At 36.7% G+C, this 60,948-nt stretch overlaps 1 protein-coding gene across 4 annotated transcripts; it reads right to left on the bottom strand.

Moving 5' to 3' along the window:
• Positions 1 to 355: 355 nt before the first annotated feature.
• Positions 356 to 35,021, bottom strand: USP38 (ubiquitin specific peptidase 38). 4 transcript variants are annotated; one of them, XM_058436780.1, is made up of 11 exons: positions 34,941 to 35,021; positions 33,556 to 33,727; positions 31,716 to 31,851; positions 26,174 to 26,303; positions 24,079 to 24,180; positions 18,424 to 18,582; positions 15,679 to 15,872; positions 12,194 to 12,287; positions 9,417 to 9,523; positions 6,895 to 8,257; positions 356 to 1,554 (listed from the first exon to the last, which is right to left on the bottom strand). In XM_058436780.1, the coding sequence occupies exons 3-11, from the start codon at positions 31,790 to 31,792 to the stop codon at positions 1,393 to 1,395; spliced, it is 2,388 nt and encodes a 795-aa protein (XP_058292763.1). In that variant the 5' UTR covers positions 31,793 to 31,851; positions 33,556 to 33,727; positions 34,941 to 35,021; the 3' UTR covers positions 356 to 1,392. The 4 variants fall into 4 exon arrangements, with proteins under 4 accessions (XP_058292763.1, XP_058292762.1, XP_032003582.1 ...); XM_058436779.1 differs by lacking the exon at positions 34,941 to 35,021 and adding an exon at positions 33,854 to 34,822; XM_058436778.1 differs by lacking the exon at positions 34,941 to 35,021 and adding an exon at positions 5,450 to 5,538 and having other exon boundaries at positions 1,428 to 1,554; positions 33,556 to 34,826.
• Positions 35,022 to 60,948: the final 25,927 nt, after the last annotated feature.

Raw genomic sequence — 60,948 nt, 5'->3', positions numbered from 1 at the left:
GGAATAAACATGAGGATTTCTGTTTTTAACCACTGCCATAAAAGCTTGGGAAAAAGATAAACCCCAAATCATCGAAGAACATTGTTTCCTTAAAATGTTTTCAAAATAAATATGAGACCAATCTTCAGAACAGTGCACAACTGTGGATAAGTTAAAACCTTTAGGAAGGGGGATAACTGGGATTAACTCTTGAGTACTGTATAATCAAGAACCAGGAGAACTGACATGTTTCCAGTAAAGTGCAGGAAGGTAGGGTTTGGCATTTTAACATTTTATCTCGAACTATGAAAATAGAAACAACAGTGCAAAACATATGACTGAAACAAACAAAAACCCAAATGTAAAACTCTAAAAATATGTGATCAATGTTTAATATTCTGAGGAATAAGTAACAAAATCAAGACAGATTTTTTACTTAGCTGGGTTCATTTCCTCTGAATTCTTCTAAGAGTTAAAAATGAACTATCACATTGATTGATTTAGAACCATCAGATTTTACTTCTGGAAAATCTATTACCTTTCAAAAAGTTATAATTTTAATGTTAGCACAAAAATGACTTCCTAACATTTCATTAAAAAAAAAAAATTTCGCAGCCAAAGATTCCTATTTTTGAATTACAGTACTGCAAGGCACATACAGAACTCACCTCCTTCAAAACACACAGAAGATATACTCCCTGAAATAGAATTTTAAAATCCTTGAACAATTAGAAATACTACAAAGTTAGCATTTTTTAGGTAAAAATGTTGCTCCTACAGGATCATGCAACTTTCTTAAAATCAATTCAGCACATATGTATAAAGAATCCTTTTTAAAAACATTTGTACTTGAAATACAGACACAGTGATGCTGAAGACACTAAACAAAAACTGAAAAGTACTATATCTTGATAAATTTTGTTATTGCCTTCCTTAGAGACTTTATCATCTCTAGTTGATTTTCAAAGACTTGAATTTAATAATGGGGTAATTACACAAGACGTAAAGGATTTTTTAAAAACAAGTATTTTTTTTACCTCTAGCATCAATTCTTTTATAAAGAATGCTAAATAAATTACATTTTTTGTTCAGTAAAACTGAAGATAGACCATTTAAATGCTTCTACCAAATTTAACGCAGCTTAATTAGGGACCAGGTACATATTTTCTTCTGAACATTTTTGGTCAAGCATGTCTACCATAAAAGCAAATGGAATTTTAAGAGGTAGATTTTTTTTCCATGATGCATTTTGTTAATAAATGTGTCAAGAAAATAAAAACAAGCACTGAGTGTGTTCTCTTGAAGTATAAGGGTCTAATGAAAAATAAAAGATAGATATTTGTTATAGTCTGACATTTTAACAGTCATAGTATTAGACGTTTCGTGACCAGTGCATTTTGGACTTTCTCAGGATCAAAATACGAGTCTGCCAACTGTATTAAATCCTCCTCCACCCCCTCCACCAGTTGGTCCACAGCTTCCTGGTGGGTCATTATCATCAAATCCATTGGGCCGAAATGAACATGAAGCAGATGCAGCTTGTAGGGCCCGGGCTCGAGCATTCAACTCTTGTTCCTAAAATTAAAAATAATTTTTATGAAATTAAAATGCTAAATACAATGGATGGTTATATCACCTATACAAATATTTTAAAACTACCTTAATCCTTATAAGCATTCTTCAAATCTCAATAACTTTGAAACTAAAGCACCTAAGAAAAAAATTTCTCTAAGAAAATATTACAGTTCCTGCACACTCTCTAAAACATACTGGAATAGATCCTTTTTAAATATATTTAACATAGAATTCAAAGATTATCACAATAGATTATCTATTCTCCAGCAATGGGGCTATTTTGGAAGTGGGTGATTACAGTTAAATGTATGAATAAAGGAAGAAGACTGAATTTTTTTCTGCCCTTTCCATAGACTATTTCTCAATAAATAATAAGACAGGTCTCAAAAAACACTGACAAGTAAAATGAAGCCTACCTCCTCACAGTAATATCTAAAACGTTTCCTTATCAGGAAAACTTTTATCAGATATCAGTCATATTTATCTAGATGCCACACATGTTAGGTATTCAATAAAAATGATCTCAGATTAGAATACTATTAGGTGCTTAGCTTCAAAGGCAGCAAATATGAATAAATAATGGCAAATTCATTTGGCAAGGTATACAACTGGATTCTAAAACTGGGACCCACAAACTCTTTGGAAAAATATGCAAAATATTCTGGGATGTGCCTATTTTTCTGGGAGAGGATCTACAGATTTCAAATAGGATTGGTAAAAATAAGGTCTGAAAGTTACTGGTCACAGCATACCTGAACTTGTTAGCATATTCATCCTGAAGGGCTTTCAAAATACAGTTAACATTAATAACGAAAACACTATTATTTCAATTTTTCAACTTAAGGCCTAGTGATTTTGTTCCATCTGGCAAAGTAATACTATTTTATAATTTCTAGCTAAAATGGTTTAGTTTATTATTCTTCCCTCTTCACAAAATGCTCAATTTTTCGTTATGAAGAAAAGACCCAGGCATACCCTGACACCTATCTGTCATATTATAGATACTTTATTTTTCAGTAGCATGCAGCATCTTCTGTTCAAGTCCCAGTACACAAGATGATCAAGAATCACCTATTTTTATGGCAGAAAGGGACCATTGATAAATCCTTGTAACAAAATGGCTTAACTAACCAGTCTCTGTTAGAACTTTTAAAACTTAATTTGCAGGGTATTTCTTAAAAATATTTTTGTGATCTACAGTGTCATTTACAACATTTATAATTGCTGGCTCTTTGGTATAATATCTACCTACAGAGTATTTTTAAGGTGATATATATATTAATTTATCCTTTGATCTATAAAATTAAAGTAGGAATTATAAATGTTTTACAGATTGAAATTAAGTGCCATAAGTGACATTAGAAACAGATAGAAACCCTCCCACCCACAAATCCTCATTGTTCTAGCTCTATAACCTATTAAACTATCCAAACAAGCGATGAAATTAGGACTCTGTATCTGAGAAACAATACATGGTTTCAGATATATAGACAATGTTCCCTAATGAATTAAAACTGAACACGTAAGGTAGAGTTCAAGAAGTTCTCCTTGAACTTCTGCTACTAAAAGATATGGCAAATCTTGCATAGACGTTTTTATACAGTGATTTCCTTATAGAAACTATGTCGAATGACATAAAATATAAAATTAGTAACTCCATTGCTTCTGTACCCATGAAACCTATATTGTATTTCAAGATATACAACATCCCAAAAAAGTAATATTCTTTTTCTGCTTTATTATTTATAGAAATATATGGCTGACAGAAAAAAATGTGTGGTATTCTGTTTTCTGATAAGCTTAGACAATGGATAAAAATAGGAGAAACTGTCTTTTATTTTACTTAATACAGGTAAGAACATTGTGTACAATGTCAAAATTATGATTATCATAGAATGTGTAATTTATATCACAAATTTATATCAAGTACTAAAGTTAATTCTAATTTCAGTAGTAGACTATAGATCTAGTCACAGGAAAGTTATTGCTCCTTGAGACAAATAATTTTCAGTATATTTATATTTCTCATTCAAGTAAAACTGTTGGCATTAATCCTTTTATTTTTCTTTAAACTGCACATATATATTGAATATACTCTTCTGAATGTATGAAAAAGAAAATAATTAAGAAGTTAAGAAGAACTACTACCTCCTCCAAAGAAACAAAGGAAAGAAACCAAGCAAGAAAAGATGGGAAGTGGTCTGTGGCTGATGCGGGACAGATGGGTGGGTAATCTGGACCATGCAATGATGATGCATTACGCAATCTCTCACTGTATCCTAAACAAAGGCTTAGTTCTTATATTCCAGACACTAAAACAATGGAGATACTCCTAATGGAAGCTGGACTGAAGGGAAAGAAACATATGAAGGGGAAAGAAATATATGAAGAGAAAAGTCCTTTCAAAAATTTACTTCGAGATCCACAATTTGCATTGTTTTCCCAAATGTCAGGCTACGATCCACAGAGTAGAGAATGGTTTGTCATATAAGATTTTTTTGCCTGGGTTTTTCAAAACCATGGATCTTGCCAATACTCAAAAGAGCAACATTTTCTAACACTTGTAAATCTGGTTGTGGCTAGATTTAAAATTGAAAAATGACATCCTAAAATGTAAAAATGAAATCCTGAAAAAAGCTTCTTTATCACAAGGTGAGTTTCTAATCTGATTATGAAGTATTAAAATGAAAGCAGCTACCCTGATATGTACTAAAATGGTAAATTCATTAGCAATATTGTTCAAGAGCAGAGGAACTCAAAATGTTCACTTCACATCCTTTTACGATTTAAGTTTTTATAACTGTTTTATAAATAGGTATAATGCTATTTCTTAAAGTTATAGTCCAGACATAGTAATCTATTATAAAGCATGACATATATTTATAATAATTATATCTAAAACATGGATATAAAAACAAAAATGAGAGAATGAAAACACACACGTACATGCTCCAGGTGTTTAAGAAGTGATAGCTGAAAACTGCTGTATACATAATCTCAACGCTATAGTTTTCTATTGCCTGGCAATTATGAGCACATGTGCATCCACATAACAGAATAAACAACGTAGTCTCTTAACATGTACTTAAAATACCAGAATAATCTGATTAAATGGTATGAAAAACTTCACAATTTGAGCCTTTATCAATCACTGTATTTAAAAGAAAATAGGCTGGGCACAGTAGCTCATGCGTGTAATCCTAGCACTTTGGGAGGCCAAGGTGGGCGGATCACTTGAGGCCAGGAGTTTGACACCAGCCTGGCAAACATGACGAAACTCTGTCTCTACTAAAAATACAAAAAAATTTACCAGGCATGGTGGCGTATGCCTGTAATCCCAGCTACTTGGGTATCTGAGACCTGAGATTTGCTTGAACCCAGGAGTGGAGGTTGCAGTGAGCCAAGATCACACCACTGCACTCCAGTCTGGGTGACAGAGTGAGACTCTGTGTCAATAAATAAATAAATAAATGTAAATAATCACAATCCAAATATAAGTTCCTAATTGAGTTGATTATTGGGCCACATGCAGTAGCCCAGCACTTTGAGAGGCCGAGGAGGCAGGATTGCTTGAACCCAGGAGTTTGAGACTAGTCTGGGTAAAATAGCAAGACAATCTTTAAAAAGATTTTTTAAAAAAAATTAGCCAGGCATGGTGACACATGCCTGTAGTCCTTAGCTACTCAGGAGGCTGAGGCAGGAGGATCACTTAAGCCCAGGAGTTCAAGGCTACAATAAACCATGATCACAGCACTGCACTTCAGCCTGGGTGACAGTATGAGACAGTCTCAAAAAAAAAAAAAAAATCGAATATTTATTATTGTATTTTTGCTTTAAAAGGGTACTCTGATAATGAAACTTTGATTTACTACCTAGTCTTAATACAGGTAAATACCTTAATATAAGATTTGGTGGTATCTTTTCTTGCATCAAACAACTTGTCAATATGAAACTTAAGATTGAATCTAGGACAACTGCACAAAACTGAAAAACAATTAACAAAATACATAATGCTTTTTCTTTATAATAAAGTAACATACAAGTCTTAAAATAATAATGAAAAGAACAGCTCCTCACGCTCAAATGTTGTATAATCAGAAAGTAATGGGGAAAATGGCAAGATAAACTGGAAAATCACTTGGAGCTAAGCTACAAACAAGTAGTTGCTATGGCTATACAAGCATTTGGGATTCTAATCACAGAAATGAGAGTAGTTTTTTATCTTTCAAAACCCATATTTCTCCTTTGACTAGTGTTTATATGATATCTAGTAAGAAGGACTCAGTTGAATACATTCTATTTCTAGTATGTTGATCATAAGCCATCTGACTAGATGTTAGAGTCTTCAGTAGTTAATCAGTTCAAACAAATATTCTGATTTTCTATTTTTTTCTGTAAAGTTTATTGTTTTTGTCACTCAAGAACATTGCCATACTTCTTTAAAAATGTATGAATATTTTATAATGCAGTAAATTTGAAGGCTTTTGAGAAAATTTCCCTCTAAAAATCATTACTATAGTGGCTCATTTCTTATTCTATCTGTATCTTTCAGGAGTGACCTTCAAACACAAAATTTTTAAAATGTACTCATTCAGACTCAAAATCACTTAGACTACCCAATTAATGTACCTAGAATTTCACCTGTAGTTTACTGCTAGCCCTGTATGTTGAGAACAAATTCGCAAGTTTCAAAAACAAAAAAAAAATACTTTCAGCAAGAATTTTAACTTTTTATTTAGCCTTTAAGTAATAAAATCACTAACTCCTTGAAAAAAGTATATTTATCAATAAATTTATCTCATATAAAACCATTCCTTGGCTTTGATTTACAATTGTTCTATTATCTCCTTGGTTTTACTGCCCACATCCTCAAAACATATGAATATCCTTTCTTTACAGTCTACCTTTTAGTGTTTTTTAATCTTATCCACCTAAATATCAATAAATAGCCCTTAAAATATTTACACAAAGGTCTTGCGGGCATAAACACCACATTTAGCAGTTGTTTCCTCTGGTGGGTGAGGCTGAGGGGAAGAGGGAGGATATGTCCACTTTTGTAAACTTTCTGTATTTTGTATGGCATGATTTCAGAATGAGCCATCTTTTGTAATGAGCAAATAAAGTCTTCTGCATTACATCTAATTGCCACTTTTCATTTAAATTGTCACAATATTAGAAAGGCAATTTAGTTATACAGGTTGAGAATACTTCATATAAATCCAGACCTTCATTTCAGAATTTCATAAAAACTCCTAAGTTAGATTCCAAAATGAGGGTACTCATTTAACTATGTCAATTGTTTAATATTTTCAACAAATAAAGCTTGTATTTCCGACTTACCTGTAAATACAGTTTATTGTCTTTTGTTATAGCATCCATAAGTTCTTTCTGTAGAGGTGGGTCTCCATTTATCCAGAGTCCACTGGTTGGGTTATTACCACTTAAACCATTAGTACTGTGCTGTTTTTTATACAAAAGCACATAAGCTGTGTCCTTTGGAAACCTGCTCGTAATTTTCTGGACTGACTGAAATGAAGTAAATGTCACTCTACTGTCATTAAATAAAAACCATTCTTTTGACATTTCCTTATTTTCCAAATCCTGTTCAAAAACTGCACTGGGACTATCTCTCCCTAGTAAATGACTTTGGGAGGATGCTAATGCCAGAGCCTCGGACTGGTGGTACATCTGATATGAAGAGTCTGTACTTGTGATATTTCTGGCATAAGAATAGTAATGCCCACTTTCAGAGGATACACCAGAGTGAACCACAACAGAACTTAATAGATAGGGCACCAATTTTGTGCAGGAAGATTCATCAGTCCCTGAAGGCTTTAATTTTTTAGCAAGGTTCTCACTAAGATCAGTGAAGTCAACATCTACAGACCAACTTTCTGACAATGAAGAGAAAGAAGTAGTTCTTTTAACTGGCAACTCCAAAACCAGTGGCAGTGATACATTGTCTAAAATTTTCCTTCTCACATGATACTTCTGATCATACGAAAATCTCAGGAGAGTAAGAATAAGGTATTCAGGTTCCTCCGTGATTTGCATAGTTTTCTCAGCATTTTGCAGAGAGGCACAGTTTTCACAATAATATTGGTTATCACCAGTAAGAATCTCTGGAGCCAAAAAATAATTTAGTAAGTCAGTTACTGAAGGTGTGGTTTCACCTCCTGGTTTCTGAGGTACATCTTTATTAACAAGAATCTTGTTAGATTCGTTAGGGACAGAAGTGTTTTCAGAACAGTAAAACTCATTAGGAGGACTGCCTATGGTTCTTTCATTCACAACTGAGTCACAGATGAAGGCAGCTGTTGTTGGATTATAAACTACTGGTTCTTCTGAAGGACCGGGTACAGCGGCTTGCATTAGACCACCATCTTGCGTGCTGAGTGATGATGCTGGATCTTGGAAAGACATGTTTTCCAAAGAAGAGGAAGGACAAAAGGCAAGCGAAAGATCTGTAAAGGCTTCCACTTTTTGTGAGGTACTCCTGCAGTTCAAACAACGTATGTGAGTTTGTAGTTTTCCTCCAAACATTTTTTCTATTAAAGTCTTCTCACCGTCACTTGTACGAGCGGTCTCTGTTAGTACTGCTGCTTTACTAGCTACTTCCTGTAAAGAAGTTTCACTGCATTCCAGAATTTCAGAAGGCTTGTGTGAGGACTGAACTTTCAAGATCTTTTCTTCTTCATGGAGCCTGCAGGAGAGGATATCATTATATAGCTACTTAAATTAACTTCAAATGTCATTTCTATTTAAAAATATTAGTGGCTTCTATAAACTACTTTAATCAAATTTAATGTTTAATGTAAACAAATCAGGTTTTTCCTGTTTTAATTAAAAGAAAATTGAATAGTTTGAGAATGCAGAAAAAAAGCTGGGTGGCTATTACTACTCTATACTCTCATTACACTTTCTTCATACTGCTACTTAATAGCATGTATTACATTGCAGTTAATTATAAACATCCCTTAACTGTCTTATATTATCTCTGTCTTCCTGATGTCTCATAGAAAGTCAGGCACAAATAAACTACTAAATAGATTCTTAGCTGAATGGAAGGAAGGCTGCACATACTGAGCCCAACTAAGTTTACTAGTCATTCCACAGAGCAGAACAAAGACAGGGAGATACAGATGATAACAGGTTTTATTAATTAAGTGGTCAGGCGACAATAAAATATACCAAACCCATACAATTATGAACTGGTCTAAAGGAGTGGCTCTTAAATTTTTTGGTGCCAGGACCCCTTTATACTCTTAAAAATAATTAAAAAACAAAGAGCTTTCCTTTACATGGGTTGTATCTATTGATATTTACTGTCAGAACTGAGAAAATAAAATATTAACATTTAACAAACAATAATAAACCCATTACTTAATATTAGTAACATTTGAAAAATGAAAAAGCTGTATTTTCTAAAACCAAAAAAAAGTAAGAATGGCAGTGTTTTACATTTTGCAAATATTTTAAGTATCTGGCTTAACAGAAGACAGCTGGAGCCTCTTATCTTCTCTGCATTCTATTGTTATATGTTTTTTGGATGAAGCCTATAAAGAAAATCTGGCCTCACACAGTTATGCTGTTGGAAAAGAGAAGCCCTCACAGACTCCTGAAAGTGTTTTGGGAACCCGCAGGGGTCCTTGTATCACACTTTGAGAACAGCTGGTCTCAAGGAAGAAAATTCAAAAAAGGAAAACAAAAACAAAAGAAAATATAAAAAACATACGAGAAATGCAATAGAATTTTAAAGAGTAACATTTGAAACATGTTTTTAAAGGTAAAAGCAATATTAAGTAGAATTAAACTGTTACGAAAGACAACACTGAAATCACAATTTTAAGAATACTTTTTACCTGTCAAGGAGAAATCTGAGGTATTCAGAACAGTCTTGCTGTGATCTGGGAGTAAACCATGGAGGTCTGGAAGCCTCAAAGAATATCCGAGGTGCGTATGCTTCCCTCTTTTGATAGCAATTGAGAAAATATAAGGAAGTAATTCTTATAGCATGAACCAAGTAACTGAAATCTTAATATACAGTGTTTAATAAAGATTATTTACAGTTAACATCACATCAGCCAAAAGTGCCGGACATGGCAACTTAAGGACAGATAAAATTATTTAGAAATAAAGTTAGGTAATCTTTAGTCATAACTTCTCACTCTGCAGAGGAGAATTGAGAGCTAGAGAAACAGGTGACTTGCCCAGGGTCATACAGCTAAATGAGTGGCACAGGGCATTAAAGTAGAACCCATGTCTAACTCTCGACGTAAAGCTCCTGGTATCATCCCTCTATGACAGTCATATGTTTGAGTCCACAATTTTTTGAAAAATCAAATCTAAAAAAGATTAATGTATATTTTGTTAGTATATATTTTAAACAAAGTAATAAAGGAAATACTCTACAGTAGAGTCATGCATATCTACTTTAGGCGAAAATTTCCTTGAGTAGATACATGTCATACATGTGCAGACTGTGAGTACACTGGTTAGAAACCCTTGCTAATTTTTTTTTTTAAAGTATAGAGGCTGCTTAGTGATTAAACTGTGGACTCTGGAGTGATCCAGGTTCAAATCCTAGATTTTGCCATGACAAAAAAGAACTCAAAAGACATTTCAAAGATGTGATTATAAGTTGAAACTCTGGAATTCTCTTGACATTTTTATTATTTGTGGCATAACCTCATAACAATGAAGTTCTCAGTTAAGAAAAATTTTACCCAAATTAAGGGTGTTTATAGCATTCTGAAGGAAGGAAGTTTAGCCTACGTTAAACATGGGCTTCAGAGCTGTTTGGTTCATATCTCAATCCTGCTGCTCATCTGCATGACCCTGAACAGGTGATGTAAGCCTGTTTTCTTCATCCGTAAAATGGGGATATACCTTATTACCTGGCAGACTGTTTTTGATGATTAAGACATTAAAGATTTAGACCAGGGGCTAAAAAAATGTAAATGTTCAATAACTGTTGTTTTATTAATTATAAGAAAAAAGGACTTTTCAATTATATGGGAAAATCTATCTGCCTAAAATAATCTCTGTCAGGCTGCTACCAGAGAGAGTCTCAACTGTGACAGAAATTTAATCAGGCTCTTTTTAATTTCTACTTTTCTTGGGAGGAGCAGGGAAACCTCTCCTAAGATTTTTTTTCCTAATAGCTCTGATTTAGTAAGTTAATAAAGTATATATCTGCCTATATATACATATATATTTTATATATAATAAATACAGACGTGATAAAGCACAAAAATCAATTTACTAGGAAACAACAGGGAGTGAGGAAGGAGATAGTTTTCATTTCATTTCCCTTGGTCTTGATATGGTAAATTTAATTTGTGAACATACTTTCCCCAGATAAAGAATAATAAAATTATCTGAGTATGTAACTACTCATAGGCCATTACTATCATCTCATATTAATCCTGTCTAGATTCTTTCCATTTAAGAAGTTATATTTGAAATATTTCTCAGCTTGTAGAAAGAAAACAAAAGCATTCCCATCAACTGAATCCCATCAATTCTCAACCTATTGTTTCTTCTGGCCCTAACTACTACTCCTTTAGACCTCTGTGAAATAAAGGCAATGAAAGTAAAACCAGAAAAATAATAATATATATTATAAATAATGATATATATATTATTCATGTGTATAGGCTCAAAATCTAAACTAAAAGTTCTTTTAACATAAAGACTCTTTTTTTTTTTGAGACAGGGGCTCGCTCTGTCGGCTAGGCTGGAGTGCAGTGGCATGATCTCAGCTCACCGCAAGCGCCGCCTCCTGGGTTCAAGCAATTCTCCTATCTCAGCCTCCTGAGTAGCTAGGATTACAGGCGTATGCCACCACGTCTGGCTAATTTTTGCATTTTTAGTAGAGATAGGGTTTCACAATATTGGCCAGGCTGGTCTCAAACTCCTGACCTCGGGTAATCTGCCTGCCTCGACCTCCAAGTGTTAGGATTACAGGCATGAGCCACTGCGCCTGGCCAAGACTCTTCTTTTAATGTTTATCACTGACTGCATATAGTGTCTCTTAATAAATGTCTGTTGAGTGAATATTTACTATATATGACCACCTTGGTGCCATTAATATAAATTAATGACCCTGGATTAATGTGTGGACATAAAAGATCACCACGAAATTTTAAGCTCTAGAACTTAACAGATAAACAGAACTGCAGAGATCTTTAGTTATAATGAATAGGTATACATAAGAAAAGAGAAAAATGCCCAAGCACCACGATGATATTTTAGTTGCTCATTATTGTACAAATCTATTAATTTAATATCAGGAAACAAAGATGCACTTAAAAATAATTCTTCACGAAGGAACTTATTTATTGGATAGGAAATCATATTTTCTTTCTAAAAATTTCTAGATCAATGGGTCAGCATAATATTCAGCTACAATAATGGGAAGCAAGAGAAAAATATAAAAACTTAGGGCATATCCTGAAAATAGAAAAATATCTAGATATTTTAGGCAGGATGTATAGCATTTCTAAGTGGATTTGTTGTACTGGGTGAGATATCTATTATATTATTTCATCAGTTAAAAAGGTTCGGTATAAGGTAAAGTTTAATGACTATTACCACGCAGTTAACATAAACATACTATATACACATACACACTCACCTGCGTATGAGCCAGAAAGGCAAAAAGATGCTGTAATTTTTTCATTAATGAATTGCACCCATTTAGATTTAAAGATAATACTTGTCTCCTGAAACTGAAAGAGAATATAATGATTTATGTATATGTGTGTACACACACATGCATTTATTAAAAGTTTTTTTTTTTTTTTTTTTTTTTTTTTTTGGAGACAGAGTTTCCTTTTGTTGCCCAGGCTGGAAGGCAGTGGCACAATCTCAGCTCACTGCAACCTCAAATGATCCGCCCACCTCGGCCTCCCAAAGTGCTGGAATTACAGGCATAAGCCACTGTGCCTGGCCATTTAAAAGCATTTCTTAAAAGCTAAAAGCAAGTCAGTTCAAGAATTTATTATCCTTAAAGTAAAACTTCATTTACCTAATGGTCCTTTTCCTAAGGAAGTTACCTATCTAACAGTAAAGAAGGAAGGGAAGAATGACAATAAATTAACATTTACTATAAAGCCTGTTAATGGACTATGTGCTATCACATATTATTTCTATTATCTGGATTAGCAAATAGAAATAGGTTAAGCCATTAATTTATAACATAAGTAAACAAATTCTTTCAAATCTTCATGAAATAAAAAAATATGCTGTAATTAAAACACACTATAAAATTAAAGTCATTTAAAGAATAGAGCGTGGGAAAAGGATAAACTACTCAAAAAAAAAAAAAAAAAAAAGTAAAGGGACAACTGGGTATCCATCTGGTAAAAAATGAAGTTACATAAGATTATACACCATCACAGATACCACAGGACTAATGAGCTATATATAAAATACAAAACTACTGAAGTACTTAAAGAAACAAGAAATTTAGACGGTAAAGGCTTTTAAAAGTCCAGATGCTATGAATGAAAAGTGGAAGACTGGAATACATAAAATAAAAAAATTATAAATAAAACACCCCACAAATTTGAATTGTGACTTGAAAAAAGCATATAGCAAAGGATGATCATCCAGAGTATATATAAAGCAACATGAAAACAAAAAAGACCCAACAAAAAGATGTACAAAGAAAAGAACAGGTTATTCAGAAGAGAAACAAATGAATAAAGAAAAATAAGAGAGGGAAAAACTGTAGCAGCGATATGCAAATTAAGAGACATTTTTCTTCATATTGGCAAAAAATTAAAAAGGCTGATTTGCTGCTAAAGGTACAGGCTCTAGGTACAATCTTATATTAGTATCAGAGTTCAAAATGCTACAGCTTTTTTGGAGAGCAATTTGAAAGATATTCAAAGGATATTCAGAGATATGGAAAATATTCAAAGAAAAATCCTCTATATCTGTATAAGGGCAGAGAGATGTTAATTATAAGCAAAATAACCTAATATTCATCAATAGGAGCATTATTAAATAAAGGAGTATTTATTAAATACTCATTTAATTTATTAAATACTCATTAAATTAAATGATTATTTAATAAATAAATGATGGCATACACATTTACTGGGAATGACATGGATCTGTACTGCCCCAACATGGGAATATTTTGAATACAAATTATTAAACGATAAAAGCAAGCGGCTGGAAAAGAATATATAAATAGGATTCTCTGTAAATTTTCTTAAAAAAATGCATTTGTTTTCATATTAAATACAAACATGCAACTGTACCAAAAAAGGTCTGGAACAATGTAAACTGTTAACAAATTACCTTTGGAAATGGGAATGTCTGCTTTTTATTCTATATATAATTTAACTATTTTTAAACTATGAATTCATATATTACTTAAGAAATAAAATATGCTGTCTTCTTATTCAGAGATAATATCATTGGCCACTGTTCAGTAAGAAATAACCTTTTATTTGCTCTTGCCGTTATAACTGCTTTGGTTTTCTGTTTTCTTTGTCATCTGTAAAAGGAGATGTCTGGACTAGATGACCTCTGGTGGTAAGACGGAGATTCTTTCAGTCGTATGCCTAGTATCACTTGTGTCTAAAGATACAGCTGTTCTCTTAAAAAAAAAAAAAAAATTCCAACTACAAAAAAACCAAAAAATTAAATACTAAACGAAACCAAAAACACCTGAGTGCTGATATTATAATCTGGAGCCCAACAATAAAATAAAGCGAATTCTTCTCTCTCTCTCTCTCTCTCTTTATTAGATGGAGTCTCGCTGTGTTGCCCAGGCTGGAGTGCAGTGGCACAATCTTGGCTCACTGCAACCTCCGCCCCCTGGGTTCAAGTGATTCTCCTGCCTCAGCCTCCTGAATAGTTGGGATTACAGGCACGCACCACCATGCCCGGCTAATTTTTGTATTTTTAGTAGAGACAGGGTTTCACCATGTTGGTCAGGCTGGTCTCGAACTCCTGACCTTATGATCCACCTGCCTCACCCTCCCAAAGTGCTGGGATTACAGGCGCGAGCCACCGCGCCCGGCCAAATTCGACATTTCATAGTTTATGATTCCTCTGGGCAGGCATAACAACTTGGAAAAGCTTAGAACTCAATTTGTAAACCTCTTTGGGCAAGTTCCATGAATACTTTATTGGTATTCAGGAGAAAAATTCAATCATGATTTTGTCTTCAGGAAAAGTTTATCGTTATTTTGTACCTTTGAGGATAGCATTCACATAACTAACAACTTCTGATTTCCTATTTGCTTAGGTGCAAAAGAAAATGGATTTGAAAGAAAACTCTTAAGAGGGGAGAGGAACATGTCTGTTTATACATGTGTTCAGTAATTATTGCTCTGGGGTGGAGCAGAACTTAAACTTCTTAAACAGCAACAAAGTTGTTGATCTGACAAATACCAAAATACCGACGGGCAGATAAAATTATATATAACTTCCCTCAAAACACGTGTAGGTTAAAAAAAAATTATCGTCTCATAGGATAATAACAATGAAGTACTCTAGCACACTTAAACTCTTTGGAATAGGTGCAATCAATCCTTCTTTTACACTATTAAAAATCGTCAGAGTAATTTCTTTAAAGTGGCATTTAAATGCAATGAATAATAAGCAGAATTAATGTTAACTTTTCTTTTTTTTGAGACTGAATCTCACTCTGTAACCCAGGCTGGAGTGCAACAGCACGATCTTGGCTCACTGCAACCTCTGCCTCCTGGGTTCAAGTGATTCTCCTGCCTCAGCCTCCCGAGTAGCTGGGATTACAGGTGCCCACCACCACGGCCCGCCCGGCTAATTCTGGTATTTTTAGTAGTGATGGGATTTCGCCATGTCATCCAGGCTGCTCTCAAATTCCTGACCTCAAGCGATCCACCCGCCTCAGCCTCCCAAAGTGCTGGGATTACAGGCACGAGCCACCACACCCAGCCTAATGTTAACATTTTCATAGTTTCTGAGCACTAAAAGCAGTTTCATTTCTGAATAAGGCAATCAAAGTTAACATTTATGCCATTTATAAGGAATAATGTGTAGACAATTCTATCATCTTATATTTCATCAGCATGCATCAACTTCTACAGTTAAAATGAAAAGATTCAAGTTTAAACTTACTCTGTGGCCATAAACAAGGCTTGTATAACACTGTTCATATAACATGTATTTCCTAGGTTAATAAGACCAGTTTTCCCAGTTTCAGATTTTCCAGAAAGTCTAGACAAGCAAGACGCCAAAGAATTGGATTGAGAAGTCCAGGCACTTTGATTGAGAATTAACTTAATATTATCTTCACTGGGCTTAGGAAAATCCTATAGGTCATAAAGAAGAAAAACAGTTTAAAAGTAAAGTGAAAATTATTTTTGTTGTTAAATTAATTAACACCATTAAGAAGATTCTTACACTGACATTTGAACTTTCTTTTCCCCCACTTAGTTTTGAAGTAACTGGCAGTACTTGGCTAGTCATCAAAATATCAAATTTCACTGTATGGCAAAAATAAATACTGTCTAATAACAGAGTTTATCAAGTTGAGGAATACTCAAAAGCTGGAAATTCAAGTCACATTTCAACTCTTTATGTTCTCTATATGCCAGCAAAATGTTTATAAAATAAAACTTTGGGGTCAGAGAATACACTGCAGTGCTATTCAAAGGCAGCAGAATGAAGACTTAAATTTTAGCACACAGTTAAACATAAGCAAACAATTTGTTTTCAAATTTTGTAATAAAAATGTCTCCTTTTCATTAAATACTAATATTTATTCAGTATTAACCCTTAGAAATAAAATCCCAAAGTAATTAAGAAATGAGAAATGAAAGCATCTATGCATAATGACCTTTAAGAAAAATAAAACTTAATCTCATGTTACCCATATAGAAAATTATTACAACATACGGATTTTTCTTATCAACTTTGTGAAGTATGAGATAACATTTCAAGTGTAAATTATTTCAAGCATGAATAGAGCACTGGAGAGTAAGGGAAGTTGGTAAAATCATTAGGGCTTATCTGGACTGCTATTAGCATCTGGCACTTAGATCTTAACAAACAAACATTTTCTGAAGGAGTTTCAGTCTTCTAATTTTTGTTGTTGTTGACAGCTAAGAAAAAGTGCTTTCTTTGGGCTTAGAGTGAGCCCATTGTTTCTTCTGAGCCTATATGAGTTATCAGAATTTTCAACATGAAAAACTCTGATGAACTAAAGAATGGCAATCAATTAACAAGTGCAGCAACTATCATCTATGGATCCAGGGACAATGTAGAAAGAGATTAATATTACCATCAAATCCACTTCACAATGCTCCTGTACATAATTTACTTCTGAAGTGTCAAAGTGTCACCCCAGCAATATACATTAATTGCTTAACAGTCTTTGTGTTCTGAGCTCAACCAAAATAAGTTTGATTTAGTTAATGATACAGTAAAAAGAACTGTTTTTTTTTTTTTTTTTTTTTTTTTGAGACAGAGTCTCGCTCTGTCACCCAGGCTGGAGTGCAGTGGCACAAAAAAGAACTGTTTTTAATCCATCTCAGATACAGAAGATAATAAGACCTTTATATTGAAATTCAGATCTCAAAAAAACCATCAATAGAAATGATTTCTAATAATTTCTGATTGAGTTTGGCTGAGTTCAGTTCTCCAATTCTTTTGCTATACACTGATTATGCAGTGTTTACTAAGTTTACTGAGAGGAAAGTATGTTTATTGTGATCCAGTCTTCAACACAAACAGAAGTGCTTTTTAGGCTGGGCACAGTGGCTCATGCCTGTAATCCCAGCACTTTGGGAGGACGAGGATCACTTGAGCCTAGGAATTCAAGACCAGCCTGAGCAACATAGTGAGGCCCCATCTCTACAAAAAATAAAAAATTAGCCTGGCGTGCTGGTGTGCACCTGTAGTCCCAGCTACTTGGGAGGCTGAGGCAGGAGGGTCACTTCAGCTCAAGATGCAGAGGCTGCAGTGAGCTGTGAGCATGCCATTGCACTTCAGCCTGGGCAACAGAGCAAGACTGTCCAAAAAAAAAAAGTGCTTTTTAGATCCATTTCCATATAAAATTGAAATACAGTGTAACTCCACAAATAATTCAAGTAAAGACTCTAAACATTGATGAACAGTCCACAGCAAAAATAGAATTAAAAACGAGGCCAGGTGCAGTGGCTCACGCCTGTAATCCCAGGACTTTGGAAGGCCGAGGCAGGCAGATTACTTGAGGTCAGGAGTTTGGGACCAGCCTGGCCAACATGGTAAAACCTTGACTCTACTAAAAATACAAAATTAGCCGGGCATGGTGGCAGATGCCTGTAGTCCCAGCTACTCAGGAGGCTGAGGCAGAAGAATTGCTTGAATCTGGGAGGTGAAGGTTGCAGTGAGCAGAAATTGCACCAGTGCACTCCAGCCTGGGCGACAGAGCGAGACTCGGTCTCAAAAAGAAAAAAAAAAAAAAAAGAATTAAAAAGGGGAAGAAATCAAAGTCAAATATTTTATTAAACTCCATTTCCTGTATTCTAAGACATACTCTACATATACTTTAACATTTCTAATATTGGGGTGCAAATCTGATGTATGCATTAACTTAACGTAGCATTTCTTTTTGAACAAATTTCCCAAAAAGCTATTATAAATTTAAAGATATGCCTTATAATTGATGACACTGCAGAAATAAAGAAATATGGTTCTTAATTTAGAACGGTGACTCCAGAAAGAAAGCAATTACTCCCTAAATGAAACCTGATTCTAACTGCATTTTTCAAACAAAAAGCATATTACCATAAAATAGTAAATTGAGTAGCTGGTTATAAGAATGTTTCACCTTATTAATATAACACAACTCCACAAATATTGGTACAACTATCATCATACCTTTATTGCCTCCAGAATAGGTTCATAGAGATCTGGAAATCCAGAATAATGATACATCATACAGTGTATCAATTCTGTTAATTGTACTAAGAAGGCTGTACTGGAAGGCAGACCATCATTTTTGAAAGAATGAAGCAAATTAACCACATGAGGAACAATCTGAAAAGAAAAAAGGAAAATGCTGAATTTATACAAATTGGTAACACATTCTTTAGCCTATAAACAGAACACAAATGATATATGATCAGCAAATACTTTTCTGTATGTTCAGTCACAGAGTTTTTCTTGTTATTAAGTTAAACATTTCTAAAATATCAAGGTAAATCTAGTTTTCGAAGTCGCATATGACTGTAATCCCGTATATAACCCCTCTCCTCATCCTTACACACCATCTAAAACACAAACTAAGGTATAAAATAGGAATCTTAGTCATTGCCGCCATTCTGAAAAATGCTGTAGGTTGAAATTGTTAGGGTTATTATATTTACCAGATCATTCAATGGGAATACACTTTTGAAAAATAATCCTGGAATTAGCTAAAGAGCTCCATCTAGTGTGAATCTAAAATTTTTTACTTGAAAGAATTAAAAGTACATTGCACATTAAAGTCTACTTCAAGAAAATCTTTACATGAGTAACTAAAATTGCAGCTTGGGTAATGGGATTACTTTCAGACAAGCACATAGACCATGCCTTATGTTAGAGTGGCTATTCTTACTAACAAATCCCATTTCCCACCAAAAGATGAGATGGTTCTAAAAATAAAGGGCATCAGAAACTTCTGTTAGTTTTAAAGACCTGGGGCTAAAAATAAAAGTGAAATCTAAAATGATCATTGCTCATAAACATATAGAATATTGTTAATATTGATCATCAGCACAACCATGTTCTTTCATTGTAAAATTAAACTAAAAAGTCAATCAATCCAGAGCCAATCACATCTTTAGGAGATTATTAAAATGAAACAACTTCTATTTTATAGACATGGCTCTTTCCATTAGCATGATACTATATTTTTTTCAATTAATTTTTAATTATAATCTGATACTACATATTTACACTTCTTGTGGTAAAAGGTATCTTCTGTTCTATTTGTAGAACATTTTGGGGTTGCTAACTCATGGTAAAAAACAAAGTTATAACTATTAGGGTCATACCATCAAACAGCAATAACAGCAATTATAGTAATAACCCATCAATTCCCTGTCCTTCCCACAAAATGAACAATCATAGTCTTACAACACAGTGCTATTTCCATTCTGCTCTGTCTAGCTTTACATTTGTGCTTAAATCACACTGTAGCTTTTGCACTACCTTCTTTTATCTTACACCTCCATCACAGGTACTAATGTGACCATAAAACTACCAGTTCCTAGTGAGTTCATTCTATTGCTATCATCTTTACATTTCTAAGCGAATATGAATTATACTTCTGTCGCAGAAAGCCACATTTATCAGATATTCTCTTGATAAAAGTCAGAATCCAAAATTATTTTGTTTTCTCAAAGGTGAAGGGAGACAGAAGAGGCAAAAATTTTAGAAGTAATTATTAAATTTGTAATTACAAATCTGTCAAATTAGATTAGGTCTTTGTAATCAGGTTATATGGTTGTCTATTACTATATCCTAAATGGTCAACATTATCACGACATGGAAATAAGACTTAGTCTTTCACAGTTAATACAGATATACTTCCAAGCAGGCTGTTACTTTCTAAATGTGTGAAAGTTGATTTTTTTGAATAAGTGAAACTAAATGTTTCTTGACATTATTATAATACTAAAGTTTTTGAGGAAATGTATAAAACTTATTTAATTAGAAGCTTTGATTTTTTTTCTTTCTCCATTATTACTATCTGCCATAGTGTCTGTTTAAAATAAATTTATTCCACTGTGTAAAATGCATAAGAAAAGCAACCTGACCCATAACACCACATATTCTAACATCAACCTTGGCTTGCCCTAAGATATTCTAAACTTATAATGAATTATGATGATGTTGATTCCAGATTATTGCTCATACTTGGCAACTCCTAAGCCCAAGTCCTTTACTGAGTTATTTGGAGTTACAGGTGATTTAACTACCACATTACCCACTACTAGATTAAGGAATGTCCTCAATGTGGGCAATAAACATTAGAATGAATGATAAAGTTATGTTAGAGAATCTCCTTCCTAGAAATTTGGAAAACATCTTGAGTTGATTTTTGCATACGGTGTAAGGAAGGGGTCCAGCGTCAATCTTCTTCATATGGCTAGCCAGTTGTCAAAGCACCATTTATTGAAGAGGGAGCCTTTTCCCCATTGCTTGTTTTGACAGCTTTGTCAAGATCAGATGGTCATAGGTGTGCAGCCTTGTCTGTGGGCTGTCTTTTCTGTTCCATTAGTCTATGTGCCTGTTTTTGTACCAGTACCATGCTGTTTTAATATACTACTGTAGCCTTGTAGTATAATTTGAAGCTGGGTAATGTGATGGCTCCAGCTTTGTTCTTTTTGCTTAGGATTGCTGCGGCTATTCAGGTTCTTCTTTGGTTCCATATGAATTTTAAAATAGTGTTTTTTTAGTTCTGTGAAGAATGTCATTGGTAGTTTGATAGAAATAGCACTGCATCTGTAAATTGCTTTGGGCAGTAAGGCCATTTTAATGATATTGATTCTTCCTATCCATAAGCATGGGATGTTTTTCCATTTGTTTTTGTCTTCTTGATTTCTTTGAGCACTGTTTTGTATTTCTCATTGTAGAGATCTTTCACCTCCCTGGTTAGCTGTATTCCTAGGTATTTTATTCTTTTGGTGGCAATTGTGAATGGGATCGCCTTCCTAATTTGGCTCCTAGCTTGGCTGCTGTTGGTATATAGGAATGCTAGTGATTTTTTTACATGAACTTTGTATCCCGAGACTTTGCTGAAGTTGTTTATCAGCTGAAGGAGCTTCTGGGCTGAGACTATGGGGTTTTCTAGATACAGAAACATATCATCTACAAATAGTTTCACTTCTTCTCTTCCTATATGGATGTCCCCTATTGCTTTCTCTTGCCTGACTGCTCTGGCTAGGACTTCCAGTAGTATATTGATTAGGAGTGGTGAGAGAGGGCATCCTTGTCTTGTGCTGGTTTTCAAGGGGAATGCTTCTAGCTTTTGCCCATTTAGTATAATGTTGGTTGTGGGTTTGTCACAGATGCCTCTTATTATTTTCAGACATGTTCCTCTAATACCTAGTTTATTGAGAGTATTTAACTTGAAGGGATGTTGAATTTATTGAAAGCTTTTTCTGCATCCATTGATATAACCATGTAGTTTATGTCTTTATTTCTGTTTATGTGATTGATTTGTGTATGCTAAACCAACCTTGCATCCCAGAGATGGGGCCTACTTGATCATGATGGATTAGCTTTTTGAAGTGCTGCTGGATTTGGTTTGCAAGTTGAGGATTTTTGTACTGATGTTCGTTACGTCAAGGATAAGACTTAAATGTAAAACCCCAAACTATAAAAACCCTGGAAGACAACCTAGGCAATACCATCCAGGACACAAAGACTTCATGTCAAAGATACCAAAAGCAATCGCAATAAAAGCAAAAATTGACAAACGAGATCTAATTAAACTTAAGAGCTTCTGAACAGCAAAAGAAACTATCAACAGAGTGAACAGACAACCTACAGAACGGGAGAAAATACTTATAAACTACGCATCTGACAAAGGTCTAATATCCAGCATCTGTAAGGAACTTAAACAAATTTATCAGAGAAAAACAACCCCATTAAAAACTGGACAAAGGACATGAACAGACGCTTTTCAAAAGAAGACATATATGCAGCCAACAAGCTTAAGAAAAAAAGCTCAATATTACTGATCAGCAGAGAAATGCAAATCAAAACTACAGTGAACTACCATCTCATACCAGTCAGAATGGCTGTCATTAAAAAGTCAAAAAAGAAGACATGCTGGTGAGGTTCAAAAAAAGGAGAAAACTTATACACTTGGTGGGAGCATAAATTCATTCAACCATTGTGGAAAGCAGTACGGTGATTCTTCAAAGAGCTAACAGCAGCATTAGCATTAGACCCAGCAATCCTATTACGGGGTATACACCAAGAGGAATATAAATCATTCTACCATAAAGATACATGCACGTGAATGTTCACGGTAGCATTATTCACAATAGCAAAGACATGGAATCAATCTAAATGCCCATCAGTGACAGATTAGAGAATGAAAATGTGGTACATATACACCATGGAAGACTATGCAGCCATAATAATGAGATCATGTCTTCTGCGGGAACACGGATGGAGGGGGAGGCTATTATCCTTAGCAAACTAACCCAGGAACAGAAAACCAAATACCCCATGTTTTCACTTATAAGCGCGAGCTAAATGGTGAGAACTCATGAACACAAAAAAGGGGACAATAGACACTGAGGTCTACTTGAGCGGGGAGAGTGGGAGGAGGTAGAAGAGCACAAAAGATAACTATTGGGTACTGGGTTTAATAACTGGGTAGTGCAATAATCTGTAAACCAAATCCACGTGACATGAGTTTACCTATGTAACAAACTTTCACATTTCCCTGAATCTAAAAGTTAAAAAAAAAAATGTGGAAAACAAAGCCTTTTCTCAAATTTCTTACACATGATTGTGCCTGAAGACAAGGACAAGTAATTGATGTTTTTTTTTTTCTTGGAAGACTCTGCTAGTACACCTGCTATCTTAGAGTTTGAGTTTTGTTCATATTATACATATATATAAGGTTATTGCTTGATGATTAAATTCACCAAAATTAGGGCAATTAACTGCAGAAATCACACATCCTAAGTGGTAATGTGTAATGTAATTACTTGCTAGTAAGGTTTACTTACTACAAAGCCTGTGGACTTTCCTTCAGTGGAAATGAGACACTGAGCAACCTATGTGAATATATTCTAGATAAATAAAAACAAATGGAATTCTGAACTTCACTGGTCTCCTCTGAAGTTTGTTATGGTGAATCAGTATTCCTAAGATTTTTCCACTGTGGGTTTATTGACAATGAGTTTCTAGTCCTATAAAACAGGATTAGACTTTGGAAGAATTAAGTAACCACACAAAGGCACTGTTTTCCTATGATGCCCTAGAGTGGTCAATGGACAGTTGACCAAAATTACAATTTGTCATTTCTCATCTGCAGTAACTGATAATCAAATAATTGAAATCAAATAAAAGCCAATGATTCAGCTGGCTTAAAGTGGTAGGATTCTAGATGTATTTTAAAGGTGGGGTCAACAGGATTTGTAGGATGTAGGCTGAGAGTGAATGAAAAGCCTGCAAAACTGGTGTGTTTTCATGCTTTCAAAATTCTAAAGCAGTGGTTTTCAATCATTTTAATCCTTCTATACTGTTCATTTGTGCAACAGACATACATCAGTGACATCTCCCATGTGAACAGTAACTCTCAACTGCTGGTAGTTGTTGCAAGTGGAGTAGTTTGAATGAGACAAGAAAATATATTCCTAGGAGGGAAATCTCACAATCTCAATTTTCTAGGAAATCATAAAGCTATATGAAAACAGATTTGGGACTAACTTGCAATATTTTCGCTACATAAAAATGTGACTCAATATTAAACTAAATTTTCAAAATGAGGCTTTTTCAAAGTAGAACGCTTATGTCATAACTTACCAAATGGAACGCCTCTGGAGAATGCTGAAAGCTAAGCAGCATGTGAGAAAGAACTGCAAGAGCACCAGGTCTCACAAGAGGAAACCAAAGTCGATTAAAAACCTTCAAAATAAGACAAAACACCATCTTAAGAATTTGCAGGAAAATCATTAATCCAACAGTGGTTATTTTCCTAGAGCTAAAATTTATTTATATGAATGTCCCCTTTCTGGAAAATTTTAACATAACTTATATTATTAAACTTTGGGAGAAGGATGAAGTTAGGAAATAATGTGACAGAGATCAAGGGTAATGTAACTGGCCTAACCAACTGTTAAAACTCCCCAGTTAAATAAAAATTTGTCAAACTATGTTTATAAGGCAATAGCTCCCTAGTCCACCATTCATTCAATTCACTCAACGAATATTTGTTAAGCACATACTATTACTTGTCCTAGTTCTAGGAACTAGTGCTACAACAATGGATCAAAACAAAACAAAACAAAACAAAAAAACTCTATCTTACAGGGTTTACCATCTAGAGGGTAGGTAGAAACAATAAAAAGTAACACATGGTGGTAAGTGTTATTAAGAAATTTAAAGCAGGGTATGATGAATAGGGAATGCTGTATAGCAAAAAAATCTGCTGTTTTATATAGAGTTCAATAAATGCCTCATGAAAGAAGTGATATCCAACTATAAAACTGAAGGAATTGAATAAGCCTTGCAAATACCTGGGACAAGAGCATTATAGGCAAGGCAAACAGCACTGCAAAGGCCTTCAGGCTGGTGTGCTACAGATGAAGAAAAAAGGGCAGTGTAAGTGAAGCAAGAGACTGAGGCAATAACAGTGGGAAACGGGACTAGAGAAAAAGTGTGCCAGAATACATAGGACCCTGTGTGATAAGTACAGGGGACCAAGGACAGGAGCAGGAAGGCTGCTGCAATCTTGCAGCAAGGGATGATAATGTAGGACCAGGGTGGTAGGATTCTGGATATATTCTAAAGGTGGTGTCAGTAGAATTTGTAGGATATGGACTAAGAGGGAATAAAAAATAGATAAGAATAGCTTCAAGGTTTTTGGCTTGAGCAAGTGAAAGGATAGAGTAGCCTCTAGGTCTGGGAGGGAAAAATCAGGAGTAAGATTGTAGATAAAGTGAATCTGAGATTCATGTAAAGACAGATGGATACATGAATATGGAGTTCAAGGGAGAAAAATGGACTAAAAATATAAATCTGGCAGTCATCAAATTAGAGATGTTGTTTAAAGCCATAGAACACCTATGCTGTGAGTATGCACTGAGAAGAAAATGGACCGAAGACTGAACTGTAAGGCATTCTGAAAGTTAGAGTAAGTACAGGAGACTGATATGCCTGTGAAGGAGGACAAAAATCGGGAGAGTATAATGTCCTGGAAACAAGAGAGAGTGATCGATTGTGCCAAATATTGCTGACAGGTCAAATGAGAAGAGGCCTGAGAAATGACTCGAGTTTAGCAATACTGGAAACCACTGGTGTCAAAGGTAATTTTGGTAGAGTAATGGTGGTAAAAGCTTGATTAGTTGGACTCAAGAGATAATGGAAAGAATGTTTCTGTAATGGATATTTGAAAATGAAAAAATTATTTTAATTAATTATACTTTTTTTTTTTTTTTTTTTTTGAGACAGAGTCTTGCTCTGTCGTCCAGGCTGGAGTGCAGTGGTGCTATCTTGGCTCACTGCAACCTCTGCTTCTCAGGTTCAAGTGATTCTCGTGTCTCAGCCTCCTCAGCAGCTGGGACTACAGGCATGAACCATCATGCCAACCTAATTTTTGCATTTTTAGTAGAGACGGAGTTTTGCCATGTTGGCCAGGCTGGTCTTGAACTCCTTGCCTCAAGTGATCTGCCTGCCTCTGCCTCCCAGCACTTTGGGAGGTGTGAGCAACCATGCCCAACCTAATTACTTCTATTTAAATGACATTTAAAAAAATTTCTAAAGCCTATGCAAACTGTTATTCAAAACAAAACAACAATAACATATTCAAAATTAGATGCTTTCAAGGATACCACCCAAAAATAAAAATATTGATTTTATGAGTCTATATATTCTAATAGATTTCCATACTCCCACTTACCAGTTCTATTTTCAGCAAAGTAACATCTATCAAAATAGTAAACTTCTGGACAGCTGCCAGTCCTTTCAGGAGTGCAATTACCCATGTATCCACATGCTGAGCCAATGGCCAGGATAGCCAGTCAATCATTCTGAAATTGAAGGAAAATGAAACAATCATAATTGAAAATATTTTCATTTAGTTAGTGATAACAAGAGTTACAGTAGATAACCACTCACTTTGTGAATAAACATTTACTGAATTTGCTGGTGAAAAGCACTGACCAAGATGTAGAAGTGAATGTAACAGGTGCTTGTTCTCATGGAGTTTCCAATCTTGTAAACTGACAGTTTCTCATATCCAACATATTTCCATAAAAAGAATTTCTGATAAATTATTTTGCATAAACACAAAACTTAAAATTTATGCTATATAGTGGCACAGGTTGAGTATTCCTTATTTGAAACGTTTGGAACCAGAAGTGCTTTGGATTTTCAGTTATTTGCATTATATATTTACTGGTTGGGCATTTCAAATCCAAAAATTTGAAATCTGAAGTGTCCCAATGAGCATTTCCTTTGAGCATCATGTCAGCACTCAAAAAGTACTGGATTTTCAAACATTTCAATTTGGGATGCTCAACCTGTATCAATAATTTATTAGGCAAATTTACTCTAAAAAGAGCAGCTGAAATGTAATCTGAACTAAGACATATGAATATGATCCAAGATTCCTCCTTCCTGGTGAGTACAGTCTAATATGAAATGCACTGTTTAAAAAGACCATATTTTGAACTGTGAAAGAGGTATCTTTTTCAAATCCGACTATACAAAGACAACAAAATGAAACTTCAAATACATAAAAAAGCACTAAGTCTGTAAATGTTGTAATGGCTTCATTTTGCACTAATGAGTGCTTTTCTTGAAAGAAAACTCATTAAATTACCCAATTTAGTGAAAAAAAAAAAAAATAATATAGGATCGGACAGAGACACTCCCTAAAGTTAGATCTCTACCACAATGAAGATTGACACAACTCTTTCAGAAAGCAACTGAAGGCCGGGCGCAGTGGCTCACGCCTGTAATCTCAGCACTCTGGGAGGCCAAAGCGGCTGGATCACCAGAGGTCAGAAGTTCCAGACCAGCCTGGCCAACATGGTGAAACCCCATCTCTACTAAAAATACAAAAATTAGCCAGGCATGGTGACCTTGGATTTCCCAGCCTCCAGAACTGTGGGAAATAAATTTCTGTTGTTCATAAATAATCCAATCTAAAATCTGTATTTTGTTACAGTAGCCCAAACAGACTAAGAAAGCATTCATGAAATAAATATTTGTGTATTATATAGCAGGTACTGTGTTTGGTGCTGAGAATATAACAGTAAGATATGGTTTCTGTCCTTAAAAAGGAAAGAAAAGTTAGGAAATTTGTCAACAATTACACAATTATCAAAAAATAGTACTGGCATTTAAACTAAGCTCTGCCAGCATAGAATACAATGTTTTTTTGCCACACTTTAATTATATTTCAGTTCCGTTTCAATTTGATTGGACTTGCACATGTCTGAGGTTTTTCTCCAGTACAGGCAGGCACTGCAAGACAAGCTATTTTTATGGTTAACTATAGGAATCTTAGCCACCATGTATCAGTGATTATCAATTTGAATTCTAAGGACACTTTCTTTTAACCCTGGTATACTAATTTAGTATCTTACTATTTAAATAACATTTAACTATATACTTGTCGTTTATGTACTCCACGACCTGTCTCCTCCATTAGACTGTGAGCTTGAGAGCAGTAATCTCTCATATATCTTTGGATTCCCAGCACTTAGTGCCTGGCACTGAGTAGGAACTCAAATTTGTTAAATAAATGAAAGCATTTCTTTATATAGCTAAAGAAAAATACATGCAACTTTAAAACCATAACAGTAAAACTGGCAAAATTATGAAAGACACCAAGATTGGTTTAATTGTCATTTATGGAGAATAACACCAATTTCCACTTTTACATGGCAGCTTGTGGGCTATAGGCAGTCTTCCCTTTTGTTCCAATGTTTTAAACATTGAGAAATTTCACACAGAAAACTGGATTTCAGGCTTCTTTTGAAAAATCAGATCAAACAAGACTGGATTCCAATTTCCTTGTATTAACAGACAACTGGAGTTGATGATCAGTTTCCTCTTTTAGAAGGTACTTATGTATCCCATTCCCTATCATTTCACTTACACCTGGCTTATTTCATATTTTAATGTTACCTGTTTGGTCCTGGTATGGTATCTACATTTGCATTTGCATTTCTATGGATTATAGAAAATGACTGTAAACATGATCACTGCTATGTTTGGGAAAGCATAGTGCACGGGGAGGTATAAAGTGGGAGGTGGATGGTAAAAACAAATATCACTATCCCTTTCAGTTACATTTTCTGTATAAGAGTAATTATTTCAGGTAGATTATAGGTAAATAGGATCACGCAGGCTACACTGGAAATGTAATACAAAAACTGAGCCACAACTCCCTATAGAAAAAAAAAGTAAAAATTAATTTCCAAATACATCTTGAAAAAAAAATTCCTAAATTGGGTACTATAACTGTTTTTGAAGAGGCTGGAAAATTAAGAGGACTGAATGCCAAGAAGTGGAATATGAATTTGACTTAGTAGGTAGTGGAAGTCACTACAATGTCTTAATTAGAAGAGAAAAATCAGGAGTCCAGATGATTGAGATAAGAAAAGTAAGTCACTGCTAGCAAAAAGACCAACTAAAAAACTGTGCAACGAGGAAAGCCTGATTTCTTCAAGGTAGTGGGGATAGAATAAGCGTCATTTTAAGAAATGTCTTAAAGAAATAATCCAAAGGACTTATTAATTATGTTAATCAAAAGGAATGAAAGAAAGGATGGAGTTGAAAATTGCTTATAGGTTTGTGACCAGATATCTAGAATTAGTGTCAATTTAAGTAAAAAAAGAGAAAAAATAAACACCAACATCAGGCCATGAAGATAAGTTCTGCCTCTAAGAGAGTGACCCTAAGTGAGAAACTTGACTACCCTGGTTCGTTTCTTCATTGGTGACTATATCATAACTGGGAGCCAGATTTAAGTTCAAATACTGGATTTACTGTTTATTACCTCAACGAGCTTAGGTAAATTATCTAACCTCTCAGTTTTCTCAACTATGAGATGGGGCCAATAACAGTACCTATTTCAAAAGACTGTGGTGAGTATTAAACAGTTTATGTCATGTAAATAAAATCTGCTACTATTACGCTATACAATGAAAGTGATGGACCAACTAATTTCTAATTTCACTTCCAGCTGTAAAATCTGTAATTCTCTGAATCTGTTTTACGAGGAGGAAATATAAGTTAGAATGCATTCATCCCAAAGAGAAAGAGACTTTAGTGCTGTTACAGTCACACTGACAAAAGTGTGCCGCTGCTAAATAGGGCACAGAAGGAGTTACATTATGAAGAGATGAACAAGATAACAGTTTCTTAAAAAAAAATGAACAATGAGAACTTCACATAAAGACTTGGAAGTCAACCACATACAGATCAGAACTGATAAAGTGATGATAATAATAGGAAGGAAGAAAATAGAACAGATACAGAAAGAAATTCCTAACAGTATGGTGTCAGAGACAAAAATTTCAAGAACAATGAATACAAAGATATCAAGGAGATGAGAATGTAAAAATACAGATGATCAAACACAGCAAGGGGATCATCATAAATTAAAAGCAATGGGGGTAGAGGTCACACAACAGGAAAAACATTTACATAAGAGTTTTCTCAAACATACAAAGCACTTTCACAAATCTCGAAAGTCAAAGAGGGAATGAATACTATGAAACTGTAAGTAAAAGTTACAGACAAATTGATTCAATTATGTTTAAGAGCACAAGAAGAAATGCTAGAAGAGGAAGACCTTTTTAAACAATGAAGTGAAAAGGGGGATAAGGTGGAGAAAATCAAAGTCCCTAGAGTTTGTGTTACAGAGAGTGAAGTTAGTACAAATGCAACTGAGAACTCAGTATGAATACCTCAGTTTATATGTTACCTTATAATTATAATTTTATAACAGGGGCACAGAAACCATTTTGTCCAAATCCTTACATTGTACGTAAATGTGCTTAATATACACACACATGCAGGAAAGGAATTAAAAAACAAAAACAGGCAGGTATTAAATAAGAACAGGCAGACACAAAAAACTCAATTAGAAAAAAATAGTCATTGAAATAAAGAAACTCAGTTCTACAGATGAGCACCTTTGAAGAGAAAATTAGTGAACTATAAAATAGTATTGATATTCTTCCCCTCAGATATCCACAGGTTTGCTTCTTCGCATCCTTCATGTCTTCCCTTCATGGTTACCTTAGTGAAGCCTTCTTCATCCATCTTATTTAAAATTGCAAACCACTTCCTCACAACCTGTCCCCCTTCCTGTCTACTCCTATCCCTCTTTTTGTCTGCTTTTTTTTAAACATGTATCACTGTCTAACATACTAAATTATTTTACTTATCATATTTAATAAAATCTAAAACAAAACCAATTTTAAGATACATAATTAGCTTATGTACCACTAAGGCAAGAAAAGCCATGCCAATTTAACTGGGACATGAATGACTAGGCATTTCTACATTTAAACATCTTTGAAATTAGAAGACATGTTGGAATCAATGAAGTGTGTTATTAAATTACTGTCTGCCTCCCCAACTAGAATGCAAGCCTATAAAGGCAGATATTTTTATCAGTTTGTTTGAGGACATTTTGAACACTGCCTGGCACTCATGGTAAGTACTCAATAAGTGTGGTTTAAATAAATGGATGAATGACTGAATAAAAGTGCCAAAGTGCTAAGAAGGGCAGATAATATTAAGATTATACCTAGAAATGCAAGAATAAAATTACAGAACATCTAGGATAAAGAGAACATAAAAGTTTCCAGACAAGCTGACTACTCACAAAGGAATGACAGTCAGATTGACAGCTGACTTCCCACGAGCAACAACAGATGCCCAAAGCTAATACAGTATTATTTTTAAAATGCTAAGAGAAAATGGCTATCAAATTAGAATTCTGTATCTTGCCAAACCATCTATTTAAAACTGAGAAAGAAAAAAAATTCAAACAGGCAAAGGCAAAGAGTGTATTACACATTGAGCCTGGTTGAAAGAGAAAGTAAAGTATATACTTACTAAAGAAGAAAGAAAAAAAAAACGCAGAAAGAAATAAGTTGCAGGAAACAATAATGGGCAATGAAATTAGTGAAATACTGTATACTGATAATCCAATCAACATCTGAGTGTATAATATGTGTATATGTGTGTATATTTTGGGAATTAAAAAAAGTTGAATTGAAACTAGATTTGTGAATTATTGGGATGCCTGTCAACGCTATAAAGTAAACAATTCCAATCTATTTGGAGAATCTTTACATATGTCATTCCATGATTTTAGTTTTAAACATTGGTAAGTTTTTCATTACTCACAAAATACAAAATATTTCCCCTTCCCCAAATCTACAATTACCATTAACAGTGTCATGAAGAAGTACCTGCAAAGGGCTTGAGTCATACTTGCATCTTTTACATTTGGATCCGTAGTAAGGCTCCTGATGAGAACTGTAATCATCTGAAGAGGAATATGCTGCACAAGGCTTGCCAATGCTACAGAAGGTTCAAATGATGCATCTGTTTTTTCAATTAAAAAGAAAAGGGAACATGGCAAGTAGGTTCAAGTATTTAGAAAGAACAACACTTTACCAAAAAAAAAAAAAAAAATAAATAATTGCAGCAAAAGTGTTAATTAGGAAGGATTATTATGCTACACCCTCATGGGTAGACTCTTAATTTACAAGGAATGTTAAATTACAGGAATGAAAGATTACGAGTCAACAGCAATGATCATTCATACTATAGACAGAATGCTGAAATATATTGCTATGGTTAGTCCATAAGTTACTTTAATTTTTCATAATTTATTGAGTTATTGTTGCGCTAAAATATTAACTTGTAAATCACTAATCAGAAAGGAAATATAAAGAAACATAAAGTATCATTTCGACTTCCACTTCAGACCCTCCAAAATAACTTTAAACTTATTGATCATTACATTGCTCTAAGGAAGATTAAAAAAAAATCTCTTAAAGTAGAAATTAAGGTGACTTTTGGGGGCACTTAAGTATCATTTCAACTCCCACTTCAGACCCTTCAAAATAACTTAAAACTATTCATCATTACATTGCTCTAAGGAAGATTTTAAAAAAATCTCTTAAAGTAGAAATTAAGGTGACTTTTGGGGAGACTTTGCTTAAACTGTATACAAATTAAGCAAATCCAAGACAAGTACCTTTACTGCTACAGTTAAAAAAATTTGGGAGGAACCTAACAGTTATAACACAGGCAACTAAAGTAAAATTACAATAAGAAAAAAAAAAAAAACAACAACTCAGATACTGCAAATACATCGTTTGTAATTCTTTCGTAAATATATTAAATTCATCAGAACATAGAACGCTTGTTAAAACTTCACCTTTACTTCTGGTTCTTAAGATAAGAAGAGGACACATCCCTCACAAGTTCAATTTGAACAGCCACACAGTCCCCACTGGTGGTATAAACGAAGGAGAATGCTTGTACCAAGTAGAGCGGAAATGAGCATGGTTTTGAATCTATTCAGACCTGAAAGGTCCAAGACAGAACAAGGAAGGTAGAGGTACTGGTAAAATTCCTCGACGAGAAAGCATTTTCTAGGCAAGTATCATGTGACCCTTCTCTGCTTTCTGGGAATGCAGTTCCTGGGCACAAAAACAAGTATTTAAATCCTCGTACTCTTCCTTCCCTCATTCTATCTGTATCCCTCCTTTGTCTACTAGATATTGTAGACAAAAAATGTCAGTATTTAAAAACTTCATAGTTATCTAGGATAATCCAGTAATAAAACAAACTGCACAATCCATTAATTCAAAAATGAGGAAATATCAAAATGGGGGAAGAACTCATTACAAAATGAGAGACACGTACAATAAATACTATGATAAACATCATGCTACCATTAGTCATTAATGAATGGAAGCTTTCTGCAGTAGCTGTCATCCTGAAAGCATTCCAAATAACTTGAGCAGAGGCTGGGTAATTAAGCAACTTGTTTAGTGCCAAAGGTCTTAAGACCTGGACGTTCTCAACCTTTAAAATGGGAACGCTGCCTGTTTTTAAAGTACGATGTGACGTCCAGAATAAGGTGGTGAATGTGAATAAATTTGGGATGAGGTATTAGGATTTGCTCTCGCTTAAGAATGTTTTCAGGGCAGGAGGAAAACATGGTGTGAATGTGTGTGTGCAAGAGAGACATATACTGAATTTTTATGAAATATTCTGAAAGATAATGACCCTTACCTGTGGAAGAGATGCTTGCAAAAACTTCTTGCAGGGAAGGCAGCAGCGTGGCAGGCTCGGCCTTCCAGATGTTCTGCAGCAAGTTACTCACTTTTGTCACCTGGGAGACATATTCCCGCAGCTCTCTCTCCTGGGTGGACACGCACTGGAAGTGGCCTATCGTTCGAACCAGCTGTTGACAGAACGTGATGGACAATTTCCCCTTGGGGATGCATTGCACGAAGTCGGTCAGAAGGTCGCTCAATCGGGCACAGAGCTGCGGCTCCGGCCTCTCACACACCATCCGTAACACCTCTACCTGCAGGAGGCTAAAGAGATCCAGCACCGAGGGACAGCTCATAATCAGCTTCAGGCCGTTGTGAATGTAGTCCAGGATGGCTACATCCTTCCTGTCCAGAGAGTGGTAGCCGTGATGAAGGAGGCCCAACACAAAGGTCTTGTTGAAGAAGGACTCGAACTCTGGCCGGTGGTATCGTGCGTAGGCCTCCAGCACCTGGTGCCCCACCTGCCGCTGGAAAGGGTCCTGGCCTTCCAGGATGAGCCGGGTCGTCAGGTCAAACATGGCCTCGCACTGCGCCTTGTCTAGCCAGTGCTCCGCCGATTCCACCACCTTCCGCACAATCACCCGCTTGAGGGGCAGGGGATGCGAAGAACTCACAAGGCCCTCCAGGATCTTGTCCATTGTCGCCACGCTGCAAGGCCAGGGCCAGGGGATAAGGAGCGGGTGGCGGCAGCCCCGAGGTGGGGCAGGAGAGCCCCGGGGCGAAGATGAACTTGGAGCGCCGCAGCAGCAGCGTGACGGGCCACCGCCACCGCCGCCTCAGCAGCCACATTTATAGGGCAGGGAGACCCATCCAAGCCGGGGCGGGAGCTGGCGAGCCTAGAGAGCTTAAGAACCGACACCCGCAGCTGGCCTAAGGCGCCAGAGGCCCGTACTCCGCCGCCGCCCCGGGCTCTCGATCCCTCTCAGCATCAGCGCGGAGGGGCCTGTCGGGCCCCCCAGCGGAGTCGGCGGACGCTCAGGGCCCGGGGCTGCTAGCCGGTGGGTGGAGGAAGCGCGCCTCCGAGTTCCGGGTCAGGTGTGGGCGTCCAGGCTCCAGCAGGTCGTGAGAAGAAGCCGGCCGTGGACTGAGTCAGGAGGCGCTGTCACGGAGGGTTCTGGGATCAGCCGGGGAGAAGATACCGAAGCGACACCCTTTGACCCGGATATTGAAGTGCCGGCAAACAGGAAGTGAAGGACCTAGGAACCTCCGGGAAGGACCGCCCCTCCGCCCCCCCCCCCCCCCCCCCCTCCGCCCCTCTCCTCCTCTCCGCCCCCTCCTCCTCTCCGCCCCTCTCCTCCTCTCCTCCTCTCTTCTTCCCTCTCTCCCTCGCTGTTCCCCCACCTCCGCCCCGAGTCGTAGACTCCTGTCCCCCGCCCCGGCGCTCGGAGCCTCCTTCCCGCTCCGCCGCGCAAGTGCGGCAACGGCCGCGTCAGTGGAGAGTGTGTCGAGTCACAGGCGGTCTTCCGCGCGGAGCGTCCCCGGCGGACGCTGCGCAGATGGCTGCGACTGTAGGAGTTTTGCCGGCTAGTCTCCGTCGGTTCCGAGTTAAACTCGTGAAAACTCGAATAAGTGCTGTTGATGTGAAATCCGAGGAAAAGAGCATTTTGGGGAAAAGTAAGGAAAACTCGAAACTCGGATTGAGAAGTCTTTGCCTTGGCTCATTAATCAAGAATTGCCCTTGCGCGCCTAAATGTGACTGCCTTTATCCTGCGATGTCGGTATTGAAGTAAGAGCAATACCAGTGGCGTACCTAGCGTTTAGCGACCATCAGTATCAGTAGCAGGCCTCTAGCAAAGAACCAGTTAGTGAGCTTTGTACCATATCGGAAATTATAAGCCATCCAAAAAAGTGTGAGGAGAGTAAGGGAAATGGCAGATTAGAATCAAAGTATGTTTATGCCTGTGTCATACAGGATACTTTGAAAATAGAAAACCAGGTGGAAATACCACAAAACTTATTGTATATGTTGACACTGAAGATGGTTTACAATAGGGAAGAACAGATGCAATCATGCTTGTTCTCTTTCATGCCAAATTCCAAAGATTCACAGTAAGAATTTAATCAGAGGTCTTTATATTGGAAAATATTGCCTAAATGTAGCCCCCTTCAGGCTTGGTTAATATAGTTGTGAAACTAGACATTAAGGCCCTGTAATACAGACAAAACTTTAAAGAAATAGGTCATTTAAAATGTCCCGTAGAAAAATGAACAAAATTCTGTTACTTCAGTTTGCTAGTGTTTTGTTTTTGTTTTTTTACCAAGTTACAAACACGATTACACTAATATATGCACACGTTGATCATGGTAGTCTTAAGAAGAGCAGTTTAGAGGAGACAGGAGCTTGAGTGAAAGGGAACCTAAGACCAAGTTGACTTGTAGGAAGATACTGAAGATAAAAGAGAACTGAGGTAATTGATCTATCAGTCATGCTAGAGACAGGAATGATTTTGGAACTTTCATTTTTCCAATAGGCAGGAGGTGAAGGTACAGAGATGTTTGTCTTTACTGGGAATAATGCCACAGTGGAAGACAATATAGAAAATAAAATATTAAGAAGGAATTAAGTATTAAGAAGGATCGTGGATTTGAGGTGGAGTGGAGGAAATTTGGAATTAGTCTTTGTGCTAAGAAACTAACAGGATGAATGAAGATTGCTGAATAGTACCAGTGAAGTGATTATTCCAAAGTAGACAAGAAAAAAATATTGGTAAATTTAAAACCTGACAGATTACTTTGAATTGTCTATAACATTTTCTTCTTTCTGTTAATATCAGGTCTTGAAAAATTGAATATTACAAAATAAGATGTCTGAGAGAACATAATGCTATTAGTCCGTATAAATTACATGGCGTAATATTAGACTTCCAAAAGCACCATGACTCTATTTTTAAAATACCTCTTGAATGATAGATGCATGAAATGAAATATTAGGTTTTTATACGAAGATATTCAAAGCTTATTTCCTTCTTTTGCCACTGGTTAAAAAATGTATATAATATGCTCTTTTATAAGATTTCAATTGAAAGTGGTCAACTTTAAATTTATTTTATAGCATAATTAAAAGTTCTGTAATAATACCATGTTCCTTTTTAACATTTTAAAATATTTTCAGAAGTCTGTGGAAGATTTTTTTGCAGTGAATCATGCCACTAATCATTGGATTAGTGGGTGCTATTGTAACGGGCTTTAAAATTTTGTATATTTAGTCTAAGGCCTCAATTGCTAACTATATGGTTTTACAAATATGTTAGATCTGAGAATAGAAGCTGAGTGATGGGGATGAAAGAGAAAAAGCACAGGATAAGGAGTGATTGTTTATTTAGCAACCTCTGTGTGCCTGGAACTCAATATGTTATACTTTATCGTTAGTTCTCAAAACAGGGTTTTGGAAGTAGATGTTAATAGCTGCATTTTATAGATAAGGTACTGAAGCCAAAGGAGGTTAAAAAGTAATCAAGTCTGACTCTAGAGTCTCTATTATTTCCATTATACTATTAGATGAAAAGTGTGTGTATGTGTTTATGTTTGTGATAAGCAAAGAGAAAAGGCAGTTCCAAAAGCGTGGTTAGAGTTGGCCAACTGCAATAACATTATTGTGAGGTTAGTTTTCTCTTAGGAAATTTATATCACCTAATAGAATCAAAAGCAAACTGATTGTATAGAGAGGACTGTGATAAACCATCACATGAAGTAATTAAAAATAATCCCTGATTTTATGAAATTTATGTTCATATATGTTTTTTAAGTTGTAAAGAAAAAAAGACTGTAAAGAAACACACCAACCACTTTGATACGGTTTTTGTTTTAATGACTTAAAATGGACATCAGGCTAACCTCACGACACTATTTCATTTTTTTTTTTCACAGTGCAAAGTGAAAGCAAGTTTATTAAGAAAGTAAAGGAATAAAAGACAATTAAAAATTAAAAATATACCATTGGCTACTTCATAGGCAGAGCAGCCTTACTACCCTATTTTAAATCTTCCAGTGCTTCTCATCTTAAAACTCAAATGGCTACTGTTGACTTTAAGGCCCTCCATAAAGTTGCTCTTGTGTCTTTTCTTACCGTTCTCATTTATTATTATATGTTTACAGCCTTTTTCTGTTCTCTAGAATCTAAGCTTCATGAGGTCAAAAAGAACCCCTTAATTTTATTAGTTACCTCTATTTCTAGCAGTTAGAACACTAGAGTAAACAATCTATCAATTTTTTTGTGTGTGAGATGGAGTCTCAATCTGTTGCCCAGGCTGGAGTGCAGTGGTATGATCTCAGCTCACTGCAATCTCGGCTCACTGCAATCTCCACTTTCTGGGTTCAAGCGATTCTTCTTCCTCAGCCTCCTGAGTAGCTGGGATTACAGGCACCCACCACCACACCTGGCTAATTTTTGTATTTTTAGTAGAGATGGCGTTTCACCATGTTGGCCAGGCTGGTCTTGAACTCTTGACAACAAATGATCCTCCCACCTCAGCATCCCAAGGTGCTGGGATTACAGGCATGAGTCACCATGCTCAGCTCAATCTAACAATTTTTTGAACGAGTGAACTTTTAAAAAATGAAATGAAAAACATGGTTAAAAAAAGTCATAAGGAATCTACACAGTAATTTCTAGAACTAAAAAACAAACTCAGCAGGGTTTCAGAACATAAGATAATAGACAAAAATCAATTGTACTTTTATGTACTAGCAGTGAACACATGGAAACCAAAATTAAAAATATACCATTGATAATTGCTCAAAATAAAAACTATGTAGGTGTAAATCTGACAGTGCACGTACAGGACTCATGCTGAAAACAACAAAACACTGATGAAAGAAATCAAAGATCTAAATAAATGACCATATACATGGATTGGAGGACTCACCATAGTGTAGATGTTAATGATCCCTAAATCAATATGCAAGTTTAATACAATTCCTATTAAAACTCCAGCAAGGTTTTTTTTTTTTTTTCATCTTCATATACAGGCAAGATTATTCTAAAATGTATTTGGAAAAACAAATCAGAGTAGCTACAACAATTCTGAAAAGGAGGAATTAAGTGAGAGGGATCATTTTACCTGTGTTTGTTCTTATGCTGCTAATAAAGACGTATCTGAGACTGGGTAATTTATAAAGGAAATGTTTAATTGACTCACAGTTCAGCATGGCTGGGGAGGCCTCAGGAAACTTACAATCATGGTGGAAGGGGAAGCAAACATATCCTTTTTCACATGGCAGCAGGAAGGAGAACAACGAGAGCTGAGCTAAGGGGGAACCCTGTTATAAAGTCACCAGATCTTGTGAGAACTTATATCACGAGAACAGGTTAGGGGAACCTGCCCCCATGATTCAATTATATCCACCTGTTTCTTCCTTCAACACGTGGGGATTATGGGCATTACAATTCAAGATGAGATTTGGGTAGGGACAGATCCATACCATATCACTACCCAAAAATAATACTCATTGTATGCCAGGGTAATTAAGACAGTATGGTAATGGCAGAGAGATAGACATATAGATCAGTGAAATGGGCAACAATAACCTAGACCCACACAAATATACCCAACTGATTTTTGACAGAGATTCAAAAGCCATTCAGTGGAGGAAGGATAGTGTTTTCAACAAATGGTGCTGGAGTAATTGGATGTTCATAGGCAAAAAAGAAATGAGAAAATCCTATAACTGGGAGAAAACAACAGTACCACTGTACTGTTCTGCTACAGGGTTTCACAGAAGCCCCAAACTTATTTGGTCAAATCTTAGTCCTGGAGGAATTCCAACCTTCCAGGGGAACCCAGTTGTTACAATATGTAGATGAACTTTTAATTTCTGGCAAAAGGAAGGCCACCATAATCTTGCCTTATTTTCTTTGAGAAAGGGGATTGCGAGTCTCTAAGAACAAATTGCAGTTTGTAGAATAAGAAGTTAAATATTTAGGACTCTTGATTGGTGAAGGGAAGTGGATAATAAACTCAGAATATTGGGAATAGTGGGTTTGCCTTTGCCTAAGACAAAGAGAAAACTCCAAAAATTTTTGGGTTTAACTGGCTACAGTAGGTTATGGATTGACTCATATGCTTAAAAGACAAAATTCTGTATCTCAAGTTACTAGAAGAGGAGCCCAATCCCTTGTAATGGTCCCCAGAGGAAATTCAGGCAATGAAAGAGCTAAAGCAGGCCCTCATTACAGTCCTGGTCCTGGCCCTCCCATCTTTAGAGAAACCATTCCATCTGTTTGTAACAGTAGCCCAGGGCATGGCTCTTGGGGTGCTCACTCAAACCTGGGGAGGGAAAAGGCAACCTGTTGCTTTTGTCTCCAAGCTTCTCAATCCTGTCTTTCAGGGGTGATCTGAATGTGTGCAAGCAGCCCTGTATGGTAGAGGAGAGTTGAAAGCTAATGTTTGGTGGGGCCCTAATAGTAAACACCTCACACCAGGTCAGGAATATGTTAAATCAAAAAGCTGGGAGATGGTTAGTGGATTCTCAGATTCTAAAATATGAAGCCATATTACTAGAAAAAGATTATTTGGTTGTAACACCAGATACTTGCCTGAATCCAGCCAGTTTCCTATGGAAAGGAGACCAAAACAAAGAGACATCAGATCATAACTGCTTAGATACCATAGAATACCAAGCCAAAGTTAGACCAGACCTTAGGGAAGCTCCACTACGTGATGGGATTAGACTGTTTGTGGATGGGTCATCCGGAGTGATAGATGGCAAGGGACATAATGGTTATGCTGTCTTTGATGGAAGTAAACACTCATTATGTGAGAAAGGTAGATTACCTAACGGCTGATTGGCCCAAACCTGTGAATTACATGCTCTTGACCAGGCCCTAAAACTCCTTGAAGACCAGGAAGGGAATATATATACTGATTCTAAATGTGCCTATGGGGTGGTACACACTTTTGGAAAAATCTGGACAGAGTGGGGCCTAATAAATAGCAAGGGAAAAGAATTGGTACATGGGGAACTGGTCAAACAGGTTTTAGAAAGTCTCCTGCTTCCAGCAGAGGTAGCCATAGTTCATGTAAATGATCATCAGAGCGGGAACACTATAGAAGCTGTAGGAAACAGGTTTGTGGATGAAGCTGCTAGGCAAGCCTCCCTGGAGGAAGAAATTAGACTATTTAGCCTGATACCAGACATCCCTAAGGTGGTATTAAGGTCTCAGTTTACCAGAGAGGAGAAGGAAGAATTAGACAGGATAGGGGTCACTCAAACTGAAGATGGGAAATAGGTACTTCCTGATGGGAGAGAAATGATAATTAAACCCCTGATGAGAGAACTGATGTCTGTAAGACTCTGGGGACCCCAGAGTCTGTGTGATGCAATATTTAAGAATTATGGATATATAGGGATTTATACCCTCGCTAAACAAGTATGTGGAAGTTGTGTAACTTGTCAAAGGATAAACAAAGACGTGATTAGAAAACAGTTCATGGGAGGAAGACCTCCTGGACTAAGACCATTTCAGAGCATTCAAGTAGATTTCACATAAATACCCAAAGTAGGAAGACTGAAGTATTTACTGGTGATTATAGATCACCTTTCCATCTGGGTGGAAGCCTTTCCTCTTCCAACAGCCAGTGCCAGGAATGTGGTCAAAATAATATTATAACAGACTGTACCTAGATTTGGCCTCATGAAAAACATTGATTCAGACAATGGCAGCCACTTTACCTCCAGGGTGTTAAGGGGAATTGTGGAAGGTTTACAAATTAGATGGGATTATTACACCCCTTGGCATCCCCCTTCCTCTGGAAAGGTAGAAAGAATGAATCAAACTCTCAAAAGGCATTTCACCAAATTAATAAACTAAAATGCCTTGGACTAAATGTCTCCCAATAGCACTCCTTAGGATTAGGACAGTCCCAAGAAAAGACTTGGGATTGTCCCCCTATGAGTTATTATATGGGCTCCTGTATTTGGGCAGAGCTACAGATCTTCCTACTGTGGAATCCAAGGATCAATTCTTAAGAAATTATATACAGGCATTATCCTCCACCCTGTCATCCCTTAGGTTAAAAGGACTTCTGACTCGAACTCCTCCTCTTGAGTTTGCAGTTTGCCACTTCCAGCCTGGCGACTAGGTGCTGATTAAGACTTGGAAAGAAGAAAAGCTCTACCCAAGCTGAGAAGGTCCCTGTCAAGTGCTGCTGACCCCTGAGATGGCCATGTGTACAGCTGAATGGGGGTGGACTCACTATACTTGTCAAGGGACTGGTAAAAGAGACCCTGGAAGGGTGGGAAAAAGACCAGTGGAAAGTACATGGGTCACCTGAGGGACCCTTAAAGTTGACTCTGAGATGAATCTAAAAAGAAAACATGGGCTGGTCCCATTTCTGGAAGTTAATATGGTTGGGATGGGCTACTATACAAAGAGAAGAAGGTCAAAGTAGAAACTATCAGGGGACTCCTCCCTACCCACTCAGGTTGGTAATTAATGTAAACAAGATGGTGGCACCCAAGACTTTAAGATTTGATGACTGCCAAGGTTTTACCTTGTGAGAATTTGGAAAATCAGAGACAACTCTCACATGTGGATAAATATCCACTTCATATGAGGTGCTTGGAATAGTCAAATTAGAGGTTTCTAGGGGCTAGGGAGAAAATAAATGGGGAGTTATTGTTTAATAGGTATAGAGTTTCTCTTTCAAAGAATGAAAAGTTCTGTAAATGGATAGTGGTGATAATTGCACAACAATGTGTACTTAATGCCACCGAACTGTACACTTAAGAATGGTAAATTTTAGGTTATATTTTACCACAATAAAAAATTAAAATCAGCAGTAAAAAAGTCAATCCAATTAAAAATGGGCAAAAGATTTCAAGACACATTTCAATGAAGAGGATATACATATGGCAAACAAATGGAAAGTTGTTTAACATTACTAGCTAATAGGGAAATGCAAATTAAGACCATGAGATATTATAACACACTTATTAGAGAACTGCTAAAATAAAAAATGGTGACAACGTTAATGCTGGCAAAGATGCAGACAAACTGATTTCTCATACATTGCAAGTGGAAATGCAAAATGGTTTAACCACTCTGGAGAATTGTTTGGAAGTTTCTTAAAAATTAAACATGCAGCTATCATATGATCAAACTGTTGAACTCCTGGGTATTTATTCCAGAGAAATGAAAACTTATGTTCACACAAATACATATACACAAATGTCCAAAGCAGCTTTATTTGCAATAGCCAACAACCAAAAACAATCAAAATTGTCACCAGTAAGTGAATGGCTAAACAAACTGTGGTCATCCGTATGTTGAATGGCTAAACAAACTGTGGTACATTCTTACTGTGGAATATTACTTAGCAATAAAAAGAAACTATTGATGGACACAACTTGGATGGATTTCAAGGGCATTATGCTAAGTGAAAAAAACTAATCTCAAAAGTCACATACTATGTGATTCCATTTGTGTGACATTCTCAATATGAGGAAATTTTAGAGATGAAGAACAGATTAGTGGTTGCCAAGGGCTAGGTATGGATGGTAGAGGCAGAGGGATGAGTAGAACTTTTAATAAAGGGGTAGCATGAGGGTAATTCTTGTGGTGATAGAATAGTTCTGTACCTTGATTACGACTGTTGCATGACTCCACATGTGGTAAAGTGGCATGGAATGATACATACGTTGGATCAATATCAATTTCCTGATTTTGATATTATGCTATAGTTATGTAAGTGGTAACACTGAGGTATAACTGAGTGAAGAGTACGGAGGATTTCTCTGTATTATCTTTGCAACTTCGTGTGCATGTATAATGATTTCAAAATTAAAAAGTTTAAAACATTTTCTTTTGCTGTACAGAAGCTCTTTAGTTTAATTAGATCCCATTTGTCAATTTTGGCTTTTGTTGCCATTGCTTTTGGTGTTTCAGACATGAAGTCCCTGCCCATGCCTATGTTGTGAATGGTAATGCCTAGGTTTTCTTCTAGGGTTTTTATGGTTTTAGGTCTAATGTGTAAGTCTTTAATCCATCTTGAATTAATTTTTGTATAAGGTGTAAGGAAGGGATCCAGTTTCAGCTTTCTACATATGGCTAGCCAGTTTTCCCAGCACCATTTGTTAAATAGGGAATCCTTTCCCCATTGCTTGTTTTTGTCAGGTTTGTCAAAGATCAGATAGTTGTAGATATGTGGCGTTATTTCTGAGGCCTCTGTTCTGTTCCATTGATCTATATCTCTGTTTTTGTACCAGTACCATGCTGTTTTGGTTACTGTAGCCTTGTAGTATAATTTGAAGTCAGGTAGCGTGATGCCTGCAGCTTTGTTCTTGTGGCTTAGGATTGACTTGGTGATGCGGGCTCTTTTTTGGTTCCATATGAACTTTAAAGTACTTTTTTCCAATTCTGTGAAGAAAGTCATTGGTAGCTTGATGGGGATGGCATTGAATCTATAAATTACCTTGGGCAGTATGGCCATTTTCATGATATTGATTCTTCCAACCCATGAGCATGGAATGTTCTTCCATTTGTTTATATCCTCTTTTATTTCATTGAGCAGTGGTTTGTAGTTCTCCTTGAAGAGGTCCTTCACATCCCTTGTAAGTTGGATTCCTAGACCATCAAAGTGAACAGGCAACCTACAAAATGGGAAAAAATTTTCATAACCTACTCATCTGACAAAGGGCTAATATCCAGAATCTACAATGAACTCAAACAAATTTACAAGAAAAAAACAAACAACCCCATCAAAAAGTGGGCAAAGGACATGAACAGACACTTCTCAAAAGAAGACATTTATGCAGCCAAAAAACACATGCAAAAATGCTCATCATCACTGGCCATCAGAGAAATGCAAATCAAAACCACAATGAGATACCATCTCACACCAGTTAGAATGGCCATCATTAAAAAGTCAGGAAGCAACAGGTGCTGGAGAGGATGTGGAGAAATAGGAACACTTTTACACTGTTTGTGGGACTGTAAAGTAGTTCAACCATTGTGGAAGTCAGTGTGGCAATTCCTCAGGGATCTAGAACTAGAAATACCATTTGACCCAGCAATCCCATTACTGGGTATATACCCAAAGGACTATAAATCATGCTGCTATAAAGACACATGCACACATATGTTTATTGCGGCACTGTTGACAATAGCAAAGAGTTGGAACCAACCCAAATGTCCAACAACGATAGACTGGATTAAGAAAATGTGTCACATATACACCATGGAATACTATGCAGCCATAAAAAATGATGAGTTCATGTCCTTTGTAGGGACATGGATGAAACTGGAAATCATCATTCTCAGTAAACTATCTCAAGGACAAAAAACAAACACCTCATGTTCTCACTCATAGGTGGGAATTGAACAATGAGAGCACATGGACACGGGAAGGGGAACATCACACTCTGGGGACTGTTGTGGGGTGGGGGCAGGGGGGAGGGATAGCATTAGGAGATACACCTAATGCTAAATGACGAGTTAATGGGTGCAGCACACCAACATCACACATGTATACCTATGTAACCAACCTGCACATTGTGCACATGTACCCTAAAACTTAAAGTATAATAATAATAAAATAAAACAAAATAAAATTTAAGTCTTTAATCCATCTTGAATTAATTTTTGTAAAAGTTGTAAGGAAGGGATCCAGTTTCAACTTTCTACATATGGCTAGCCAGTTTTCCCAGCACCATTTATTAAATAGGGAATCCTTTCTCCATTTCTTGTTTTTGTCAGGTTTGTCAAAGATCAGATAGTTGTAGATATGTGGCATTATTTCTGAGGGCTCTGTTCTGTTCCATTGATCTATATCTCTGTTTTGGTACCAGTACCATGCTGTTTTGGTTACTGTAGCCTTGTAGTATAGTTTGAAGTCAGGTAGCATGATGCCTCCAGCTTTGTTGTTTTGGCTTAGGATTGACTTGGCAATGCAGGCTCTTTTTTGCACCAAAAGCAGTCCTGAAAGGGAAGTTTATAGCAAGAAATGCTTATGGCAAAAAAGAGAAAAGATCTTAAATAAACATTCTAATTGAAAAAAAAAAAGTTTAAAACAAAACACCTCTTAAAAAACCAACCCTGGCCATAAGTGGCCTGTACTTTCAGTTAGGTGACTTTAGTCTGCCCTGTTTGATCTTCCCCACCAACACAAACCCCAAACTCCATAATATTTAGAAACTAAGAGATTGGAACTTCCGACATCATGTTTTTTATTTATTTATTTATTTTTGAGACAGAGTCCCGCTCTGTCGCCCAGGCTGGAATGAAGTGGCATGATCTCGGTTCACTGCAACCTCTGCCTCCTGGGTTGAGGAAATTCTCCTGCCTCAGCCTCCCAAGTAGCTGGGATTGCAGGCGTGCACCACAATGCCTGGCTAATTTTTGTATTTTTAGTGGAGAAAGGGTTTCAACAGGCTGGTCTTGAACTTTGCCAGGCTGGCCTTGGAACTTCTGGCCTCAGGTGATCTGCCTGCCTCAGCCTCCCAAAATGTTGGGATTACAGGTGTGAGCCACTGTGCCCAGCCAGGATTATGTTTTAAGAGGCAAATGGATTCATGACTATGCATGGACAGTGGCCTATGCAGCCTATGAGGCCTACTACACATTAATTCTTGCTCTTATCTAACTAGATGTAAATGGGAAACAAGTTATTAATAAATCATTGTTGCTAGAAATAAGGGTTTTAGTTCTAGTATTTATTAAATAAGATTAAAAAGTAGGGATTATGTATATATCTATTTGAATTCTGTGTAATAAAGATTCTACAATGGGCCCTCTATCAATTGGAATTGCTGTGAAAGATTCTTTATGAAAAATAATCTAGAGAGTAATTGTCTCAGTTGGCTTGGGCTGCCATAACAAAATACCATAGACTGGGTGGCTTAAACAGCAGAAATTTATCTTCTAACAGTTCTGGAGGCTGGAAGTCCAAGATCAAGATGCCAGTAGGGTTGGTTTCTGGTGAGTGCTCTCTTCTAAATTGTAGATGGCTGTCTTCTTGCTGTGTTTTCACATGGCCTTTCCTCTGTGCATGAGAGGAGAAAGATCTCTGGTTTCTCTTTTTATAAGAACATTGGTTCTATTGAATTAGGCCCCACCTTTATGACCTGATTTAACCTCAGTTACCTCCTTAAAGATTCTATCTTCAAATGCCCATTGAGGCTTAGGGCTTCTACGTATACATTTTTTTTGGGGGGAGGGAGGAAAAAATTCAGTGCATAACAGAAACCAATTTTTTCTCTGTGGATTGCATTATTGCTATTATCTAATAGACATTAAGCTAGTTTTTCTCAATGAAACACCTAAAATTGAGGTGACTTTTTTGAGTTGTTGCCAGATCTATTAATTAAAATTGGGTGAGGGCACAGAAATCTGTGTTGTTAGTAGACCCCAATTGATTCTTCTGCATTACCATGTTTGAGTACATTAATCTAAGCAAACCCTCTCCCCAGATTAAATTGTGGGTGAGAAACTAGATGGGGAAAAGTTAGGCGTCTTTTTGACACAGCTGTAACTCTACTAGGTTATGAATTTCTCAGTGTATAGTGGATTACACTAAAGACTTTGGAGGGATGGTATAAAAAGAAACTCACTTTGAGAGACTTAAATATTGAAGGCATCTTAGACTGCTGGCAAAAGCCATAACTGAAGAATCAAGGAGACTAGGATTTAAATTCAAGCATGGTGAACCTCTGCAAGCGTCCATTTCTCTGATGCTAAATAATACATCTTAATTAGATTAGTAACCTAAGACTTGATATTATAAGCAAGGGCAATTTATGTAGTGGTAATACTTACAAGATCTGCTTCAGATAGAGTTGGTCTAAACAGAGTTTGTTAGAATACTAAATTGCTTTTTAAATTAAAAAAATTCAATTGTTGGTTGGCAGTTTAATTCTCTGTGGGGCATATGGAAATTACATTCAATATGATCCAAAGATGCATGATAAGTAAGTAAAACACATAGTGTGTTACTTAGTATACAGTGCTATGAGGAAAAGTAATTCAGGGAAGGGGGTGATAGTAATTACAGTTTTAAGTAGTATGATCAAGAAATGCTCGTTAAGAGTGGTGACATTTGATCAAAGCTTCAGAGGACCCTGCAGACATTTGGGGGAAAGAGTAGTCCCACAGAAGGACCAGCAACTGCTATGGCTGGTGTGGCTGGAGGGATTTCAAGGGAGCCTATTAGAAACGGAAGTCAAATAGCATGGGCTATTGCAAACACTTTGGCTTGTACTTCAGATGAGGTAGAGAGACATTGGAGGGTTTTAAGCAGAGAGATGGCATGATTTGACTTGATGTTTTAAAAGTATCAGTCTGCAATATTATCAAAGTCAATTCTTTGCTAAGTTATTATTTTTTTTTTTGGAAATTTAATACAGTCACAACTACAGTGCCACCAGGTCATTTTTTTCATGGATTTAAACCTATGTTCAATATACAGTTTAATTGGGAAAATTAAATGTATTTAAGTTTAAATTAAATAAAACCATACAAGTACTAGAAAACCTAGGTGAATTAATTTTAATCTAGAAGTGAGGAAACCTTGCTATTATTCAAAATCCAGATAAAATAAGAAAAAATGGAAAAGTTTTATTACATAAAAATAATTTGTATGGGAGGAAAGAAGAAAAATAGAAGATAAATTATAAGTTAGGAAAAAACATTTGCAGGTTAGTCATGGGAAAAAAAGGAGTTTGATATACCTACTATATAAAGAGCTCCTGAAAATAGATTGGAAAAAGGCAAACAACTCCATGGAAAAATGGGCTAGAACAGTTTACAAAGAGATGGCCATCTGCCATGTGAAGAGATACACAACATCACTCTTAATAAAATAAATGTAAATTAAAATTATGCTTAAATGTATTTCTCATGTGTCAGACAAAAATTCCAAAGTTTGACCACATGCTTTGTTGTTGAGGCTGTGGAGAAACAGGCATTCTCATACATTGCTGATGGGAATGTAAAATGATATAACTCATATACAGGTGAATCTGGCAATAATAAAATTACATGCATTTACCATGTGATCCAGCAATCTTACTTGAGGGAATCTATCCTTAAAATATACTGGTAAAAATATGAAAACACATGTACTATATGTGTGCAAGTCTTCTTATGATAGCAGTCTTTGTAGTAACCAAAGCCTACTGTAAGCAAACCAAGTTTCCATGAGTAGGGGAATGGCTGATAAAGTAAATCTACACAATTGAGCCCCTTAAAAAAAAAGAGCGATCTTCAGAATATACTATTAATTTTATTTATTTTTTATAGTTTAAAGAGTTTTTTTTTATTATACTTTAAGTTTTAGGGTACATGTGCACAACGTGCAGGTTAGTTACATATGTATACATGTGCCATGTTGGTGTGCTGCACCTATTAACTCATCATTTAACATTAGGTTTATCTCCTAATGCTATCCCTCCCCCCTGCCTCCACCCTACAACAGGCCCCAGAGTGTGATGTTCCCCTTCCTGTGTCCACGTGTTCTCATTGTTCAATTCCCACCTATGAGTGAGAACATGCAGTGTTTGGTTTTTTGTCCTTGAGATAGTTTACTGAGAATGATGGTTTCTAGCTTCATCCATGTCCCTACAAAAGACATGAACTCATTCTTTTTTATGGCTGCATAGTATTCCATGGTGTATATGTGCTGCATTTTCTTAATCCAGTCTATCGTTGGACATTTTGGGTTGGTTCCAAGTCTTTGCTATTGTGAACAGTGCCGCAATAAACATATGTGTGCATGTGTCTTTATAGCAGCATGTTTTATAATCCTTTGGGTATATACCCAGTAATGGGATGGCTGGGTCAAATGGTATTTCTAGTTCTAGATCCCTGAGGAATCGCCACACTGACTTCCACAATGGTTGAACTACTTTACAGTCCCACAAACAGTGTAAAAGTGTTCCTATTTCTCCACATCCTCTCCAGCACCTGTTGCTTCCTGACTTTTTAATGATGGCCATTCTAACTGGTGTGAGATGGTATCTCATTGTGGTTTTGATTTGCATTTCTCTGATGGCCAGTGATGATGAGCATTTTTTCATGTGTCTGTTGGCTGCATATAAATGTCTTCTTTTGAGAAGTGTCTGTTCATATCCTTCACCCACTTTTTGATGGGGTTGTTTGTATTTTTCTTGTAAATTTGTTTGAGTTCTTTGTAGATTCTGGATATTAGCCCTTTGTCAGATGAGTAGATTGCAAAAATTTTCTCCCATTCTGTAGGTTGCCTGTTCACTCTGATGGTAATTTCTTTTGCTGTGCAGAAGCTCTTTAGTTTAATTGGATCCCATTTGTCAATTTTGGCTTTTGTTGCCATTGCTTTTGGTGTTTTAGACATGAAGTCCTTGCCCATGCCTATGTCCTGAATGATATTGCCTAGCTTTTCTTCTAAGGTTTTTATGGTTTTAGGTCTAACATTTAAGTCTTTAATCCATCTTGAATTAATTTTTGTATAAGGCGTAAGGAAGGGATCCAGTTTCAGCTTTCTACATATGGCTAGCCAGTTTTCCCAGCACCATTTATTAAATAGGGAATCCTTTCCCCATTGCTTGTTTTTGTCAGGTTTGTCAAAGATCAGATAGTTGTAGATATGCAGTGTTATTTCTGAGGGCTCTGTTCTGTTCCATTGATCTATATCTCTGTTTTGGTACCAGTACCATGCTGTTTTGGTTACTGTAGCCTCCTAGTATAGTTTGAAGTCAGGTAGCGTGATGCCTCCAGCTTTGTTCTTTTTGGTTTAGGATTGACTTGGTGATGTGGGCTCTTTATTGGTTCCATATGAACTTTAAAGTAGTTTTTCCAATTCTGTGAAGAAAGTCATTGGTAGCTTGATGGGGATGGCATTGAATCTATAAATTACCTTGGGAGTGTGGCCATTTTCGTGATATTGATTCTTCCTACCCATGAGCATGGAATGTTCTTCCATTTGTTTGTATCCTCTTTTATTTCATTGAGCAGTGGTTTGTAGTTCTCCTTGAAGAGGTCTTTCACGTCCTTTGTAAGTTGGATTCCTAGGTATTTGATTCTCTTTGAAGCAATTGTGAATGGGAGTTCACTCATGATTTGGCTCTCTGTTTGTCTGTTATTGGTGTATAAGAATGCCTGTGATTTTTGCACATTGATTTTGTATCCTGAGACTTTGCCGAAGTTGCCTATCAGCTTAAGGAGATTTTGGGCTGAGATGATGGGGTTTTTTATATATACAATCATGTCATCTGCAAACAGGGACATTTTGACTTCCTCTTTTCCTAATTGAATACCCTTTATTTCCTTCTCCTGCCTAATTGCCCTGGCCAGAACTTCCAACACTATGTTGAATAGGAGTGGTGAGAGAGGGCATCCCTGTCTTGTGCCAGTTTTCAGAGGGAATGCTTCCAGTTTTTGCCCATTCAGTATGATATTGGCTATGGGTTTGTCATAGATAGCTCTTATTATTTTGAGATACGTCCCATCAATACCTAATTTATTGAGAGTTTTTAGCATGAAGGCTTGTGGAATTTTGTCAAAGGCCTTTTCTGCATCTATTCAGGTAATCATGTGGTTTTTGTCTTTTGTTCTGTTTATATGCTGGATTACATTTATTGATTTGCCTATGTTGAAACAGCCTTGCATCCCAGGGATGAAGCCCACTTGATCATGGTGGATAAGCTTTTTGATGTGCTGCTGGATTCGGTTTGCCAGTATTTTATTGAGGATTTTTGCATCGATGTTCATCAGGGACATTGGTCTAAAATTCTCTTTTTTTGTTGTGTCTCTGCCAGGCTTTGGTATTAGGATGATGCTTGCCTCATAAAATGAGTTAGGGAGGATTCCCTCTTTTCTATCGATTGGAATAGTTTCAGAAGGAATGGTACCAGCTCCTCCTTGTACCTCTGGTAGAATTTGGCTGTGAATCCGTCTGGTCCTGGACTTTTTTTGGTTGGTAAACTATTAATTATTGCCTGAATTTCAGAACCGGTTATTGGTCTATTCAGAGATTCAACTTCTTCCTCGTTTAGTCTTGTGAGAGTGTATGTGTCGAGGAATTTATCCATTTCTTCTTGATTTTCTAGTTTATTTGTGTAGAGGTGTTTATAGTATTCTCTGATGGTAGTTTGTATTTCTGTGGGATTGGTGGTGATATCCCCTTTATCATTTTTTGTGGCATCTATTTGATTCTTCTCCCTTTCTTCTTTATTAGTCTTGCCAGTGGTCTATCAATTTTGTTGATCTTTTCAAAAAACCAGCTCCAGGATTCATTGATTTTTTTGAAGGGCTTTTTGTGTCTCTATCTCCTTCATTTCTGCTCTGATCTTAGTTATTTTCTTGCCTTCTGCTAGCTTTTGAATGTGTTTGTTCTTGCTTCTCTAGTTCTTTTAATTTTGATGTTAGGGTGTCAATTTTAGATATTTGCTGCTTTCTCTTGTGGGCATTTAATGCTATAAATTTCCCTCTACACACTGCTTTGAATGTGTCCCAGAGATTCTGGTATGTTGTGTCTTTGTTCTTGTTGGTTTCAAAGAACATCTTTATTTCTGCCTTCATTTCGTTATGTACCCAGTAGTCATTCAGGAGCAGGTTGTTCAGTTTCCATGTAGTTGAGTGGTTTTCTCAATCCCGGGTTCTACTTTGATTGCACTGTGGTCTGAGAGACAGTTTGTTACAATTTCTGTTCTTTTACATTTGCTGAGGAGTGCTTTACTTCCAACTGTGTGGTCAGTTTCGGAATAGGTGTGGTGTGGTGCTGAAAAGAATGTATATTCTATTGATTTGGGGTATAGAGTTCTGTAGTTGTCTATTAGGTCTGCTTGGTGAAGAGCTGAGTTCAATTCCTGGATATCCTTGTTCACTTTCTGTCTCGTTGATCTGTCTAATGTTGACAGTCGGGTGTTAAAGTCTCCCATTATTATTGTGTGGTAGTCTAAGTGTCTTTGTAGGTCTCTAAGGACTTGCTTTATGAATCTAGGTGCTCCTGTATTGGGTACATATATATTTAGGATAGTTAGCTCTTCTTTTTGAATTGATCCCTTTACCATTATGTAATGGCCTTCTTTGTCTCTTTTGATCTTTGTTGGTTTAAAGTCTGTTTTATCAGAGACTAGGATTGTAACCCCTGCTTTTTTTGTTTTCCCTTTGGTTGGTAGATCTTCCTCCATCCCTTTATTTTGAGCCTATGTGTGTCTCTGCACATGAGATGGGTTTCCTGAATATAGCACACTGATGGGTCTTGACTCTTTATCCAATTTGCCAATCTGTGTCTTTTAATTGGAGCATTTAGCCCATTTACATTTAAGGTTAATATTGTTATGTGTGAATTTGATCCTGTCATTATGATGTTAGCTGGTTATTTTGCTCATTAGTTGATGCAGCCTCGATTAGTGTCTTCCTAGCCTCGATGATCTTTACAATTTGGCATGTTTTTGCAGTGGCTGGTACCTGTTGTTCCTTTCCATGTTTAGTGCTTCCTTCAGGAGCTCTTTTAGGGCAGGCCTGGTGGTGACAAATTCTCTCAGCATTTGCTTGTCTGTAAAGGATTTTATTTCTCCTTCACTTATGAAGCTTAGTTTGGCTGGATATAAAATTCTGGGTTGAAATCTCTTTTCTTTAAGAATGTTGAATATTGGCCCCCACTCTCTTCTGGCTTGTAGAGTTTCTACCGAGAGGTCAGCTGTTAGTGTCATGGGCTTCCCTTTGTGGGTAACCCGACCTTTGTCTCTGGCTGCCCTTAACATTTTTTCCTTCATTTCAACTTTGGTGAATCTAACAATTATGTGTCTTGGAGTTGGTCTCTTCAAGGAGTATCTTTGTGGCATTCTCTGTATTTCCTGAAATTGAATGTTGACCTGCCTTGCTAGATTGGGGAAATTCTTCTGGATAATATCCTGCAGAGTGTTTTCCAACTTGGTCCCATTCTCCCTGTCACTTTCAGGTGCACCAATCAGATGTAGATTTGGTCTTTTCACATTGTCCCATATTTCTTGGAGGCTTTTTTCATTTCGTTTTATTCTTTTTTCTCTAAACTTCTCTTCTCACTTCATTTCATTCATTTGATCTTCCATCACTGATACCCTTTCTTCCAGTTGATTGAATCGGCTACTGACGCTTGTGCGTTTGTCACATAGTTCTCGTTCCATCGTTTTCAGCTCCATCAGGTCCTTTAAGGACTTCTCTGCATTGGTTATTCTAGTTAGCCATTTGTCTAATTTTTTTTTCAAGGTTTTTAACTTCTTTGCCATGGGTTCAAACTTCCTCCTTTAGCTCGGAGTAGTTTGATCGTCTGAAGCCTTCTTCTCTCAACTCGTCAAAGTCATTCTCCATCCAGCCTTGTTCTGTTGCTAGTGAGGAGCTGCATTCCTTTGGAAGAGGAAAGGTGCTCTGATTATTTTAGTTTCCAGTTTTTCTGCTCTGTTTTTCCCCATCTTTGTGGTTTTATCTACCTTTGGTCTTTGATGATGGTGACGTACAGATGGGGTTTTGGTGTGGATGTCCTTTCTGTTTGTTACTTTTCCTTCTAACAGTCAGGACCCTCAGCTGCAGGTCTGTTGGAGTTTGCTGGAGGTCCACTCCAGACCCTGTTTGCCTGGGTATCAGCAGCAGAGGCTGCAGAACAGCGGATATTGGTGAACAGCAAATGTTGCTGCCTGATCATTCCTCTGGAAATTTTGTCTCAGAGGAGTACCCGGCCATGTGAGGTGTCAGTCCGCCCCTACTGGAGGGGTGCCTCCCAGTTAGGCTACTCGGGGGTCAGGGACCCACTTGAGGAGGCGGTCTGTCTGTTCTCAGATCTCCAGCTGCGTGCTGGGAGAACCACTACTCTCTTCAAAGCTGTCAGACAGGGACATTTAAGTCTGCAGAGGTTTCTGTTGCCTTTTGTTTGGCTATGCCGTACCCCCAGAGGTGGATTCTACAGAGACAGGCAGGCCTCCTTGAGCTGCAGTAGGCTCCACCCAGTTCGAGCTTCCTGGCTGCTTTGTTTACCTACTCAAGCCTTGGCAATGGTGGGCGCCCCTCCCCCAGCCTCCCTGCTGCCTTGCAGTTTGATCTCAGATTGCTGTGCTAGCAACGAGCAAGGCTCTGTGGGCGTAGGATCCTCTGAGCCAGGTGCAGGATATAATCTCCTGGTGTGCCATTTGCTAAGACCATTGGAAGAGCGCAGTATTAGGGTGGGAGTGACCCAATTTTCTAGGTGCCGTCTGTCACCCCTTTCTTTGACTAGGAAAGGGAATTCCCTGACCCCTTGCACTTCCCGGGTGAGTCAATGCCTTGCCCTGCTTTGGCTCATGCTTGGTGCGCTGCACCCACTGTCCTGCACCCACTTTCCGACACTCCCTAGTGAGATGAACCCGGTACCTCAGTTGGAAATGCAGAAATCACCCATCTGCTGCGTTGCTCATGCTGGGAGCTGTAGACTGTAGCTGTTCCTATTCGGCCATCTTGGCTCCACCCCCTCCTATTAATTTTAAAAAGTATGGTAGGAAAAGAAGCTGTATTGATGTTTATAAGCAGCTATCTTTTATCTCCAAAGGCATGGGGGTAGGAATACACACACACATAACACACACACACACACACACACACACACACACACACACACATTTGCTTATTTTTTAAAATGAAAAAATAAGCCCTTAAGCCCTAAAAAGGATACACATAAGGGGAGAAGAACATATGACTTGACTTCTTTGAAAACTTCTTGTTTTGCATGTTTGATTTTAGGACCATGTAAATATTTTACATAATTATAGAACACAATAAAGGAAAAAGAAGAAATCTCTAAAATGCAAAATACAATGAAACAAACTTGCTTGTGTAATATAGTACTTTGGTTCATACCACACAAAAAGGAAATATTCCTAGTGATTTTTTTTTTTTTTTGAGACAGAGTCTCACTCTGTTGTCTAGGCTGGAGTGCACTGGTATGGATCACTTGGCTCACTGTAATTTCTGCCTCCCGGGTTCAAGCAGTTCTCCTGGCTCAGCCTCCCAAGTAGCTGGGATTCCAGATGCATGTCACCATGCCTGGCTAACTTTTGTATTTTTAATAGAGATGGGGTTTTACCATGTTGGCCAGGCTGGTCTTGAACTCCTAGCCTTAAGTGCAGCAGGAATATTGCTTGAGCCTAGCAGTTTGAGACTAGCCAGGGCAATCGTGAGGCTCCATTTCAATTAAAAAAAATTTCAAAAGTAGCCAGGTATGGTGGTGCACACCTGTTGTCTCAGCTACAAGGAAGGCTGACACAGGAGGATCCCTTGAGCCCAGGAGGTTGAGGCTGCAGTGAGCCATGTTCATACCACTATACTGTAGCCTGAGTGATAGAGTGAGAGCCTGTCTCAAAAAAATAAAAAATCTTAACCAATCAAAATGTATAGACCTTATTTGAATCTCAATTTACACCACACAAATTAACATAAAATGCTTGAGGAAAAGTGTACCCTGGATGGATATTTGATAATATAAAAGAATTTTTTAAAGGTTTAATAATGGCATTGTGATTATGTTTTAAAAGAATCCATATCTTTTGGAGATACATACTGAAATATTCACAGATAAAATATAGACTTGCTCCAGGATGATGTAGGAGTAGGATTATGGGTTTCACTGAAAAACAATGGCCTATGATAGTTGTTGAAAATGGATGATAGGGATAAAAAGTAAAAAAAAACCCACAAAGAATATTCTAGATCTCTTTTTGAGAGGAGACTTAAGGAAGGCATGGGGGATTACACAGAAGCAGGGAGATTAGTTAAATCACTATTGGAGTAATCTAGGAGATAGTTGGTTGTGGCTTGGACCAGGGCTATTAACAGTGGAGGTGGAAAGAAGTGTTAAGATTCCAAACACAGTTAAAGATAGCACTCTTAATATTTGTTAGATTGAATCAGGAGGATGAGAGAAAAAAGAATTCAAGAATGACTCCAGGGTTTTTCATCTGAGCATTTTGGAAGATGAAGTGACCAATAACTAAGATGGTGAAGACTGCCAAAGAAGCAGGTTTAGAAGAGATGAACTTCATTTGGGGTATATTATATTTGAGATGTCTACTACACCACCAAATGAACATGTTAATTAGTCGAATATATGAGTCCTGAGTTTAGGGAAAATTTTAAAGCTAGAGATAAAATTCAAGTTATTCACACATGGTGATATTTCAGGCACGATGTAATTGAGATCACTAAAGAAATTAGATAGAAGAGATCTAGCTCTAAGTTAAGAACTCCAGCATTAAGATATTTGAGAGAAAAGGGGTGTCATAGTTCATTGAGCTGCTATAACAAAATACCTTAGACTGAGTAATTTATAAACAATAGAAATTTATTTCTCATTGTTCTGGAGGTGGACAAATCCAAGATAAAGCCATCAGCAGATTCCAAGTCTGGTGACAGCTCTCTTTAATGTCAGTGCCTTGTTGTGAAGTCCTCACATGGTCACATGGGAAGAGCTAGGGGCTCCCTTGAGCCACTTTTATAGGAGCACTAATCCCATTCATGAGGAAACTGTCCTCATTACCTAGTCACCTCCCAAAGACCCCACCTTTTAATACCATCCTCTTGGAGTTAGGTTTCAACTGTAAATTTTCAGGAAGACACATACATTCAGACCATAGCAAGGAGGGAACAAAGGAAACTTTGAAAGAGTAACCAGTGAAGTTAGAGGAAAACCAAGAGAGTGTGGTATCCTGGAAGCCATGTAAGGAAGATAATTAGCTGTGTCACCTATTGCTAAATAGTCTAATAAGATGAGGATTGAGAATAGATCACTGGGTTTAACAACATAAAGATTAACAGTTGGATGGAGTGGTGATCATTAAAGCTTAATGGTAAGCTCAGGAGAAAATGGGAAAGTAGTGACAGCAAATGTAAACACTCATTTCAAGGAGACTTGCCAAAGGAAAGGAAAAAATGGGAGTGGTACCTATAGATTGAAGTAGGATCAAGCAAAAGTTTTATTTTAAGAATAGAAAAAAAGTATGTTTGTTGGGCTAATGGATAAAAAACTTAGAAGAGGAAGAAAAATTATTGATACTAGAGAAAGAAAGAAAAGTTGCTGAGACAATGCCCTGAGTAGGCAAGAAAGAATCTAGCATGCAAATTAAGTGGTTTTCCTTTGCTAGGAGAATGGACAAAATTCACTCATTGTAGGTGAGTGAATGTGCCTGTGGTGATTGCTTCTATTTTCTCAGTATAATAAAAAGCAAGATCATCAGTTGAGAATGAGACTGACAGAGGAAGAGATGGAGATTTTAAGAGGTGAAGTGATGTAATAGTTGTTTAGGACACTGGAAATAAGTATAATTCCTAGCCAGCATTAAGGGCCTGTTTGAAGTTAGTGATACCAGTCAATTTGTTCATTTTGTTTTCCTCCAGCCACGTTCACATGTACAGGTGTACAGGTGTAAGCATGGAATAGGTAGAGAGTTGGACAGAACCAGGGTGGTGTTTTAGCCAAGTACAAGGAAGCAGGGTAAGGGCAGGAAAGTTAGGCTGTATGCAAGGGAGGGATTATGATGGGCCATGGAATGTAAGCTGAATAAAAATGGAGTAAATAATATAAAGGGTAAAGGACAATAAAAAGATGTTAGGATCCTCCAAATTCCAACTAGAGGGAGTGAGCTGGAAAGATAGGAGTTGGTGCTCAGAAAACCGAATGTTTTAAATTGAAATGATAGAGGGGCTGTAATTATTGGGAATGACATTTAGTTATGACCATGAGAGTAAGTGGCTGGAATAGCCGGGAGGGCAAAACCATTAAAGGAGATCAAGTCAAAGAACTGTGTGACAATATACTGGAAAGGTGATTTATGTGGACATTGAAGTCAACCGAGAATTACGACAGGAATAGGGTTTGTGACAGTATCAGTGAGTCAGGAGCTACAATCTTGAAGATATGAGGTAGAAGGAGAGTGACTTGGAGGTTGTTTGAGCACTGCATCAGGGAAAGGTTGATAATGCTATAGTTTGATTTAATAAAATCTAAATGGAGGAGGGAGGCGGAATAGTCTGGAAGGAGTAACAAGTAGCAAGAATGTCACCTTCTTAATCTCTAGACCCAATAGCAGTAGAGTTTGGGGGAAAGAACATTTACTTTTTGAGTAAGCTGCAGACAAGAGGGCTACAGGGTTGATCAAGTAAAAATTAAGTGAATGTCGAGGTGATTTTGCTGATGACTGTCAGAGTCTCAGCATAGTAGAAAGATTTTAGGAGTTGGGCAGAGATAAGAAATGGAGTTAAATAAGCGGATGTTCGAACCTTTTGGGAATTAGAGTCCCGAGGATGAGTTGATTTTGACTTTTTGTGGCAACTACAATCAACAGGCATAAAGGGCATAATAAACTTAATCTTGATGAAAGTCTTTAATAAAAGCTTTAAATTCATAATTGAAGCTATAATGAAACAAACGTGCAACCTCAATGCAGATTCAAGGACAAGCTTGGTTTTAGATTAGTCATGAGTGAAATGCCTGTTGGCAAAATGTCTGCCTTGTGAAGGCCACAAAGTAGTATGTGAGATTATGAAGACCTTGAAGATAATCAAGGCTTATTATTCATTATCTTAATTGACATAATGCAGCAATTATTGCTGCTATTTTAAAGATTTTCATGATCCTCTTATGGATCAAAATCTAGGCAAAAAGTTTCTATCCTCTTGCCTGATAAGAGTTTGAAGCATCTTTTTGTTTTATACACATTTTACCTATTGTTTGTTACATTCAAATAAAATTTGAATTTTGAATTTTGATTTTGAAAAATTTCAAAACACCAAAGCAGTCATAACTGGCTGAACATGAATTCAGAATAAAGAAATGGTGATCTGACTCCAAACCTAAAAAATGACATAAATGTTTATAGGCATATAAAAGCTGTAATGGTTCCCCCTATGCTGCCTAAAATTATCACCATGTGATACAGGAGAAAACAGTAGGTGAGAATATTAATTTTTGTTTCATTCTTGTTTTGGTCAACCCACTTATCTTCTACCTGTAATCCTGGACTTGTGTGTCTCCTGTTCACTTATTTATAACAGGAACTCAGAAATATCATATCTATTGCTGAATGTTGAGAGGTGAACAATTTTCTAGTTGGAGAAAATCAAGGCATTGAATGGCTAGGAGAGGAGAATGTTACTTCAGGAATGTGTGTATAGAGCAAGAAAAGAGGTCACTATGGCATGGTTACAGTTTTAATTTTCATGTGATTAAGGTGTTTGCATAGTCTGAAAATTCATGTTTGCTAAAACAAAAGGAAGGGGCTGGAATGCATAATAGTGTAATGCTTATGTAGAGGTTTTGCAGATTTAAAGGGCAGACAAGACGGAGAGTTTATTTAATGTTTAGAATTTTTTCTTAAGTCTGCTGTGACAATTGGTACGCAAGACACTTTTTAGCACAGCAGATTATAGAGAGAATAAAACTAGGGTCTATAAATAGCTACCTCCATGATTTGTTGTAAGAATAAAGAAAACACACAAGGTGCATAGCTCAATGCTTGGTCTACGTTGCATTTTCCTTCCTCAAAGATTTTTTTTGAGAAATTATCCTATTAGCTTTTGGAATGTCTTATAGAAATAAAGGAATCGCTTCTGGCTGCAATGAACCTCTCTAGCTATTTAGATAAATTCTTTAATGTTATGCTAGCTACATGCATATTTTTTTTTCCTGCTTTTAAAATCACACTAGATGTTTCCTGTCACAGTCCCTTTCCTGTAGCCTCACTAACAGGTCTTAGCTCAAATATCCCATCTTCAGGAGAAGCTTTACCTAACTTCACAAAATAGATCTTATTCTGCAACGTATCCCCTTATACCATCCTTAATTTCTCTCTAGCACTTATCATAATTATAATTTTTTCTGTAATTCTTAAATATCTTTATTCACTAGGATATAAGTTCTTTGAGGATAGGGATAATGTGTATCGTCCCTCCTCCTCCTCACCCAGCATCCAGCATGATATCTTACAGTACTCAGAACTCAATAATTATGAAAAGTTTTAGAGATATATGCTCATTTGACATATATCTATATTTTTTAAGGAGAGATTTGATAGGCAGTAAATTTTTTGTGTGTTATAAAGCCTTAGGAATTACACATTTTAACTTCCTTTATCATAATTGGATACACACACATATATACATATACACACATGTACACATATGTTGAAGAGTTTTCTTAAACTGATATGAACATTGCCAACCAAATATTTCAAATAGTATTTTGCTGCCTTGTTTCTGAGGCTTCGTACATATTCTTTCTCAAAAGATGTATAACCAGGGATATGTATTTTTTAGATAAAAAAGATGTTACTTCTAATTATGTGGTCAATTTTAGAATAAGTGTGATGTGGTACTGAAAAGGATGTATATTCTGTTGATTTGGGGTGGAGAGTTCTGTAGATGTCTATTAGGTCCGCT

This window comes from Hylobates moloch, unplaced genomic scaffold (genome assembly GCF_009828535.3).
Source record: "Hylobates moloch isolate HMO894 unplaced genomic scaffold, HMol_V3 SCAFFOLD_3, whole genome shotgun sequence".
Classification (NCBI taxonomy): Eukaryota; Metazoa; Chordata; class Mammalia; order Primates; family Hylobatidae; genus Hylobates; species Hylobates moloch.
The sequence above is the reverse complement of the archived record's forward strand: the minus strand, read 5'-3'. Positions and strand labels throughout refer to the sequence as shown.

Bases quoted from the DNA above. Each gene is read 5' to 3' on its own strand.
- USP38 (XM_032147691.2), bottom strand. From the start codon at position 34,237: ATGGACAAGATCCTGGAGGGCCTTGTGAGTTCTTCGCATCCCCTGCCC. The intron at 18,583-24,078 runs GTAAGTTATGAC...TTTTCTTTTCAG, and splicing joins CTCCAGAGGCGTTCCATTTG to ATTGTTCCTCATGTGGTTAA. The intron at 1,555-6,894 runs GTAAGTCGGAAA...TTTTAATTTTAG, and splicing joins ACAATAAACTGTATTTACAG to GAACAAGAGTTGAATGCTCG.